Source organism: Thalassophryne amazonica, chromosome 7, assembly GCF_902500255.1.
Source record: "Thalassophryne amazonica chromosome 7, fThaAma1.1, whole genome shotgun sequence".
Taxonomy (NCBI): Eukaryota; Metazoa; Chordata; class Actinopteri; order Batrachoidiformes; family Batrachoididae; genus Thalassophryne; species Thalassophryne amazonica.
The window spans coordinates 51,442,041-51,513,979 of NC_047109.1; the positions used below are offsets into that span (position 1 = coordinate 51,442,041).

Here is a 71,939-nt window from a genome sequence, read left to right on the forward strand (position 1 = left end):
TCCCTGAGACGGTTTCTGACAGTTTGTGCAGAAATCTTTGGTTATGCAAACCGATTGTTTCAGCAGCTGTCCGAGTGGCTGGTCTCCGACGATCTTGGAAGTGAACATGCTGGATGTGGAGGTCCTGGGCTGGTGTGGTTACACGTGGTCTGCGGTTGTGAGGCTGGTTGGATGTACTGCCAAATTCTCTGAAACGCCTTTGGAGACGGCTTATGGTAGAGAAATGAACATTCAATACACGAGCAACAGCTCTGGTTGACATTCCTGCTGTCAGCATGCCAATTGCACGCTCCCTCAAATCTTGCGACATCTGTGGCATTGTGCTGTGTGATAAAACTGCACCTTTCAGAGTGGCCTTTTATTGTGGGCAGTCTAAGGCACACCTGTGCACTAATCATGGTGTCTAATCAGCATCTTTATATGGCACACCTGTGAGGTGGGATGGATTATCTCAGCAAAGGAGAAGTGCTCACTATCACAGATTTAGACTGGTTTGTGAACAATATTTGAGGGAAATGGTGATATTGTGTATGTGGAAAAAGTTTTAGATCTTTGAGTTCATCTCATACAAAATGGGAGCAAAACCAAAAGTGTTGCATTTATATTTTTGTTGAGTACATTAAATGGGGTTTTCCATGACACATAACATAAAATGGCTGACGCACATCCAAAATGTCCTTGTAATTTGGTGCCACTGCTTTTAATAGCTGTCTAATTCATACAACCAAAGTATTCGCATTTTATTTTCATTATTCATTCATGACCTACCAAATGTTTGTGAGGACGTATACATACAACTGTACACTGATGATGTGATAATCTACACAAGTGCAAGATCACCTGAGGCAGCAGCCCAAGCTCTTATGTCAGCCCTAAAGTATATTTTAAATTGGTTTAACGGATCGCGTCTGCAATTATACATACAGAAAACTGTATGTATTTTTCAAAAACAGTACACTGGAGACGATCAACTGCAGTTAGTTAAAGAATTCAAATATTTGGGAGTATTGCTGGACTCAACACTCTCCTTTAAAAATCATATTAAAGTGACAACTAAAATAATCAAATACAATGTGTTTAACTTCAACCAAGTAAGGAGGTCAATGACAGATCAAACGGCTATGATGTCCTTGCATTGTATGATCTTTTCTCATGTCGGGTACTGCATAACCAGCTGGTCTCTAACTGGTGTGACGATTTTAAAACCAATTGAAAGGCTTTACAAAAAAAGCATTGTAAATTTTAGATAGAAGACCATTTTTGTATCATCACTGTAAAGTTTTAACAAAGTATAACTTATTTAGTTTTGAAAATTTTATAAAATTTAAAAATACTTGTCTAATATACAAAACTTTACATAGGTTGGCTCCTCCATCTCTTGCAAATTATATTAAATATTGGACAACTGGTCCGAGGCTCACCAGGGCTATGAGTAGAGGGCACTGTGAAGTGTCTGTGAGAAAAATAGCTTTTGCACAAAATGTTCTGTCCTACAAAGGCGGTGTCCAAAGGAATGCTTTGCCAGCTACAGTGAGCAAGGCCCCAAGCTTTAAAGCTTTCAAAAGTCACTTAAAGGAGTGGCTCAGATCAAATCACATATCACACATCTTCAACCGCTTTTCCAGGTTCGGGTCGCGGGGGCAACAGCTCCAGCAGGGGACCCCAGGCTTCCCTTTCCCGTGCCACATTGACCACCTCTGACTGGGGGATCCCGAGGCGTTTCCAGCCCAGTGTAGAGATATAATATCTCCACCTAGTCCTGGGTCTTCCCTGGGGTCTCCTCCCAGATCGACATGCCTGGAACACCTCCCTTGGGAGGCGCCCAGGAGGCATCCTTACCAGATGCCCGAACCACCTCAGCTGGCTCCTTTCAATGCGAAGGAGCAGCAACTCTACTCCGAACCCCACGGATGACCGAACCTCTCACCCTATGTCTAAGGGAGACACCGGCCATCCTCCTGAGGAAGCCCATTTCAGCCGCTGAACCCGCGATCTAGTTCTTTCAGTCATGACCCAACACTCATGACCATAGGTGAGAGTAGGAACGAAGATTGACCAGTAGATCGAGCGCTTCACCTTTTGGGTCAGCTCCCTTTTCATCACAACAGTACAGGAGAGCAAATGCAATTCCACCCCTGATTCCCCCCTGATTCCGCCGATTCTCTGGCCAATCTCATGCTCCATCGTCCCCTCACTCGTGAACAAGACCCCGAGGTACTTGAACTCCGTTCACTTGGGGCAAGGCCGTATTCCCTACCCGGAGTAGGCAATCCATCGGTTTCCTGCTGAGATCCATAGCCTCAGATTTAGAGGTGCTTATCCTCATCCCAGCCACTTCACACTCAGCTGCGAAGCGATCCAGTGAGTCTTGGAGGTCACCGGCTGATGAAGCCAACAGGACCACATCATCTGCAAAAAGCAGTGCTGAGACCCTGAGCCCACCAAACCAGAAACCCTCCTCCCCCCGACTACGCCTCGATATCCTGTCCATGAATATCACAAACAGGATTGGTGACAAAGCACAGCCCTGATGGAGGTTGGCCTCCGCCAGGGCTGGCCGAGCACCCGAACACAGCTCTCGCTTTGCAAGTACAGAGATTGGATGGCCCTGAGAAGGGACCCCCTCACTCCATACTCCAGCAGCACCTCCCGCAGTATCTTCTGGGGTACCCAATCATACGCCTTCTCCAAGTCCACAAAACACATGTAAACTGGGTGGGCATACTCCCAGGCACCCTCCAGGATCCTTGTGAGAGTAAATAGCTGGTTGGTTGTTCCACAACCAGGAAAGACCCCGCATTGTTCCTCTTCAATTAGAGGTTCGACTATCGGCCGAACCCTCCTTTCCAGCACCCTGGAGTAGGCTTTACCATGGAGGCTGAGTAGTGTGATGCCCCTGTAATTGGCACACACTCTCTGGTCCCCCTTTTTAAATATGGGGACAACCAACTCAGTTTGCCACTCCTTAGGCACTGTCCCAGACAACGCAATGTTGAAGAGATGTCTCATCCAAGACAATCCCTTCACACCCAGAGCCTTCAGCATTTCTGGACAGATCTCATCAACCCCCGGGGCCTTGCCACTGCAGAGTTGTTTGATTACCTCAGTGACTTCCACCAGAGTAATTGATGAAAATCCTCCATCAGCTACCAGCTCTGCCCCTACTATAGAGGGCGCTCCGGTCTGATGCAGGAGTTCCTCAAAGTGTTCCTTCCAGCGCTGGATTACATCCTCAGTTGAGGTCAACAGAGTCCCATCCTTACTATAGACAGCTTGGATGGTTCCCCGTTTTCCTCTCCTGAAGTGCCTCACGGTCTGCCAGAAGCACCTTGGTGCCGACCGAAAGTCCTTCTCCATGGTTGCTCCGAACTCCAACCACACCCGCTGCTTTGCCTCCCCCATAGCAGAGGCTGCTGCCCTTCGGGCCTGTTGGTACCTTGCAACTGCCTCTGGAGTCCTCCGAGATAACATATCCTGGAAGGACTCCTTCGTCATTTGGATGGCTTTCCTGACCACCGGTGTCCACCGCGTTGTTCGAGGGTTGCCGCCCCTTGAGGCACATCAGACAGATCAAATAAAAAATGTTATTATGAACTCAATTGTAGAAACTAAGAACCATGGGGAATGTGCAGTGCACTACAGCACTTTATAAGTTATTGTTCTTAATGTTGTGTGAAAGTGTAATGACACGGACCCACAACAGGGGGCGTAAATGAACGGTCAATGGAAATAAAGAGTAACACTTTTAATGTTGTGAAATGTGCACAACGAATACAGATACACTTCAATACTACAGTCAATTTGTACAGTTGGTGTCGTGTGGGCAGGCTCGAGGATAGGAGACGCCTGTCCACTGTCCAGACCCACACGATTTCCACCGCCAACGGATCTGGAACACACCGGAGCCGCCAAGTCCTGAGTCACCAGGTGGCCACCGTCTCAGCTGTCAGATCGGGTACTGCTGGCAGGGAGCAGAAACAGTCAAGGGTGGGTGTGTGCACACACCCAGCAAACAGTCAGCAGAGTTCTGATAATGAAGGGAGAAAAACACCACCTTCTACTTCTCACAGTCGTGCAGATCCTACTCTCACTTAACAGCTGAGGAGTGGAAATGCCAACTCCTCCTGACCAGCTGCAAGTGTACTGAAATGTCTGCAAACTCAGAATGCAAAGTACAGCTTCTCGAGCTTAGTAGCAAAATACATTGCAACAACAAGCTTAGCTGAAACAGAACAAAGAGGGCTGAGAGTTTACCTGAGAACGTCAGATGATTTCTCGGCAGGGGTGTGGTGTCTTCTCCAGGCTTTTATGGATGGCTAGATGAGATGATGAAGGACAGCTGTCAGGGTCCCTGGCGGCGAACTGCGCCCTCTGGTGCCTGAAGCCCGTCTACAGGCAGAGCGCCCTCTGGTATTGGCCAGCAGTACCTCCTCTTCGGGCGGCCCACACAACAGGACCCTCCCTCAACGCCTCCTGGGGTGTCAGGCGTAGAAGTCAGTCAGGAGGGCTGGGTCCAGAATGAAGCTCCGTTTCACCCAGGAGCGTTCTTCGGGTCTGTACTCCTCCCAGTCCACCAGATACTGGAACCCCCGGCCCCGTCGACGGACGTCCAGAAGCCTGCGGATGGTCCACGCAGGCTCACCATCGATGATCCGGGCAGGAGGCGGCGCTGGTCCGGGAGTGCAGAGGGTGGAGGTGTGATACGGTTTGATCCGGGACACATGAAAGACTGGATGAATCCGCAGTGAAGCAGGCAACCGCAGCTTCACTACGGCTGGACTGAGGACTTTGATGATAGAAAAAGGTCAGATGTATCTGTCCTTTAGTTTATGGGAGTCCACCTGCAGAGGGATGTCCTTAGTTGACAGCCAAACCTCCTGCCCGGGCTGGTATGCAGGGGCCGGGGAACACCGGCGGTCTGCATGGTCCTTAGCCCTCGTCCGGGCAGTCAGAAGGGCAGAGCGGGCAGTGCGCCATACCCGACGGCATCTCCTGAGGTGGGCCTGGACCGAGGGGACCTCAACCTCTCCCCCCACAGCTGGAAACAATGGGGGCTGGTACCCCAAACACGCCTCAAAGGGGGAGAGGCCGGTGGCAGACGAGACCTGACTGTTGTGGGCATACTCGATCCAGGCCAGGTGTTGACTCCAGTCCGTCGGGTGCACGGAGGTGACACACCGCAGAGTTTGCTCCAAGTCTTGGTTCGTCCGCTCTGCCTGTCCATTGGTTTGAGGGTGGTACCCGGACGAGAGGCTCACGGTGGCCCCCAGTTCCCTACAGAAACTCCTCCAGATGTGCGAGGAAAACTGGGGACCACGATCCGAGACTACGTTCGTGGGGATACCATGCAGATGCACGACATGGTGGACCAGGAGGTCTGCAGTCTCCTGGGCCGTCGGGAGCTTCGGGAAGGCCACGAAGTGGGCCGCCTTGGAGAACCGGTCCACTATCGTCAGGATGGTTGTCATGCCCTGGGACGCAGGGAGACCCGTGATGAAGTCCAGGCCTATGTGGGACCAGGGGCGACGAGGCACCGGCAGTGGCTGGAGGAGTCCTTGGGCCTTCTTATGATCAGCCTTGCCCCTGGCACAGGTGGTGCAGGCCTGGACGTACTCCCGGACGTTGGTCACCATCGACACCCACCAGAAGCGCTGCCGGACCACTGCCACGGTTCTATGCATCCCTGGGTGACAGGAGAGCTTTGAACCGTGACAGAAGTCCAAGACCGCAGTCCTGGCCTCTGGTGGGACATACAGCCGGGGTCCGGGTGTCGTGTCAGGGCCTTCCGGACGGTCTTCTCCACGTCCCAGGTGAGGGTTGCGATGACAGTGGACTCGGGGATGATGGTGTCCGGTGGATCCGACAGCTCTGGCCTGACCTCCTCTTCATGCACCTGGAACAGTGCATCAGACCGTTGGTTTTTAGTCCCGGGGCGATAAGTGATCTGGAAGTCAAACTGACCAAAGAACAGTGACCAACGGGCTTGCCTGGAGTTCAGACGCCTGGCGGTCCGGATGTATTCCAGGTTCCGATGGTCCGTGAAAACCGTGAAGGGAACCGAGGCTCCCTCCAGAAGGTGTCTCCACTCCTCAAGAGCCTCTTTCACTGCCAGAAGTTCACGGTTGCCGACGTCATAGTTCCTTTCAGCCGGGGTCAACCTGCGGGAAAAATAGGCACAAGGATGGAGTACCTTATTGGACTCCCCACTCTGGGACAGCACGGCTCCTATCCCTGAGTCAGAGGCATCCACTTCGACAATAAACTGGCGATCAGGGTTAGGCTGCACCAGAACTGGTGCAGTCGAAAACCGCTGTTTCAACTCCTTGAACGCGGCTTCGCACCGATCCGACCAGGTGAAGGGGACTTTAGTGGAGGTCAGGGCTGTCAGGGGGCTAACAACCTGACTGTAGCCCTTAATGAACCTCCGATAGAAGTTTGCAAAACCGAGGAACTGTTGCAGCTTCCTACGGCTTGTTGGTTGGGGCCAATCTCTCACCGCCGCAACCTTGGCCGGATCAGGGGCGACGGAGTTGGAGGAGATTATAAACCCCAGGAAGGACAAAGAAGTGCGGTGGAACTCACACTTCTCGCCCTTCACAAACAGCCGGTTCTCCAACAACCGCTGCAGGACCTGACGTACATGCGCTACATGAGTCTCAGGATCCGGGGAAAAGATGAGTATATCGTCTAGATATACGAAGACAAACTGATGCAGGAAGACCCGCAAGACGTCATTAACCAAGGCTTGGAACGTCGCGGGCGCATTGGTGAGACCGAACGGCATGACCAGGTACTCAAAATGACCTAACGGGGTGTTAAACGCCGTCTTCCACTCGTCTCCCTTCCGGATCCGAACCAGGTGATACGCATTTCTAAGATCCAACTTTGTAAATATTTGGGCTCCATGCAGGGACGTGAACACCGAATCCAGCAGGGGTAACGGGTATCGGTTGCGAACCGTGATCTCGTTCAGCCCTCTGTAATCAATGCATGGACAGAGTCCGCCGTCCTTCTTGCCCACAAAAAAAAAAAACAGCACCCATCGGGGAGGTGGAGTTCCGGATCAACCCGGCAGCTAACGAGTCCCGGATGTAGGTCTCCATTGATTTGCGTTCCGGACGTGAGAGGTTGTACAGCCTGCTGGACGGGTACTCAGCACCCGGTATCAAATCAATGGCACAATCGTACGGACGGTGCGGGGGCAACGTGAGCGCCAGATCTTTGCTGAAGACGTTAGCAAAATCATGGTACTCAGCTGGCACCACCGCCAGATTGGGGGGGACTGAAACCTCCTCTTTAGCTGTCACACCGGGTGGAACCGAGGATCCTAAACACTCCCGGTGGCAGGTTTTGCTCCACTGCGTCACAAGCCCAGACGGCCAATCAATCCGGGGATTGTGTTTTAACACCCATGGAAAACCCAGAATCACTCGGGAGGTAGAAGGTGTTACATAAAACACAATCTCCTCCCTGTGATTTCCAGACACAACCATTGTCACTGGCTGTGTCTTGTGTGTGATTAAAGGGAGAAGGGTGCCATCTAGTGCCCGTACTGACAATGGTGACGCTAAGGCCACTAGAGGGAGCCCAACCTCCTTTGCCCATCTGCTATCCAGCAGATTCCCCTTCGACCCCGTGTCCACCAGTGCTGGGGCATGAAGGGTTAAATCCCCACTTAGGATCGTAACTGGGATTCATGCGGATTTGTGGGATTTCCCCTCGTGAGTGTAATGGCCCACCCTTAGCCCAGTCTCTAAGGGCGGGCGTTTGTAGTTTGACCGTTTGGGGCAATTTCTCTGTATGTGCTCACTCAAGCTGCAGGAAAAACGCTCCCCACGGGCCAGCCTCCTTTGTCTGTCTTCTAATTTTACTTTAGCCCTGCTCATGTCCATAGCTTCGTCAGCAGGGGGAGCTGTCACCTCACGGAGGGCTCTGGCAGTGGAGCGGGGGGACGACGACATCCATTCGGACCCGGAAGGAAGAAGGACGGCTCGTGCCCGGCCACGCCCTTCGCCTCGCTCCCGGCGATGTTCTTCTAGTCGGTTGTCAAGCCGTATAATGAGATCAACAAGCCCATCTAAATCCCGCGGTTCTTCCTTCACCAGCAAATGCTCCTTCAGGACCGGAGACAGTCCGCTTACGAAGGCGGCGCGGAGCGCAACGTTATTCCAGCCGGACCTCGCTGCCGCGATGCGGAAGTCGACTGCATATTCGGCTGCGCTCCAACGCCCCTGTCTCATCGACAGCAGGACGTTCGAAGCGGTCTCGCCTCTGTTAGGATGATCAAACACTTGTTTGAACTCCAGCACAAACCCAGTGTATGTAGTAAGGAGCCGTGAGTTCTGCTTCCAAAGTGCCGTAGCCCAGGCGCGTGCCTCTCCTCGAAGCAGATTCACCACATAAGCCACCTTGCTAGCGTCAGACGCGTACATGACCGGACGCTGTGAAAAGATGAGCGAACACTGCATTAAAAAATCAGCGTTGAACGGCCACTGGAATATCTGTATCTGGCACTCGGGCAGCAGGAGGAGGTGCCGCAGCAGCGCCCTGTGCGTGCGCTTCCACCTGAGCGGTGAGAGCCTCCATCCTCCGATTGAGGATTACGTTCTGCTCGGTTACCAAGTCCAACCGTGAAGGCGGTTAGAATTTGCTGCAGCTCACCTAGTACGCCTCCTGCTGGTCCCTGTGCCTCCTGCGTTTCCATTGGTGGTTCACACGATGGTTGACGCCCCTCAGGATCCATGACAGTTGGCAGAGAAATCCTGTTGTGTGAAAGTGTAATGACACGGACCCACAACAGGGGGCGTAAATGAACGGTCAATGGAAATAAAGAGTAACACTTTTAATGTTGTGAAATGTGCACAACGAATACAGATACACTTCAATACTACAGTCAATTTGTACAGTTGGTGTCGTGTGGGCAGGCTCGAGGATAGGAGACGCCTGTCCAGATAAGAGTCAGGACCCACACGATTTCCACCGCCAACGGATCTGGAACACACCGGAGCCGCCAAATCCCGAGTCACCGGGTGGCCACCGTTTCAGCTGTCAGATTGGGTACTGCTGGCAGGGAGCAGAAACAGTCAAGGGTGGGTGTGTGCACACACCCAGCAAACAGTCAGCAGAGTTCTGATAATGAAGGGAGAAAAACACCACCTCCCACATCTCACAGTCGTGCAGATCCTACTCTCACTTAACAGCTGAGGAGTGGAAACGCCAACTCCTCCTGACCAGCTGCAAGTGTACTGAAATGTCTGCAAACTCAGAATGCAAAGTACAGCTTCTCGAGCTTAGTAGCAAAATACGTTGCAACAACAAGCTTAGCTGAAACAGAACAAAGACGGCTGAGAGTTTACCTGAGAACGTCAGATGATTTCTCGGCAGGGGTGTGGTGTCTTCACCAGGCTTTTAAGAATGGCTAAATGAGATGATGAAGGACAGCTGTCAGGGTCCCTGGTGGCGAACTGCGCCCTCTGGTGCCTGAAGCCCGTCTACAGGCAGAGCGCCCTCTGGTGTTGGCCAGCAGTACCTCCTCTTCGGGCGGCCCACACAACACTTAAAGCTATTGTTTTTAAAATATATAAATGCATGAAATTAGACTTGCAATTTTATTCTTATTCCAATTGAATTCTAAATGTAGTAATTCTGTAGTTTTTTTTTTCAACTGTGTGCCCTCCTTTGACTGAGTTTGTGTAAGATAACCAGTCATGCTCAGATCATGTCAGTGTCCTCTTGTTTCCTGTCTCTTGTCCAGTCTGTGTCTTGTTGTTGTACAACCCCTGGCAAAAATTATGGAATCACCGGCCTCGGAGGATGTTCATTCAGTTGTTTAATTTTGTAGAAAAAAAGCAGATCACAGACATGACACAAAACTAAAGTCATTTCAAATGGCAACTTTCTGGCTTTAAGAAACACTATAAGAAATCAGGAAAAAAAATTGTGGCAGTCAGTAACGGTTACTTTTTTAGACAAAGCAGAAGGAAAAAAATATGGAATCACTCAGTTCTGAGGAAAAAATTATGGAATCATGAAAAACAAAAGAACGCTCCAACACATCACTAGTATTTTGTTGCACCACCTCTGGCTTTTATAACAGCTTGCAGTCTCTGAGGCATGGACTTAATGAGTGACAAACAGTACTCTTCATCAATCTGGCTCCAACTTTCTCTGATTGCTGTTGCCAGATCAGCTTTGCAGGTTGGAGTCTTGTCATGGACCATTTTCTTCAACTTCTACCAAAGATTTTCAATTGGATTAAGATCCGGACTATTTGCAGGCCATGACATTGACCCTATGTGTCTTTTTGCAAGGAATGTTTTCACAGTTTTTGCTCTATGGCAAGATGCATTATCATCTTGAAAAATGATTTCATCATCCCCAAACAACCTTTCAATTGATGGGATAAGAAAAGTGTCCAAAATATCAACGTAAACTTGTGCATTTATTGATGATGTAATGACAGCCATCTCCCCAGTGCCTTTACCTGACATGCAGCCCCATATCATCAATGACTGTGGAAATTTACATGTTCTCGTCAGGCAGTCATCTTTATAAATCTCATTGGAACGGCACCAAACAAAAGTTCCAGCATCATCACCTTGCCCAATGCAGATTCGAGATTCATCACTGAATATGACTTTCATCCAGTCATCCACAGTCCACGATTGCTTTTCCTTAGCCCATTGTAACCTTGTTTTTTCTGTTTAGGTGTTAATGATGGCTTTCTTTTAGCTTTTCTGTATGTAAATACCATTTCCTTTAGGCGGTTTCTTACAGTTCGGTCACAGACGTTGACTCCAGTTTCCTCCCATTCGTTCCTCATTTGTTTTGTTGTGCATTTTTGATTTTTGAGACATATTGCTTTAAGTTTTCTATCTTGACGCTTTGATGTCTTCCTTGGTCTACCAGTATGTTTGCCTTTAACAACCTTCCCATGTTGTTTGTATTTGGTCCAGAGTTTAGACACAGCTGACTGTGAACAACCAACATCTTTTGCAACATTGCGTGATGATTTACCCTCTTTTAAGAGTTTGATAATCCTCTCCTTTGTTTCAATTGACATCTCTCGTGTTGGAGCCATGATTCATGTCAGTCCACTTGGTGCAACAGCTCTCCAAGGTGTGATCACTCCTTTTTAGATGTAGACTAACGAGCAGATCTGATTTGATGCAGGTGTTAGTTTTGGGGATGAAAATTTACAGGGTGATTCCATAATTTATTTCTCAGAATTGGGTTTTGGCATGCAATACTATTATGAACACTATTGCTCCACTCAAAGCTACGACAGGCCAGACGTGAGTGTAGGAGGGCGGAGCGCAAATGGAAGAAAGATGGACTGACCGTTTCCTATCAAATTCTTAAAAAAAGTTGGAGAAAATTCCAAAATATGGTCAGGTCTGAAAAGGCAAAATACTTTTCCAATCTAATTTCTGATAACTGGGACAAACCTAGTGTTCTTTTTAAAACTATTGGATCTTTGTTAAACCCTGACCAATCCACCACTTTGGAAGCAACTCAAGTTGTTTGTAATCGTTTTTTAAATTTCTTTTGTGATAAGGTCACCAGTATTAGGGCTGGGATGACTGTCACTTCGGCCAGTTCAATCACGGCTCACACCTGTTCTGCTGTGTTAGACCGGTTTGAACCTGTGTTATTTTCAGATTTATCAAATATTGTTAAAAATCTCAAACCTTCATTTTGTCCCTCAGACTGTATCCCCCCACGACTCTTTAAAGAGGTCTGGGGAACTATCAGCCCTGATGTTGTTGTTTTGGTCAACAGCAGCCTTGTGTCAGGAAAAGTTCCTGCGTTTTGTAAGCAGGCTGTAGTTGAGCCTCTTTTAAAGAAAGCGAGTCTTGATAACTCTGTTATCTCTAATTATAGGCCCATATCTAAGCTTCCTTTTATTTCAAAGATTTTGGAAAAAGCTGTTCTTGTACAACTACAAGAGTTTTTAGAAACGAACAACATTTTAGACAGTTTTCAGTCAGGTTATAAATTATTTCACGGCACGGAGTCTGCACTTTTAAAGGTTTTTAATGACCTGTTTTTAATCACTGATTCTGGTAATTCTGCCGTTTTGGTGCTTTTAGACTTGACTGCTGCCTTCGACACAGTTGACCATGCAACTCTTTTATCTCTTCTTGAGAACTGTGTGGGTGTCAGGGGGACAGCCTTGGACTGGTTCCACTCTTACCTTACAGGCCATTCATTTACTGTCAGGCTGGGGGAGTCCACCTCGTCTTCTGTTCCTCTGAACTGTGGAGTCCCCCAGGGTTCTATTCTTGGGCCTATTCTCTTCACCCTATACCTTCTCCCGTTAGGTCTGGTGTTTAGAAAACATGGCAAATCTTATCATCTTTATGCAGATGATACTCAAATTTACTTGCCTATTAATCCAATCCAATCCAATCCACTTTATTTATATAGCACATTTAAACAACAGAACAGTTTCCAAAGTGCTGCACATAAAAATGATTATACAACTATACAAAACAATAAACCCACTCAGATACTAATAAATAAATAAACATAAAAACAATAAAACAATAAATAAATAAAACACTAGGCCAAAGACAACAGAGGACCATACAACTCATGCAGAGCTAAAAGCCAGAGAAAAAAAAGTGGGTCTTCAGACGAGACCTAAAACACTCCATTGTGGGGGCTGTTCGAACGTGGAGAGGCAGAGCGTTCCAGAGTCTGGGCCCAGCCACAGAGAAAGCCCTGTCCCCCCTGGTCTTAAGTCTCGTCCTAGGCACCACAAGCTGGAGCTGGCCCTCAGACCTCAGAACACGCGCTAGGGAGTAAATTTGGAGGAGGTCTACAATATATTGTGGGGCCAGTCCATTTAAAACTTTAAAAACAAATAATAAAATTTTAAAATCAATTCTAAAATTAACAGGGAGCCAGTGCAAAGACGCAAGAATAGGTGTAATATGTTCATGTTTTTTGCTCCCAGTTAAGAGGCGTGCAGCAGCGTTCTGGACTAACTGCAATCTGTGAAGTGTATTTTGATTAATTCCATAAAAAAGTGAATTGCAGTAGTCCAAGCGTGAAGAAATAAAAGCATGCATGACGCGCTCCAAGTCAGAAAAGGATAAAATTGATTTAATTTTGGTTAAAAGACGAAGCTGATAAAAGCTGGATTTAACAACCGCCGTGACCTGCCTGTCCAGTTTAAGATCAGAGTCCATAATGACGCCAAGGTTGGTGGGTGTGGGCTTCATGTGTTGACTGAGAGGGCCCAGGTCTAATTGAACTGTGGAACCAACACTGGGCCCAAACACAATCACCTCGGTTTTGTTCTCATTTAAGCTAAGAAATTTTTGAGCCAACCAAGCCCTGGTGTCTTCCAGGCACACAAGCAAGGGTGTCAGGGGGCTGCTAGAGTTCTTCTTAATAGGCAAATAAATACCAAATATCACCAAATGTCACCAAATATTAAGAAGAAGTCTTTTAACCAAAATGAAATCAATTTTATCCTTTTCTGACTTGGAGTGCGTCATGCATGCTTTTATTTCTTCACGCCTGGACTACTGCAATTCACTTTTTTATGGAATTAATCAAAATACACTTCACAGATTGCAGTTAGTCCAGAACGCTGCTGCACGCCTCTTAACTGGGAGCAAAAAACATGAACATATTACACCTATTCTTGCATCTTTGCACTGGCTCCCTGTTAATTTTAGAATTGATTTTAAAATTTTATTATTTGTTTTTAAAGCTTTAAATGGACTGGTCCCACAATATATTGTAGACCTCCTCCAAATTTACTCCCCAGCGCGCGCTCTGAGGTCTGAGGGCCAGCTCCAGCTTGTGGTGCCTAGGACGAGACTTAAGACCAGGGGGAACAGGGCCTTCTCTGTGGCTGGGCCCAGACTCTGGAACACTTTGTCTCTCCACGTTCGAACAGCCCCCACAGTGGAGTGTTTTAAGTCTCGTCTGAAGACCCACTTTTATTCTCTGGCTTTTAGCTCTGCATGAGTTGTATGGTCCTCTGTTGTCTTTGGCCTAGTGTTTTATTTATTTATTGTTTTATTGTTTTTATGTTTATTTATTTATTAGTATCTGAGATGGTTTATTGTTTTGTATAGTTGTATAATCATTTTTATGTGCAGCACTTTGGAAACTGTTCTGTTGTTTAAATGTGCTATACGAGGTCTGTGAGAAAAGTAACGGACCTTATTATTTTTTTCAAAAACCATATGGATTTGAATCACGTGTGATTACATCAGACATGCTTGAACCCTCGTGGGCATGCAAGAGTTTTTTCACGCCTGTCGGTTACGTCATTCGCCTGTGGGCAGTCTTTGCGTGAGGAGTGGCCCACCCTCTCGTCGATTTTTTCATTGTTTAGGAATGGCTCAGAGACTGCTGCTTTGTTTGATAAAAATTTTTTCAAAAACTGTAAGGCACAACTGAGTGGACACCATTCGATAAATTCAGCTGGTTTTCGGTGAAAATTTTAATGGCTGATGAAAGATTTTGGAGTTTTACTGTCGCCATAAGGACGGTCCATGGTGCCTGACGGCGATCTGCGCTCCAAGGCGGCGGCATCTCGCTGTTTCAAGCAGAAAACTTCCTAATTTCAGGCTCTATGGACCCAAGACGTCGTGAGATAACAGAGAACTTTCAGAAGAATTTGGGATCAGGAGTTTATCCAGACATTCCACTGTTAAAGGAGATTTTGTAATGAAAGAACGTGCGGGCAGATTCGCATGTCGAGCCGGACCCGACCGCGGGGGGTCGCCACAGGAAAAACACCTCCGTTGGAAACCTTAACGGACAAGTTGGAACATGCCCAGCTGTTAAACAATTTCTCAGATACTCACTTGTTGAAAGCCATCAAAAGCCGCCTGAATTTTACAAATGGTTTTCAACACGGAGGTGTTTTTCCTGTGGCGGCGCGAACGGATTTGGGGCGTCGTCACGGACCCGACTCGGCAAATTCGTCCGCACGTTCTTTTATTACAAAATCTCCTTTAACAGTGGAATGTCGGCATAAACTCCTCATGCCGGCCTCTTCTGAAACTTCTCTGTTCTCTGACGACGTCCTGGGTGAACAGAGCTTTAAATTAGGATGTTTTCAGCTCGAAACAGCCAGACGGACGCCACCTCCGACTGCGCCGCGCCAATCCGCTTTGTGGGCTGTCCTTAAAGCGAAAGAAACTCCACAATCTCTCATCAGCCGTTAAACTTTTCACCGAAAACCAGCAGAATTTCTCGAATAGTGTCCACACGGATATCCCTCACCGGTCCTGAAAAAAATTTGATAAAGCAACGCGCGCCGTCTCCCTGCAGCGTTTCAGACAAAGAGATTCCGACGGGAGGGGGAGTCCACACCTCACTCAAAGCCTGCCCACAGGCAAATGACGTCACCGACAGGCATGACAAAACTCACGCATTCGCACGAGGGTTCAAGCTTGTCTGACGTAAAAACATATGAATCAAATCCATTTATTTTTTGAAAAAAATAAAAAGGACCGCTTTTTTAAATCACAGACCTCGTATAAATAAAGTGGATTGGATTGGATTACTGTAAATTGTTTGTTAGTTTTTACAGTCTGTCAGGGAATACAGATGGAAATTAGCCCACAGCTATAATCTGACATATTTACATTTTATATGTTCATCAATATATGTTGTCCCTTTTAAATAAATAAATGAAGTGATATGAAAATTTGGAACAGAATAGGAACAGCATAATGGAACACTAATTTGTTGCTTGGCACGCTGACATACAAAACACCATAAAATTTTTACATACCGCCTTGAGCGCAATGTGAGCGCGACACCCACTTATACCTGCCTATTTCACTTTGCAGCCAATCACATAGGCGCTGATTTATGACAGGCTAAGGACTGCCCACCAGGGGGCCGGCCTTGACTCAACAATGAAAGGTAGTGCAGGGAAAAATCGAGCCTCTTGTTCAAACGGTGCATGTGGTTTGTTCAAAGACCCCAGCACTGCTTTAGATGACTGTTATCAGTGTAAGCACCTTCCAATACATCCAAACTTTGAAGTCCGTTTCCTATCCATTTCTTTTTGAGATCACTCACTACATAAAAGAACCTTAACATTTTCAATGTTAAATTTAAATGGACACAGAATCTTTAATCTGGATCAGATCCGGATCGAACTTTGTCAGTCAATAAAGAATACTAATGTTAAAGATAGGGATTTTTCTAATTTTCTAAGATTTTTCCTGACTTTGACCTTTGACCTTGAAGATTGAATTGTTGGCTATCAGGATATGAATCTTCAGTAAAAGGATATACGAAAAATTGTGGGCTCCAGGCTGTTCACAAACAAACAAACGGATGAAAACAATCTTCTCCAATTTCATTGGTGGATGTAATGACTTGCAAAATTTATTGCATCCATCTTCTGGCTACAATAATGATTTCTATTAACAATAATCCTTATTTTTACTGTTCAGCTTGACTGTGATGTGTACAGAAGAAAAACTGCAACCTGACTGTACCTCCATCAAGGCTCCAACAGCTTGGTTATTTGTGCTCTTCGGGATATTTATACAAATGTCTGATGTCATATTATGGATTCCATAACAATCATTATGTTTGTGACATCATAATGTGAGATTACGTTTTCTGTTTTTGGTACCAGCAAAAAACAAACAAACAAAAAACAACACACAACAACAACAACAACAAAACATCCAGATTGTCTCAAAATCTAGTCATAAGAAAGCCTTACCTAAAACCAACACAACAGTAGTCCCAATTTATACTTTTTTCTTTGTTAATACTTTGTAATGTCATAAGGTAAGAAACCCAAATGCAATGACAAAGATTTAAAGAAAGTCAAAATTTTGAAGGCAGCAATGGATAAACACCAACATTTCACCAGTTCTTTCCCGAACCAAGGAGCATGTCTCTCTCCACAAACTTTGGTCCTAGTCTGTCCAGCTCTTTATGAGATATCCTGCCATTGGATATAGGAAGGGACAGACAGACAGTCTGGATGAAATCATACTGTCACCTCCTTGGCTGAGGTCAAGGGGTTGGTAGGCAGCAGCCATTGAGAGATACAAGTATGCATGAAACAGTGTTGTGTTGTGTAATATTAAATATGTCAAAAGGCCTTGCTACAAAAACTATTAAAGCCATCTGTACCCTATTACATATTATTGGTATTGCGTCTATGATACACAATGCAATAAACATATCCAAGGCAGATATGTAGGTAATAAAAGAAGCTGTGTTTTAACTTTTAGCTAGTGCTTGAGACATGCCCTGGCATCAGGTTCTTAAGAATTGACTTTTCACTTGTGCAGCGGTAAGTGGAGGTGGAAAAGTAGAAAATGATGGGATCGAGACAGGTGTTGAAAGTGCTGAGCAGCAGGGTGTAGTATCTCCATTTTGGGCTGTCACCCTTAAGTAACCTAGCAAATGAGAGAGGTTGTACGGCACCACACAAATGAGGAACACGGCTAGAGTCCCCAAGGCCATGCCAATGGCCTTCTGCTTCTGCTTCTGCGGTATCCTGGGACGGCTGTAGAGGATCAAGATGCAGCTCATGTAGCAGTAAATACAAATTAGAAGTGGTATGAGGCACAGCACGATGAAGAACTCCAGACGTACTGGGAGGAGAACTTCGAGCTGCTTTTTGGTGAAGTTCTCATAGCACACTGTGGTGTTGTGGCCAGATAGGTTTGGGTGGTGCTGAGTGATGAAAACGATGCTGCAGTGCACCATTGAGAATAGCCAGATGGCAGCAGTGATTCCTATGGTGTACATGGGTTTGCACAGCTGATGGTATGTGATGGGGAAAGCTACACCAATGTACCGAACAACGCTAACAGCCATCAGCAACAAGGAACTGGTATAGATCGTGGAGAAAAAGGCAAATGATGTGATGGAGCACAGGATGTTGGGAAGATTCCACACCATGCGCGACGCGGCCTCGTGCATCTTTAGGGGAAGGAAAATCAGGAAGAGCAGGTCGGAGATGGTCAGATTGAGCAGCAGGATGTTCGTGGGCACTAACTTGGTGTGGATCTTAACACTGAAGGCATAGAGGGCCAGGAGGTTGGCAGGTAGGCCAATCAAAAACGAAATGATGTACACGGCCAGAATGACTTCATGACTCACCATCGGCTCCATGACAGCCCTAAACACAAGGAAACAAACAAGCATTTAGTGGTCTATAGTGACTGTGGAGTGGGAAGTTAGAATAGAAACAAACACCAGAAAAGATGTCCTGATTATGATTTCAAACTACAGATTTCTGCTCCGACTTTTACCTTCTTATAGCTTCTCCTCACCATTTGGCTTTTTGCTCAACAATGCGCCAACAATCATCAGCAGTGTGATATGAAACCCAGCTCATGATAGTCTATGATATGAAATGATATGATATGAAACTCTGTTTAACGGACAACCCCCTCTTCCAACTGCTTGTGTGGTACTTGCATTGTGAGGAAATGTCAGTTTTGGCACTACAACAACGTGGTAGGTTTTCTTGAGCATGATCCAGCACAAACATGCTCCAGTAACTGGACAACATCAGGAGAATGTCTCTTTATCACCTGGCTGCAGCAGACAGACGGGACCAAGACGATTCCGTATGTGTGGTGGGTGTGCCAATGTGCATCCCCAGTTCATGTGTCAGACCTGACTGAGTCACCCCAAACTGCTCTGATTCAGGTCGTCAGGTCTGCAAGAATTCTGCATTTGCTGGTCCCGCACATTGCCGCATCTACCCGCTGCTGTACCACTCAAAACGGGCCATCCCACCTCTCCAATATAACCACCCATATGTCACAGCCAGATGAAATGTAGGTGTTGTGTCCCCTTAGCCTCCTCCCGACACTGCAGTGTAAAATCTTACACAGTATACTTGTCTACTTTGTAGTCCAAAATATCTGACACAATCACTTCAATGAAACATCAGTAAACGATCAGGACTTGGTGGCTCTGTGGTAGCCTAGTGACCTGTGCAGTCTTTGCCCCACTTCTTACGCAGTGACTGCTGGAATAGGTTCCAGACCCTGACACTTGATTGGAATAAGCAGGTATATGATCCATCAGATCACTCAACATGAACACAGAAAAGAAATTATACTGAGTGTGAAGTTCAGATGACTGGAAATGACATGGGTACACACAGGGATAGTTTATTTGGTACCCTGCCAAACAGAATACACATGAAATGGTAAAAGTTAGTGGGAGGATGTGTGTGAGGCCGCAATGCTGTGGTCTTACAGCAGTGCACACACACTGAAGCAAAAGAATGTTCGGGGCGCCGCGGCTGATAGTGTGTGATATCTAACTGTAATTAGGATGGACTGAATGCACAGGACAGATTTCACTGTATGTATATATTTATATGTACAGTGACAATAAAGGCCTTCTGTTGGGAAAGTGTAGTGACACGGACCCACAACAGGGGGCGTAAATGAACGGACAATGAAAGAGTCGAATATGAACACTTTACTGTTGTGAAAGAGCATAACCAATTACAGAATTACAGAATTTATGCAAACAGTCAATCCACAAAGGTGACGTGTGGGCAGGCCCGAGGATAGAAGACGTCTGTCCTGAGAAGAACCGGAACCACACGATTTCCTTCGCCACCGAACCTGGAGAATACTGGAGCCGCCAAGTCCCGAGTCCCCAGGTGGCCACCGTCTCCGAATGTCGGATCTGGTACTGCTGGTGAGGAGCAAAAACAGTAAGATGTGGGTGCGTGCACACCCAGTAACAGCAATGGTGGGAATACCACCTCCACCTCTAATCCAGAAAACTGGCACGTGCAGTAGTAATGAGTACTTATCAACAGTTTGGCGTGGGGAGCGAAGACGTCAGCTCTCCACGTATCACAAACTCAGCCTCCAGCTGTGAGCACTCACAGAACTGACTGCAAACAATACAGAAGCAAACACTGTCTGAAAAGACAAAAACAACGGCTGAGAAAGTTACCTTCACAGGTAGATTATATCTCGGCAACGAGGTGGAGATGATGTCCGGTTTTTATGGAGTGGAATGATGAAGTGAAGATGGGTGACAGCTGTCACTCATTATCTCATGACAGCTGTCACCCATGACAGCTGTCATAATGAGTGACAGCTGTCACCCCCGGCTGTGTCCGTGGCGGCAGCGCCCTCTCGTGCCTGAAGCCCGCACTTCAGGCAGGGCGCCCTCTGGTGGTGGGCCAGCAGTACCTCCTCTTCTGGCGGCCCACACAACACCTTCTTCTTAAAACTTGCTTGTTATTGAAATAATCATGTTGGAGGCAGAACTTTTCAGCCTGACATCATATTAAGTGTAAGTTTGATATTTTAGTCAGAAATTACACAAATATACTTGGTAAGATTTTGGGTTTTTTTTTGTAGTGTGAGACACCTGTGTACTAGATCACTCCCAGAGGACTTCACCACATGTACAAAATACTGCAGTTAATGTTCCCTCACAATGCAAGAGATACTCCTTATCTTAGTGCCCCCAAACAACCATTAGTTTGACACATTCTTGATTCCTGTTTCGGAAATTCTGCAATAATTAAAGAGTTCCATTTGACATTCATTATTTTCTGTATTTAATATTGCAAAATGGTAAAGAACATACATTCATCAGTGCATCCAGCTTGTTCATGGCCTTCAAAGTCAGCATGTTTGTGGACTGTGACAAAATTGATACAGCAGCAACCACAAAAATAAATTATTTTTCATGCCATTTCAGCAGTACAGCCCATTTCTTAAGAGGTTAGTTTAAGTTCAGGCTCGACCACATACTCTTGGTGGTGATGGTTTGGGAAACAACACGTTGTGATAAACAGAACAGCTGCCAAGTCGTCTACAAGCCAAGTACGAATTAAGATCAACTCTGCTTCAGTTTGTAGGTCTGACAGTATGCAGAGCACTGCATCTTAAACTACAATCTTCAATGCAGTTATACTTCAAATGAATTGTTTTATTAAATGAATTAAATTGTGCTTTAAAAAAATTACAATTAGAAGCATCTCAAGTGGTGTTTAGAATTATTTTTTATTGTGTACCTATTGCAGTCACATAGTCCATTCAATATATCAGAGAAAACACAGCATCATTCATCCTGCAGAATATCAACAGGATGAATGATCAGTAAAGTAAAAATATTCACTTACCCTGCAGGTCAGACCTTTAATAAACATTAAAACCTGTTGTTTCTCTTTCTTTGCCTTTCAGAATCCAACCTGTTTATTACTTGAGTTCAAAGATGAGCTATTTGCAAACTGAAAATCAGGTGTGAAAAGTCCATGGTGTCAGACAGGCTGCACTCGTTATGTACTACGCCCAGACCGGTGACTGAGCCATGAAGAGACCGCAGGTGGGTTAATATTAACTCTCATGCAAAACGGTATCTGGTGTGTACTTTCATATGCAGCTTGTTAATAAAAGGTCTCCTTCCGTGACATGCCCCTGGAATAAACTCAGAGTATAATTAGGTTTGGCTTTCATTAGGCTGGCAGGCTGCATTTATTCAAAGTTACGCCCACAGATCAGGTCGTCATTTTTCCACATTGTGTATCAATTCAGTTTCTTGTATGGTTTTAGGAGTTGCAGAAACACTGGACTATATACTACCTGATGTACAGTGCTGTGAAAAATGAAGTTTAATCAAAATATAGCAATATACTCGTATGTTTCTTTTTTGTCCTCAGTGTGTCAAGAGCAAATAAAAATTTAAATATTAAAAAGCCATTCAAAATAAGTAAATAAAATAATAATAATAAACAAACAAACAAGCTGACATGCAAACTCATTTCTGGATTGATGAACATTCAAGATGCCAAAATCATATGTACTCCAGTCTTTGGAAAAGTCATGTACCCTCAAAAATGTAGCATGTCAATAGATTGATAAATCCATCCCCTCCAGTTTAACATTATAAATGAAAAACAAAAAATGTCTTCAAATTGTAATTCACCAAATTCAAAGAACATATAATGAGGAGTCCTGAGACTGAGGCTGACTGGTGTCCAGTCCAGGGTGTACCCCGCCTCATGCCCTACGACTTTGCTGCACCTGATCAATCTGAGGAACAACTTTGTTTTGCCTTTGTAATTTCTCATAGATGTGTCTGCCACCTTCTGGATGATTAAAGGATGCTGCATTAATGATGGATTTGTTTCAGCTGTTTGACAGTAAGTGACACAGAGAGACAGACAGAAAGTTTTTGCTGACAAGTACTAAATCACAAAAGCACAAGAACCTTTGCCTTTAACAACATGGTCTCCTGTTGCATCCTGCCAGCAAGACCTTTTTTTCTAGTGAGATTAAAATGCCAGATTTATCTCTTGTAAAACCAGGTCAGCCAATGGAGAATCCAATTAGTCACACTACTAGGAACATATTTAAATCTGGATTTACCCTTATTACATAAATGTAAGGATTACTGTTAAAACTTGGATAATACTGAGCATTGTGACAAGTTCCTGGGTTCATTTCCAACTTGGTCCTTTTGTATGGAGTTTGCATGTTCTCCCATATACATGTGAGTTCCCTCCGGGTGCTACGGTGTCCTTCCATAGATTAGATTACATTAGATTAGACAGAATTTTATTAATCCCTTGGGAAAGTGAGGTTCCAGCAGTGTTGTATAGCAGCACACAGGGTAAGAAGCACACAGAGTATCAAAAGTGAAAGTATAAAAGAAAAACAGTTTGCAAATATATATAGAAATGCACAATATAAATACCAGACATACTGCAATACTGATTTACTGGCTACTACTGTTCTTCTCATTCCCGACCTCTGTCTTCCTGTTACTCCTCCTCCCCCTAACTGACCACAGGTGTGAGTGAGAGTGTGACTGTGTTTGTTTGTCTGCGTTTTGGCCCTGCAATAGACTGGTGACCTGTTCAGCATGTACGCCACCTCTTGCCCAATGACCACTATGGTAAGCTCCAGAATGTATGGATAAATGAAAACTGATGAATGGATGAAATAGTATTGTAGCCACAAGGAAGAAATCTGGTGCTGAAGTCCCACAAAAATGTATAGTCCATTCACTTATGACCTTTGAAAATGCAGAGACTGTGTATAAAAATGGCTCCAATTCTAAAATGGTTCATGTGATATTTTTGTTATACCCTTTTTTTAAAGATGAAAGCCAACACAGCAAATGTTTACGGTTTCATTTAAACTCCATTGCGGTATACGGAAGCAAAATTTAAAAAATTGTGTCACTGCACGCAACTGTATATAGTATTGTCGTGGAAAGCCAATTACTTGTCCAGCGCTTGTGAAAATGGATTCGGTATTGCTGAGGAATCATGATTACAAACCAGGAAGGTAGTTACATAAGACCACACTTGGTGTCACTTCCTGTCAGCCAAAAACAAGAAACTGGCAACACAACGAGAAGAGACTCACCATGATGTAACAAGGAAGAGTGGATAACGTTGTCTCATCTAATGTGTTGACCTCTGCTCAGATGTACGACCAAAATTTGGTATAAACATTGTGAAACCATGCATCCACCCTGCCTTATATCAGTAGTCTGCTGCTGGTGTATGGTGTGACAAATACATAATTAATGTCAAGATGTAAATATATAAACAACATTTTTCCGTTGTGGCTACCCCTCAGTGGGGAGGAAGATCATCTCTTGATCGATTCCCTGACAACATGGTGGACACAGTGATGACTGAACAGGTCCAGTCTTGACGTGCAGTTTCTTACACACACTTTCTGGATCTTGTTCTCTTTCCTTCGTCTTTCTCGCTTTCTCCTCTGTGGTTTGTTTGCATATTTTCAAAGACTTCCTCTCCTGGATCCTTGCTTGCCAGAGGGCTTGTTTCTTCGCGTGTTCTTGCCAGGTCTTCCAGTCGATAGAGCAGTTCTTGAGGTTGTGCTTCAGGAGGTTGTTGTAACGTTTCTTCTGTGGCCCAACCACCGAAGCTAGGTCTTGATGATGACACACTTGTTGCTTTGTAGCTTGGCTTTAGCCAGGATGCTGATGTTGGTGTAGTAGTCTTCCCACCTGATGTGGAGGATCCTCCTCAGGCAGCATTGGTGGAATTGCTTGAGGGTCTTCAGCTGGTAGCGGTAGGTGGCCCAAGCCTCTGATCTGTACAGCAGGGTTGGCATGACAATGGCTTTGTAGATGAGGAGTTTTGCATCGTATCGAAGGTCTCTGTGGTTGAAAACATGTTTGCTTATCTGGCTGAAGGCAGTTTGTACACATGAGCCACTTATGGGTCTTGTCATCAATGCCAGCATTTGATTGCACAATGGTGCCCAGGTATGGAAAGAGGGTCACATTCTTCAGGCTGAAGCTTTGCATTGACCATGTTGAGTGGAGGCTGGTACAGGATCTGTGTCTTCTTCAGGTTGATGTGAAGACCAAACTTGGTGTCGGGTTCATTGATGGTTTCAAGGACTTTCTGTAGGATTCTTCAGAAACAGGTGAAAATCGCAGGGGAAAATCCTGTGAATGAATATCCTGCCCTGCCTACTGAGCTATAGATAGTTCACTCCTTACACCATATTGTATTTGCTAATTTAGTATTATTACATTAAAATCATGACAGATTTGCTTCTGCTGTGTATATAAATAAAGTAAATCATATACTTTGTTGACTTTTCGTCTGCTTTTAACACAATTCAGCCGCACATTTTAGCCTCAAGACTTTTAGATCATTTTAATCTAAGTTGTAATCTTGTGGGCTGGATTCTGAGCTTCCTCACTAACAGGACACAAAAAGTGAGAGTGAATGGGGTCTTGTCTGAGCAGACCCAGTCCTCCATTGGGACACCACAAGGCAGTGCTATCTCTCCACTTTTGTATATTTTGTACACTGATCTCTGCAGAAGTTGGAGGGAGGGGAGGACTATTCTTAAGTATGCAGATGACTGTTATTGTCAGTTTGCTTCAGGACAGTGAGGTTGGCCACGGTCCTGTGGTTGATGATTTCTTGGATTGGTGCGAGAAGTCTTTTCTACAGATGAATGTATTGAAGACTAAAGACATGGTCATTGACTTTAGGAAGGGCTCCCACAAACATGGAGTAACTCTCCTAAAACGTCAGGCCGTAGAAATTGTGAGCACCTGTAAATATCTGGGTACTGTTATTGATGACAAACTCACTTTTGAGTCAGATTGTGAAGTGGTGTGTAAAAAGGTCACCAGCGCTTGTTCTGTCTTAGAAAACTGGCATCCTTTCACATTGACAAATCTTTGTTAACAATGTTTTATCGTTGTTATATCGAATCTGTTTTATCTTTTTGTTTGGTGTCATGGTTTGGAAATTTGTCAGTTAAAAATAAAAACAGTCTGAATCAGATTGTAAAATGGGCGAGCAAAATCATTGGTGGAGAGACTCAGCTGTATCCAACCTCTCTGTACATGAGGCAGGTCCAGAGATTGGTTGAGGCAGTTCTAAAGGACGCCTCACATCCTCTTTTTGATCAGTTTGAACTGCTCCCTTCAGGACGGAGGTATAAAGTTCCTTTTTGTAGAACTAAGCGCTATAAGAGCACTTTTATTCCTGCTGCTATTAGTGTACTTAACAGACGACCTTGATTGTATATTTAATTAATTTATCCGCTTTTTTGCTTTGAGATGGCACACGCTCTGTGACTTTTGTTCTGGCGCCATGCTATTGGCCTGTACTTGCACTGCTTTATTGGTATTGTATTCTTATATTTTTTATATTGTATTTTTATATTTTTATTGTATTTTTATATTTTTAATTATATTTAGGGTATTTTTTTTTTTTTATCAGTTTTTATGTGTTACGTGATTGTTATGAATGGTGTGACTCACTGCCAAAACAAATTTACCTTTTGGTACAAATAAAGTAACCTTGAACCTTGAACCTTGATATACTAAAATTGTACCATTGCAAATGGTAGGTTTTTATATACATTAATGTATATACAAAAGGTTCACAAGTGATGTGGTACTTTTTAACAAATTAATGTGTAACTTCTAAGCTGTATATGTTCATGGTTGCTATTTTAACAGTCATCACACAGACAGTCAGACCAAAACAGTTCCAAAAAGAGAATGATAATTGCGCATTAACATCCACATGCATCCACAAATAAAAATTAAAGACTGCATAATTGTACTATATTTATCAAATTATTAATGTTCTTAAGTTGTTGTTATAACTAATCAACATTCATACTTGCTCAAATGCAAATCTGCAGACTAAGTATAACTACCTAGTGTGGCTATATTGGATGGTCACCCCACTGACTGGACTGCTTGAGATTTCTTCCTGTAATCAAATCCTCCGCAGGTGTTTTTCCATACCACTGCCATCAATGTGCTGGCTCAAGGGGTGGGTAAGGTCTCAACCTTACTTGGGTATGACATTTTATGATGACTTATGATTTGGTGTTGAAAACATAAATTTAACAAAATTTAAAGTGTATCAAAGATTTTTGTTACTATAAATGAATGTCAATTTTTGTACTAAACACATTAAAATATCAGACATCCTTGGTAATTGGATCAGTAGAAACAACAATTCTAAAGTTTTGCTATGCAATATATGTGCCTCTCAAATAAAATTAGAATATCACGAAAAAGTATAATATATGTTGTTACTCATTTCAGAAAATGAAAATTTTATATTCTAGGCTCATTACATACAAGAAACAAAAATATTCCAAACATTTTGTTATTTCAGTTTTGATGATTATGGCTTACAGTTAAAAATATAAAATAATACAAAAAGAAAAGAAAACAGAAATAAACACATCTCAAAATAGAATATTTGATTTTAAGTTTGAGTAACTCCACTTTTGATGCAATACAAATCCCATGAGTCTCTCAGTCTGGTTCAGTACACACAACCACAATCGTGGGAACTTGACAGTTGTCCAGAAGACTATGACACCCTCATATGGACAGTAATCCACAAAAGGTCAATGCTGAAAGGATCGGCTGTTCACAGAATGCTGTATCAAAACATAATCATGGGCAGTTGAAAGGGGAAAGTGGTGGAAAGGATGCCCAAGCAACAGGAATAACCGCAGCCTTGAGGTTTGTCCAGCAAAGCTGATTCAAGAACTTGGTGGGGGGGGGGGGTGCTTCACAAGGAGTACACTGAGGTTGGAGTCAGTGCATCAAGAGCCACCATGCACAAATGTGACCAGGAAATGGGCTACAAGTGCAATATTCCTGGTGTCAAGCCACTTCGTTACCAGAGACAATGTCCGAAGTGTCTTGCTTGGGCTAAGGAGAGAAAGAATTGGACCATTGCTCAGTGGTCCAAAGTCCACTTTTCAGATTAAACTAAATTTTGCCTTGGAAATCAAGGTCTTAGAGTCTGGAGGAAAGCTGGAGAGGAACAGAATTCAAGTTGCTTAATGTCCAGTGTGAAATTTCCACAGTCAGTGATGATTTGGGGTGCCATGTCAACTGCTGGTGTTGGTCCACTGTGTTTTATCAAGTCCAAAGTCAACACAACCATCTACCAGATTTTAGAGCACTTCATTTCTTCTTTCTTAGAGCACTTATGGGGGTGCTTATTTACTTTTCTAGCAGCACTTGGCACCTGCCGACAGTGCCAAAACTACTAACTGACCTACTATTATTACTGACCTACTATTTGCTTACCATGGCATTATTGGCCTGGACTGACCAGCCAACTCACCTGTTCAGGTCAAGAGGGAGATGAGACACCAGACCCAACAATACAGATAAACTGAAGGCTGCTATCAAAGCAACCTGGACTTCCAATAGACCTCAGCAAAGCCACAGGCTGATTAGCTCCATGCCACACTGCACTGACACAGTAGTTTGTGCAAAAGGACTCCCAATTAATTACTGAGTGCATAAATGATACTATGTAATAAATCCCACCCCTCCCTTTTTTTTTAATGATTTTGGGATATATAAGGTTATATAGGCCATAATTATCAAAATTAAAATAAAAAAAACATGCTTGAAACATTTGAGTTTTTATATAATGAGTCTAGAATATATAAAATTTTCACTTTTTTAAATAACTAATATTGAACTTTTTCATGATATTCTAATAATTATTTGAAATGCACCTGATTGATGTTTGGTTTGGTTTCTTGCTTTTCTGATGTCAGATGTTTCCCATTAGTTCAGTGGAGGTTTTCAGCAGCTCCACAATCTTAGACTGGAGTTCCTTTGCTTTCTGTGCGTTCTCTTGTTCCTGGACCTCTCCTGCCATCTGGAGCCCATTTAGCACTGACTGCAAGGCATCTGCATTTTTCACTGAGTCCATCTGGTCTCGGTCAGCCCGGAGCTCCTCCACCCAGTCCAGGTAAGCCTGCAGTAATCCAAGGTCATCCACAAAGTCTGCAAGTATCCGGAGTTCTGGGCGACACCGCTCCAGTTCCTTCAACCTCCTCCTCCCCACCTCTCCAATGTCATTCCCAACAATCCTGAAGTAGAGGAATGGAGAATAATATGCATCATTTATCTTTCAAAGGGACAAGAGACAATAGATGGCAGTGCGTTCAAGCATCTTAGCAGTGCATTATTTTGTTTCTCCTTACGTCAGTGTCTTCAGCGATGTGTTTTTGCTTAGACACTTGACAATGTTTTCTGTTCCTCTCTCCGTGATGCTGGTGATGTCCAGATAAATCTCCTCCACAGTGGTGTTGTGCTCCAGAGCATTCCATAGTTCCAAAACACCTTCAGGACCCAGGTTATTGCCACACATACTGTACAAGACAATACAATTACACTGCAGTGTAGTGCACATGCAGTGTAAGTAACTTAGAAAATAGCTACCACCTCAAATCAGAAAAAAGTTGGAACATTATAAACCCAAGATATTTCATGTTTTGTGTGATCAATGCCATTGAATTTAAAGGAGGAACAGAAATGCCCACAGATTATTTATAGCATGAATAAACACAAAAAATGCGTTCTTTTGATAGTTTAAGAAACACTAAAGACCATAAAACATCTACAGAAAACCTTGTTTTAGTCGTGGTCTGAGAGGCTTTGACATCGACCGGCTGCCCCCATTTATGCAGGTCAGGCGGGTGATGTCACTTGTTTGGGGGGGAGATGAGCCTCGTTCTGAGATTCCCTGCCAGAGGCACCAACAAAGAGGTTATATATGACTACTACAGTCCACACTCCCAATGCTGGCCACTAAACACGAATGTCCCTTGACGGACAGCGACATGACACACACTGGGCAAAATATTAACTTAATGCATTTTCAATGGGGATTCGCAACTGAACACACTCAGAAAAACACTTGCAAAATACGTGTTAAAATGCTGTTCTGACCTGGATATCGAGCCAGTAAAATTAATTAACATTAAGTCATGTCAGGAAAGTATTAAATTTACTTTGACACCTAAATATTAATGTTGAAAGTTACATGGATCTGCGCTGTGCTGTGCTGCTGGGTTGAACCGAGATGCTGCTGCTGCTGTTTTCAGCATCGCGTGGCTCCTAAAACCAGTACGAAACATTCATTCATATATATATATATATATATATTTTTTACACAATTATCCTTTATTTACCGAGTTTCATTCATGAAGTCAGTGGTGTGTGTGCACATCTCTGTGTGTGAGTGGTGTGTGTAAGTGTCGTCCGCTGAAGACTGCCCGATGTCCAAACGTCTGGATGACAAACACCGGACCCGAGTGGGAGGCAGCGCTGTGTTCCTCACATGCGCGTATGCGTGAGTGCTCCCCACACACACGCATGGGGCTGAAATTATCACTCTGCTGTGTGTCTGTGCGTGTATGTGTGTGTGTGTGTGTGTGTGTGTATGTGTTCATAAGGGCTGCATGAGCCACTGAGCGTGCGCGCAGCGCTTGCGTTCATGCACCACTGGACACCTTTGCTAAAACTTTGCTGGCAGTGGGCCAAGCAGTCACACCATGTGTCAGACGCAGCCTTTCCAGCAAACTTTAATTTCTTTTTTCTTTTTTGCTCACTTCAGGGGCACAACGCATGTCTGTACTTCGTGATGTCGACTGGATTATCACATGGGATTTAATTTTTGTGTGGTTATTTGCAGCACCCAACAGTCGGGTGAGAGGCTTTTCACCACAGGCTGTGGCTTGGTTCCTGTGCGCTCTGCGCTGTCCTGGTTCCATGCTGGAGGTGAGTCTCATGTTTAATAATGTTGTCATGGCCTGATGATACAGTTCTACATCACACCTCCTACAGAGTTTAGATGGTGATCAGGTAATAATATGTATATTACAGCAGTGAGATCCGTTCAGCTACATGCCTGACGTGCACTATAATGCATTACTGCACATAAGACCACAGAAAGGCGCAGCCTGCACATGGTACTTTCAGTTTGATTGCATGCTGTTTGCATTCACTGTATGCGATGAATGTGTGCCACATACATGTTATTACATATCAAAATTTTCTTTGCCATCCCTGGCCAGAGTCCAGTGGAGGTGGACATCTGTGGCACAACATGCCGGCAGGCTTTGCTGTGATGTTCAATCTCAGATCTCAATCAGCCGTGATCAGATCATTTCAGATGCTATTTTGATGCCGTCAGTATATGTAGATTGCGATCAGATGACGCAAAAACTGCATATAGACCGCCGTCAGATGTGTGTTCCATCTTGATGGAGCCAAGAGTGTTTTGAACATGTGCAACACACTTACTACAGCCAGGCGAATGGGACCAAATATGTAGATGCTCACAGACTGCTGTCGGACCGCATGTCAGTATTTCCCAATTGTGGCCGGATGTGTCATTCTGACGCAATTCGGCCTCATTTGGCGAATGTGTAATGTGGGGGTATGAGTAATGGACATCACCCTGGTGGGAGGAACTTGTTTCAGTGACTGTTCCTTCACTTTTGCATATATATATATATATATATATATATATATATATATATATATATATATATATATATATATATATATATATATATATACGCACACACACACAGTTTGAGTTTTAGATTTTTTTTTATTTTAATTATTTTTACTATTTAGTAATCAGACCCTAAAGAAAATAGCACAGCACTGTTTTGGGCTTCTTTAAATTTTAAGAAATGTATTTCTTCACATGTCCCACATCAGGAACATTTCAACATTTGCTGTTCAGAGAACCTTGTAAATACAGATGCGTTCAAAATTTCCAGTGATGGAGATGAACACCAAAACATGAAATCCACACAGAAGAAGAGAACATCTCTGCTCTTCAAAATGTGAAGTGTCTGCAAAAACTCCACCAAGAGGTTGAAGCTGCAGAGGAGACCTTCATCTGGTTAAATGTCCTGGGGGTCCAGCTGACCTGTCTTCTCTGAAAACTCAAACCTGCTCCTACTCTTCTAAATAAAACAAAAGCTCTTTAAATAGCAACTATTTTATTCTTCGAAAAAGCTGTTTCGTTTTACATTTTAACATTAAATGAATGATCCGTGACCCAGTCCCCGATAAATGGAAGATCAGTGTTGAGGTTTGCTGCCCATCAGTGCACCTTTAAGAATTATTATGTTATGTATGTATTATTTGCTAGATTTCTGATCCCTGTCTTTGTCTGGGTGGTCTGAGTCACCTGTGCGTCACCCCTGCATCCTCAACTGTCAGTCTTGTGTCTTCCTTTTGCAATCTTTCACACGTTTGAGTTCCACATTGCATTTCTGCTTTAGTTCTTGATTTTGGTTTTGGTCGTTTTTAGTCCTTGTAATCTTTTTGTTCTGATGACCTTGTTATATCATGTTAGTTCTTTCACTCTTGCACTTTATTAACTCCTGAGTTCTATGTTGGTTTGTGGCTTTATGATTCCTCTTCTTCTTCAGTTATGGTTGGTTATGTTTTATTTTGTTCACTCACCCTTAAATGTCTGTTGCATTGTTTTAGCATTGTCACTATTCTGTTTGATCTTAGGCACCTCTTATTTGTTTCTTTCCATGTGTATCTTCTGATCATGCCCTGATTCTCACCTGTCTTCAGTTAATTCATCTGGTATTTTAAGTTCTCACCTGTTAGTTAGTCTTTGCAGTTTCATTCACCTTTGTCTGCTCCCTGTGCTCCCTAAGTGTGTTAATTATCTTTGTGTATTCCTGCAGTCTTCAACTCTGTTCTGCCTTTGTTGCTCTGCTGTCACCCTGCTTTTGCCACGGTCATTTTTGGAATTACTTTTGTTTGGCATTCTGTCACTTCACCACTGTTTGGTCTGTTAACTCCTGGCACAGCCAATAAACCACTTGGGTTTTTGACACGTACTCCTTGTTTCATTTCTGTTTGCACATTAGGTTCATCATAACCAATAACCATAACAATGAGAGGAGATTAAATGAATGAATCATTAAACATGTCCATAAAGTCAAAGTTCAGTCAAAAAGACACTTGCATAGGTAGAAGAAGTCCCGCCCCTGTTGTGCACAATTTCAAAGCATTCACAATCACTAGAATAGTCAAATTCATATTTTAGTAATTACTCTGTCCTGATTACAACATTAAAAGCAATCACATAGTCAATCAAATTAAATTTTAAATGACTAAATTAAATATGATTTCATTAAGAGGTTTATGTCACATTGAGAAATCCTAATTAACAGACACACTGCAGTCATTGTTGCATCATCTCCTGTTGTGTTTATAATAAATATATTTATTTATGTTGTCTTTTTCATGGTTGAAATGAAATAGACATTACTTTTCATGCTATTTTATTTGTCTAAAAATAAATGCCCAATGTTCCTTATAATGTTAATCAAGAAATGATCTCATCTGAAACAGCAATAACAGACACATTATGGTTTTATTTTACAGATGAACATCAAAGATTTTGAAATAATCTTTTTTTTACATAAAAAATTTTAATTACAAGTTTTCTAATGTAAGAAATATTTTCACTTCAAAATGTACAGTAATCAGAAATTAATCTTGAAGTACAAAAACAAAACATTTTTAAGGATTTTCTTTAGAAAACTGCTGTGTATAAATTAGCAGATCTGATGCTCCTCTGACGCACATTTCTACACTCTTGCCTTCCATGTTTTGGCTTGATGCCTCCTTTCTTTTTGCTTTAAAGTAAGGCTGTAACAAAAATTTAAAAAACATGGGCTTTACTTCACAAAATTTGGCCCTCAAAATGCAGGAAATATCAAAATTTTCTGGGGGGGGGGTGCCCCCGATCCACCTACAATACTCATGCCTGCAGCGCTCACTGCACAGCTATGCCATGCTAAATTCTCCCCTATCTTGTGAAAAAATCCTGGTGTGAATCTTGGAGGGGATTTGCATATTCCTCCCTCTACAGTGCATAATATCATTAAATGAGTCAAAGAATTGAGAGGAATTTTAGAGCAAAAAGGGCAAGGGCACAAACTTAAGATGAACACCTGTGATGTCCAATCCTTCAGCCAGCACTGCACCAAGAACCATGATTCATCAATAGCTGATATAACCACATGGGCAAGGGATTACTTTGGGAAGCCTTTGTCAAGCACTACAATACAGTTATATTCCCAAATGCCATTTAAAACTTGATTGTACAATAAAGAAACCTTATGTCAGTGGTCCCCCAAGTGGGGCATGGCAGGCATGTGAAAAGACGGATGAATTTGGCTTGTTACAAACAAACAGCTTGTTGTGTGATTTTGATTTATGCTTTGGCTGCAGTGCTTTATATACATTTTTACACTAAGCAAGGGGACTTTACAAAGTGACAAATGCTTTAGCATCCCAACTTTTTTGAAATGTGTTACAGGCCTTTAACGTGGGAAATGCATGTATATTTAGAAATTAAATGAAGCTGACCACACAAAACATTAAATATCTCGGGTTCATACAGTCTGCAGTTAAATACAAGTCAGTCTAAGAATTACTGCAGTATTTCTTTCTTCATGTGTATTTTCTCTACTATCTCATCATTTTCTGATTTGAGGCTGTCATAAGATGATCACTGTAATATTTAAAAAAAAACAGAAGGGTGCAGTTTACAGTCCATACTTCTGCCAATACTGTAGGTCCAGGAGAGCTATTTTTAAAATTGATTGTAATGGATGCTATTCATATTCTGGTATGCCTAGACTTTGGAAAAGCCCTTGACACTTTAATATGGGGCACGTAATATTAAATCTTCTGGTTTGTTCCATCAAGACTATTAGGTCTACTGGAAATCTAAACATTATACTTGGTGGAGACTTTAACCAAATCAGGAACATAAACTTTGATTGAGCCTGGAACAGATTGGAGTGTGTTCTCAACATGTACAGTGACTGATGCTATTTAAAGTTGATTTATGTTCCGCAGATGCTGTGCCTACTAGATGAAGACTTCTTCTAAGAAGTACATGGCTCTCACTCCAGAACAGACTATATCATGGTCTCTAAGAATCTCATTCATCAGGTTTACATTGCATCAGTTTGTAATATTTTTCAGATAGTGTACTAAACTTCACATGAGGAGTGGACCCCAAGGTGGTGATTCAATAATTAAATTTTGTAAAGTGAAATATCATGGGAATTTATCTAATTTTCAGGCAAAGAATGTTGGCTACATAATGATGGCTTGATTTCTGACAATAGCATTATATGGGATGCAATTATGGCTTTTATAGAAACTACCTTTCAGTATTTTATTAAAGGTAAAAAAAGAGGAATAATAATAATAATAATAATAATAATAATAATAATAATAATAATAATAATAATAATAATAATAATAACCCATCAATGTGAAAAATTGGCTGAACTGGAACAGCAATAAAACGAACTTCGAAAGGAATACATAGGTCACCCAAGCCAAATGAGCAGGAACAATATTAGTAAATCAAAATGTGAATTCATGCTGCAAAAGCTGAGTTTACTCTTGTGTATTATGCAAAGTTATAAACAAGGCAAAAAGTCTTCATGATTTAAAAAACAAAACAAAAAACCCTTCCACCAATGTTTAGTACTGAGAACAAATTAATAGGTAATAGTGGAAAAATAATTATATAATTACAATTTTCATTAAAATGTTTGCAGTTACTTACTAGAGCTTCTTTACTTGACAATCATTCGACTTCAAAACCACAGATTCTAAAATAGCTGCATGCCTGTCGAGGCAGTTGTATCTCAAGCTGAAAGAGAAGAAAGTTGGCTTTCTTTATATTCTTCGGGATGTGGGTGAAAAGTGTGAATATTCCAGAGATAATGTGAGAACAGTATTTGTTCTCCAATAGCCAACAACTATTTGTTTCTTTTTGAAACTGAGTGAGGCCAGAGGTCCAGAAACTGGCAGAGAGAACTCAGGTTTTCTTTGCAACCAACCACTCCTCCACCAGGTGATTTCACTGATTAACTCATTCCATCTGCTTGAAATGATGTTAATCAGTGAAATCACCTGGTGGAGTGGGTGGTTGCAAAGAAAATCTGCGCCCTCTTGAACCTTTCTGGAATGAGTTGAAGACCTCTGCCAGGTTAGCCAAATGGGATCCTGACGAGCCAAGCCAGTAGGAGCATATTTTAATATGGATTTCACCTTGGTACATTTTTAAGAAGTTAAAATTAATTACTTACTAAAGAGACTCACAGCGATGCAGGATGGGACCCAGTCTGTCGAGTCCTTTGTTGCCAATGTTGGAGTAGCCTAAGTTGAGCTCCTGTAGCTTGTGTGGGGAGAACTGCAGCACGTAGTGCATGGCAGCACAATCAACAACACTCAGCTTCATTTTAAACAGGTTAAGTTTCTTGATCTCTGGCGCTGCAATGCTGGTGGCTTCTTTCATGTGGAACTCCATTAGGCAGTGGAGAAGATTCAAGGCTGTCTGGTTTTCCAACTTTCTGTTTCTAAACTGCTCTTGGAACCACAAACCCAGTTTGGCAGGAACACCATTGGTTTGGTCCACAGGGTTAAGAACAAGTCCATCTAAATGACCTGCAAGTCTTGCTCGGAGCATTCCCATGAAGAAGCGTGTAAACATCTGCAGGCTCTCCAGCTTGGCCAAGTTGAGGTCGACATTTTGCAGGGGTGAAGCTGTAGGTGATGGAGGAGACACTCCAAAGCACCACAAGTCCATACCCTGGATTATATCCTCCTGTTTGTACAGGTTGATTGCACAATATAATGCAGCCAGATGTTCTTGCACAGTTAAGTGGAAGAAGGAAAACATCTCAACCGTCTCCTCTTTTAGAGGTTGGAGTATCTGGCAGAGAAAGGTGTTTTGAACATCAGCAGATTTAACGCTGTATTTGTCCAAATCTTCTTTGTCAAACATTATCTTCTTCCTTAAAAGGGTTTCATAAGCCAGTTTCCCTAGGTTTGTCAGTTGTTGCTTTGCTTGTGAGAGAACCTCAGATCTGGGAGTGTTTCTTTCTGAGCTGCCCCACAGTGCATGGTGCTTGATGGCTGTAAACAGGTAGCAGAAGTACACCTCGCTGACTGTTCTGGGCGGGTTTAGCTCCAGACACTTTGACTCACCATTTTCCCTCCCTGAAATGAAGAACTCTGCCATGGCGGTGCAAATGATGTAGCAATAAAGTGGGATGAAGGACAGCACAAAAAGGTTTTCATTGCTTACGATATAGTCATAAACCTTTTCAGATACTTTGCTATCTTTGTAGAATTTGGAGGTGTATTCTTTCACCTGGTCTTCCTCAAAGCCCAGCACAACACAGCATCTCTGGAAGAAACGCTTGGGAGCCTCAGTAGATGGTCTGGTTGTGAGAATGACTGACGTTTCAGGAAGAAGGCTTCCTTTGATTAAAGCCACCATCAACTCCGACACTGATGCCTTTGATTGCACGTCAAGGTTTTTGTCTGGAGCGTTCCAGTCTAAAGGAAATTTGAACTCATCCAGTCCATCTAAGATGAAGAGCAAACTACTTGGGGTGGTAAAAAGATCAGCTAAAACATCCTTTAGATAACGAAATCGGTCTCCAAGCAGGTCCAATAAGGTGAGCGGTGTTTTGATCAGGTTGAGTTCCCTAAAGCGTAGTTCAAAAACACAAGTGAATTCACGCATGTTCTTCCCGATTGCCCACTCGTACACTAGTCTCTGCACAGCCACGGTCTTTCCTATGCCAGCAATACCCTTCACTTTGACCCGCTTTGGGGGTCGTCTTGATGCTTCTTGGGGCTGCAGGAGATGGCATGGACGGATTCGCTGGCAGGCCTGGTGGACATAGATACGAGCTCTTCTGCTTGCCAAGTCAAAGTACTCATGTTGGCTGTTATCAATAAAGTCATTGTCTTCGGTCACAAAAAGGTCAGTGTAGCGGATCTCAATGTGAGACGCTGAGTTTGATGCCTCCCCTTCCCCCTCAGAGTAACACTTTAATTGCTCTGTGCGTTTCAGCAGAGTTGTTTTATGAGCAGAAATGGCAACTGCAGTGGAAAACAGGAATATGATGTGAAAAAATGCTGAATTAGCCAGAAATCCATTTTTTTTTACTGTATGATGGTGAATTACTCTGCAGGTTTGTCAAAAAGCTATTTTAACACTAACTTCCTTCACTCCAGCGGAAAAGATGAACTACTGTACCTCGTATACTGGCCAACTTAATACTCCTGCTGGGTTTCAGTTCTTCTTTATCTAGATCATGAAGAAATCATGATATTTGAAAATGATCATATTTTCATGTCCTGCTCAAGTTTATAAATTTTAGATCACAGCCATAACTCAGAGATATTGTTGGGTGTCCAACCCCCAACCTCCACACACACACACACACACACACACACACACACACACACACACACACACACACACACACACACACACACACACACACACACACACACACACACACACACACACACACACACACACACACACACACAGGTTTACTGACTTTGACTTTGTGGATGATGCTGTGGGATCAGTGGACACCCTGACTGAAGCACTGAAGCACTTTATTGGGCTCACCCAGTGTGAACTTGCAGAGACATTCACTTATCTAAGCACTGACATTCATGTCCCTGGGTCCTCAAGGTTTGAGATCAAGAGATACTTGGAAAGAGCTTATGGAGTCATGGAATCACTAGACAGATGTGATTGGTGATGCCGATACCTTTGCTAAAGACCGAACTGATATTTTTACACAGGTGTCTCAGCATTGAGGACTCCAGTGGCTGGAGAATATGAAAAATATTGTCACATTTCATCTGGCTGTGGCAGATAGATGGATACTTTTGAATGGTTGGGATGGACCAGTTGTCTACCTGGTTTGTTGCCCTACAAGAAGCAAGATGGTTCCATAGTGTGGTGGATGTGGCACCATGTGGCACCAACACATGCTCCCAGACCTGAACTGACCCTGCTGTGGGGCTCTTGCTGAAATTTTCTGATGACAGTAACTGTCTGTGAGACTCTTACTGTCATGATTCTCAGGGGAACTGGGCACAGCAGGAGGCAGGAGGCACAATGCAGACTCACAAGCAGGTGGTAGGATATAAAAGGCTTTATCAAAAATTCAGGCAGTGGGTCTGGTACACAAAAAGGCAGTCAGCAAGGCGGAGGTACAGGCAGATGTAAAGCAAGGGCATCGTCAAAAATACAGGCTGAGGCCGAAGCACGGCAGAGTCACAAGGGCTGAGACAAGGGCAAGGTAAAAAAAAAAAACAGGCACGGTCAGCAACAAAGAACTAGGATGCATGAGCTGGAACAGAGACAGAACATCAACGAACAAGCAAGAGACCTGAACAGTAGCAGGGCTTAAATGCACAGTGGTTTAAATAGGAATTGATTTGTAGCAGATGTGGTGAGCAGGTAGGAGGAGGGTGTGGACAAACAAAGATGAGACACTGTGAGGCAAGAGAGTGCAGTGACAAGATGGCAGACAAAACGGGGTGTGGCCAACAGAGATGAGGAAGTGCAGGACAAGAGAGTGCAGGGATCAGAGGGAGGCAGTGACTCAAATGAAACTAGCCATGATGAACAGAGATGGAGAGTGTAGACAAGGGAGTGCAGAGACAACGTGAACATAACCATAAACTAACAATACTAAAATAACAAGATCGAGAAGAACTAATGGACAAAGGATTCATGGACACTTGACAAGAACAGATTCATACTAGACAAAAAAATAGAAAAGCAGGCAACAAGAAAATAGAACTGACATAAATAATACAACCAAAGACTAATGTGATAAACCTGACAAATCAAACCAGTGACATCAGCAATCACGAACCAATCAAAAACAATGGATCAAAACTAAACAACAGAACTCAACATGTGGCAGAAGTGTGATAAACAGAAAATAAGCTCTGACAAAAGCAATGCTGAACAAAAATCAAAGACAGTGGATCAAAGACTGAACTAAACCAGAATGAAACTCAAGATGTGGGTGAAGAGTGATGAACAGAAAACAAGCAGTTGTGACAAAGCAAAATAAACAGATGATAAAAAAAAAAAACAGACAAAAGAACTCAATAAAGACAAACTGGCAGAAAATTATAAATGATCACAGACAGAGCAGGGGCAAATCATGACACTTAGAGTAGCTGTCTGTGGGGCTATTCCAGTAGCTGTCTGTGGGACTCTAACAAAAGCTGTCTGTGGTGCTCTTCCAGTAGCTGTCTGTAGGATTCTAACAATAGCTGTCTGTGATGCTCTTCCAGTAGCTGTCTGTAGGACTCTAACAATAGCTGTCTGTGATGCTCTTCCAGTAGCTGTCTGTAGGACTCTAACAATAGCTGTCTGTGGTGCTCTTGCAGTAGATGTCTGTAGGACTCTAACAAAAGCTGTCTGTGGTGCTCTTCCAGTAGCTGTCTGTGGGACTCTAACAAAAGCTGTCTGTGGTGCTCTTCCAGTAGCTGTCTGTAGGATTCTAACAATAGCTGTCTGTGATGCTCTTCCAGTAGCTGTCTGTAGGAGTCTAACAAAAGCTGTCTGTGGTGCTCTTCCAGTAGATGTCTGTAGGACTCTAACAATAGCTGTCTGTGGTGCTCTTGCAGTAGATGTCTGTAGGACTCTAACAATAGCTGTCTGTGGTGCACTTCCAGTAGCTGTCTGTGGGACTCTAACAATAGCTGTCTGTGGTGCTCTTCCAGTAGATGTCTGTAGGACTCTAACAATAGCTGTCTGTGGTGCTCTTCCAGTAGCTGTCTGTGGGTCTCTTCCAGTAGATGTCTGTGGGACTCTTTCAGTAGCTGTCTGTAGGACTCTAACAATAGCTGTCTGTGGTGCTCTTCCAGTAGATGCCTGTAGGACTCTAACAATAGCTGTCTGTGGGACTCTTCCAGTAGCTATCTGTGGGACTCTTCCAGTAGCTGTCTGTGGTGCTCTTGCAGTAGATGTCTGTAGGACTCTAACAATAGCTGTCTGTAGTGCTCTTCCAGTAGCTATCTGTGGGACTCTAGCAATCGCTGTCTGTGGTGCTCTTCCAGTAGCTGTCTGTGGTGCTCTTCCAGTAGCTATCTGTTGGACTCTTCCAGTAGATGTCTGTAGGACTCTAACAATAGCTGTTTGTGGTGCTCTTCCAGTAGATGTCTGTAGGACTCTAACAATAGCTGTCTGTGGTGCTCTTCCAGTAGCTATCTGTGGGACTCTAACAATCGCTGTCTGTGGTGCTCTTCCAGTAGCTGTCTGTAGGACTCTAACAATAGCTGCCTGTGGTGCTCTTCCAGTAGATGTCTGTAGGACTCTTCCAATAGCTGTCTGTAGTGCTCTTCCAGTAGCTATCTGTGTGGCCTTCCAGTAGCTGTCTGTAGGATTCTAACAATAGCTGTCTGTGATGCTCTTCCAGTAGATGTCTGTAGGACTCTAACAATAGCTGTCTGTGGTGCTCTTCCAGTAGCTGTCTGTGGGACTCTTCCAGTAGATGTCTGTGGGACTCTTCCAGTAGCTGTCTGTGGTGCTCTTCCAGTAGATGCCTGTAGGACTCTAACAATAGCTGTCTGTGGTGCTCTTCCAGTAGATGCCTGTAGGACTCTAACAATAGCTGTCTGTGGTGCTCTTCCAGTAGCTATCTGTTGGACTCTTCCAGTAGCTGTCTGTTGGACTCTAGCAATAGCTGTCTGTGGTGCTCTTCCTGTAGCTATCTGTGGGACTCTTCCAGTAGCTATCTGTGGGACTCTTCCAGTAGCTGTCTGTTGGACTCTAGCAATAGCTGTCTGTGGTGCTCTTGCAGTAGATGTCTGTAGGACTCTAACAATAGCTGTCTGTGGTGCTCTTGCAGTAGATGTCTGTAGGACTCTAACAATAGCTGTCTGTGGTGCTCTTCCAGTAGCTATCTGTTGGACTCTTCCAGTAGCTGTCTGTTGGACTCTAGCAATAGCTGTCTGTGGTGCTCTTCCTGTAGCTATCTGTGGGACTCTTCCAGTAGCTATCTGTGGGACTCTAACAATCGCTGTCTGTGGTGCTCTTGCAGTAGATGTCTGTAGGACTCTAACAATAGCTGTCTGTGGTGCTCTTGCAGTAGATGTCTGTAGGACTCTAACAATAGCTGTCTGTGGTGCACTTCCAGTAGCTGTCTGTGGGACTCTAACAATAGCTGTCTGTGGTGCTCTTCCAGTAGCTATCTGTGGGACTCTAACAATCGCTGTCTGTGGTGCTCTTGCAGTAGATGTCTGTAGGACTCTAACAATAGCTGTCTGTGGTGCTCTTCCAGTAGATGTCTGTGGGACTCTTCCAGTAGCTGTCTGTAGGACTCTAACAATAGCTGTCTGTGGTGCTCTTCCAGTAGATGTCTGTGGGACTCTTCCAGTAGCTGTCTGTAGGACTCTAACAATAGCTGTCTGTGGTGCTCTTCCAGTAGCTGTCTGTAGGACTCTAACAATAGCTGTCTATGGGACTCTTCCAGTAGCTGTCTGTTGGACTCTAACAATAGCTGTCTGTGGTGCTCTTCCAGTAGCTGTCTGTAGGACTCTAACAATAGCTGTCTGTGGGACTCTTCCAGTAGCTGTCTGTGGGACTCTAACAATAGCTGTCTATGGGACTCTTCCAGTAGCTGTCTGTAGGACTCTAACAATAGCTGTCTGTGGGACTCTTCCAGTAGCTGTCTGTAGGACTCTAACAATAGCTGTCTGTGGGACTCTTCCAGTAGCTGTCTGTGGGTCTCTTCCAGTAGATGTCTGTGGGACTCTTCCAGTAGCTGTCTGTAGGACTCTAACAATAGCTGTCTGTGGGACTCTTCCAGTAGCTGTCTGTGGGACTCTAACAATAGCTGTCTATGGGACTCTTCCAGTAGCTGTCTGTAGGACTCTAACAATAGCTGTCTGTGGGACTCTTCCAGTAGCTGTCTGTAGGACTCTAACAATAGCTGTCTGTGGGACTCTTCCAGTAGCTGTCTGTAGGACTCTAACAATAGCTGTCTGTGGGACTCTTCCAGTAGCTGTCTGTGGGACTCTAACAATAGCTGTCTATGGGACTCTTCCAGTAGCTGTCTGTAGGACTCTAACAATAGCTGTCTGTGGGACTCTTCCAGTAGCTGTCTGTGGTGCTCTTCCAGTAGCTGTCTGTAGGACTCTAACAATAGCTGTCTATGGGACTCTTCCAGTAGCTGTCTGTTGGACTCTAACAATAGCTGTCTGTGGTGCTCTTCCAGTAGCTGTCTGTAGGACTCTAACAATAGCTGTCTGTGGGACTCTTCCAGTAGCTGTCTGTGGGACTCTAACAATAGCTGTCTATGGGACTCTTCCAGTAGCTGTCTGTAGGACTCTAACAATAGCTGTCTGTGGGACTCTTCCAGTAGCTGTCTGTAGGACTCTAACAATAGCTGTCTGTGGGACTCTTCCAGTAGCTGTCTGTGGGTCTCTTCCAGTAGATGTCTGTGGGACTCTTTCAGTAGCTGTCTGTAGGACTCTAACAATAGCTGTCTGTGGTGCTCTTCCAGTAGATGCCTGTAGGACTCTAACAATAGCTGTCTGTGGGACTCTTCCAGTAGCTATCTGTGGGACTCTTCCAGTAGCTGTCTGTGGTGCTCTTGCAGTAGATGTCTGTAGGACTCTAACAATAGCTGTCTGTGGTGCTCTTCCAGTAGCTATCTGTGGGACTCTAACAATAGCTGTCTGTGGTGCTCTTCCAGTAGCTATCTGTGGGACTCTAACAATCGCTGTCTGTGGTGCTCTTCCAGTAGATGTCTGTAGGACTCTAACAATAGCTGTTTGTGGTGCTCTTCCAATAGCTGTCTGTAGTGCTCTTCCAGTCGCTGTCTGTGGTGCTCTTCCAGTAGATGCCTGTAGGACTCTAACAATAGCTGTCTGTGATGCTCTTCCAGTAGATGCCTGTAGGACTCTAACAATAGCTGTCTGTGGTGCTCTTCCAGTAGCTATCTGTTGGACTCTTCCAGTAGCTGTCTGTTGGACTCTAGCAATAGCTGTCTGTGGTGCTCTTCCTGTAGCTATCTGTGGGACTCTTCCAGTAGCTATCTGTGGGACTCTTCCAGTAGCTGTCTGTTGGACTCTAGCAATAGCTGTCTGTGGTGCTCTTCCAGTAGCTATCTGTGGGACTCTAACAATCGCTGTCTGTGGTGCTCTTGCAGTAGATGTCTGTAGGACTCTAACAATAGCTGTCTGTGGTGCACTTCCAGTAGCTGTCTGTGGGACTCTAACAATAGCTGTCTGTGGTGCTCTTCCAGTAGCTATCTGTGGGACTCTAACAATCGCTGTCTGTGGTGCTCTTGCAGTAGATGTCTGTAGGACTCTAACAATAGCTGTCTGTGGTGCTCTTGCAGTAGATGTCTGTAGGACTCTAACAACAGCTGTCTGTGGTGCTCTTCCAGTAGCTGTCTGTGGGACTCTAACAATAGCTGTCTGTGGTGCTCTTCCAGTAGATGTCTGTAGGACTCTAACAATAGCTGTCTGTGGTGCTCTTCCAGTAGATGTCTGTAGGACTCTAACAATAGCTGTCTGTGGTGCTCTTCCAGTAGATGTCTGTGGGACTCTTCCAGTAGATGTCTGTGGGACTCTTCCAGTAGCTGTCTGTAGGACTCTAACAATAGCTGTCTGTGGTGCTCTTCCAGTAGCTGTCTGTGGGACTCTTCCAGTAGCTGTCTGTAGGACTCTAACAATAGCTGTCTGTGGTGCTCTTCCAGTAGCTGTCTGTAGGACTCTAACAATAGCTGTCTGTGGTGCTCTTCCAGTAGCTGTCTGTAGGACTCTAACAATAGCTGTCTATGGGACTCTTCCAGTAGCTGTCTGTTGGACTCTAACAATAGCTGTCTGTGGTGCTCTTCCAGTAGCTGTCTGTAGGACTCTAACAATAGCTGTCTGTGGGACTCTTCCAGTAGCTGTCTGTGGGACTCTAACAATAGCTGTCTATGGGACTCTTCCAGTAGCTGTCTGTAGGACTCTAACAATAGCTGTCTGTGGTGCTCTTCCAGTAGCTGTCTGTAGGACTCTAACAATAGCTGTCTGTGGGACTCTTCCAGTAGCTGTCTGTGGGACTCTAACAATAGCTGTCTGTGGGACTCTTCCAGTAGCTGTCTGTAGGACTCTAACAATAGCTGTCTGTGGGACTCTTCCAGTAGCTGTCTGTAGGACTCTAACAATAGCTGTCTGTGGGACTCTTCCAGTAGCTGTCTGTTGGACTCTAACAATAGCTGTCTGTGGTGCTCTTGCAGTAGATGTCTGTAGGACTCTAACAATAGCTGTCTGTGGGACTCTTCCAGTAGCTGTCTGTAGGACTCTAACAATAGCTGTCTGTGGGACTCTTCCAGTAGCTGTCTGTAGGACTCTAACAATAGCTGTCTGTGGTGCTCTTCCAGTAGCTGTCTGTTGGACTCTAACAATAGCTGTCTGTGGAACTCTTCCAGTAGCTGTCTGTAGGACTCTAACAATAGCTGTCTGTGGGACTCTTCCAGTAGCTGTCTGTGGGACTCTAACAATAGCTGTCTGTGGGACTCTTCCAGTAGCTGTCTGTGGGACTCTTCCAGTAGCTGTCTGTAGGACTCTAACAATAGCTGTCTGTGGGACTCTTCCAGTAGCTGTCTGTTGGACTCTAACAATAGCTGTCTGTTGGACTCTAACAATAGCTGTCTGTGGTGCTCTTGCAGTAGATGTCTGTAGGACTCTAACAATAGCTGTCTATGGTGCTCTTCCAGTAGCTGTCTGTGATACATTAACAGTAACTGTCTGTGGGGCTATTTATTTAAAATGGTGGGACTGTTCACAATGTGTATATCCTTTATTTAAATTAAAGAGGCGATACAACTTAACACTTGGCTCTCTTTGTCTTAAATTATTCAGGACCTTTTTGCTTTCAGATTCATTTTCATCATGTGATTTTTGACACTAATGTGTCTTTGGTACACATGGGACATGACATACAATAAATAACACAATAAAGTTGTTTTGTTATTTGATTAAAAATATATGTATATAAAATACTGTACCTTTTACTGCTGTTGTTAAAGATAATATTTTTTTCCTCCCTTTGAACAGTTTACTGATGGTACTTTTTGGTTTCTTGTCTGCAAAAATGACAGGATTTGTACAGTTAATGTGAGTCATGATATTTCACAGTTTAGTAAAATAAAGTTTAGTAACACATAAACATGCATTTGATTTAAACGGTTATTACTCTCATAAAAGACTGCATTAGTTAATCACCTGACATATTGTACTAAAAAAAAAAGAAATGCTATATTTACTTAATCAAGTTATATCAACCAGTCCATTTTTTCATTTGAGTGTTTAACAACAGGTAGGTTAATAAAAAAAAATACCAGTGATATGCTCAATTGCAATTATTTGCTAGTTGTTAAGCATTTGGATCGCTTTCTCATGAGTGTGAAGGCAAATTAACTGACAACACAGGTATTCTGCTCAAATTACACTGTAAACAATTTCCTCATCCTGTTACTGACAGTAATGCATTGTTGCTTCAATTTTGCAGTTTGTACTGCATCCTTTTAAATATTATTAATTTTCTAATTTCACAAGCACACATGTACGACAACTTGACTTTTTTTTTTTTTTATCAAAATATTAACACAGCCTGACCTTCTACTTCAACAGGCTCTGGCTTCTTAATCAGGATGTCTTTTCTGCAGTGTGTCTCCACCCAGACCTGCAGATCCCTGCAGTAATAATCCTGCACTTCCCACAGAACCTCCAGAAACCGCTGGCTGTTCTCTTCAGTGATGCACACTGTCTCCAATGCCTGGGCCACAGCATTAGAAGGTGACCTCTCCAGCAAAGATAGGTAGTGAGAAGTGGATAGTACATCAGCATCGCGTAGCCAACGCAACAAAGGTGCTGGGTGGTCGCTGCTCCATTCGAGCAGTAGGTCTCTCTGAGAGCGGAGCAGCTGCTGAGCCGAGGTCATGGCTTCAAATGTGGATACGCTGCCAGGAAGAATAAAAGAACTACATTTGTGGCTGACACCTACATTACAAAACATCATTCTGACAAAAATCCAAACAATTATTCATATCTAAACACTGCAAATTCATTAAATGACTTACCTTAAAGATGTATTCTGTCGTATGTTCTGCAGTGTCTTGCTCCTCTTTGTTTTTTCAATGTGATCAGGACTTTGCCAAGAAGATTGTGTGTTAAGGTGCAAGGAGGCGGAGTATCCAGCAATTCAAAGCTTTCAAAGAGTCCATAGGTCAAAGATTACAGATAAACATGCCAAACCTCTTCAGGCGGCAGTGATTTAGAAATCCAACGCAACTTTTGTATTCAGATTTCAAAATGTAATGTTGTGCATTTTTTTATTTTGCATGTTTAGCTGCTATACATTTTTATTCATAGGTAGGCTCATTGTAAACTGATGGCCTGCTTATGTTGAAGGATATTTTTTGCAGAACAACTATGAACCAGTATCAAGCCAAAGAGTCAATTATTAATTTGTGGAAAGTTGGCATCACTATCAATCACACAGTTGCATACATGAAGACAGAGGGACATGAACAGATTATCCGTCAGGTCAATAAGTAGTTGGACAGTGACAGACTTACTGTATTTATGCCTCTATACATACAACAACAGAGTTGAAATAAAACAGCCAATATGCACATGTGGTGTAGACTTTAACACATTTTATTAACCATTTATGGATTATGAGCATTTACATACAGTTACACCATTTTCCAAACACATAAATAAATGGACAAACTAAATGTGTAGGTTGTTTTTAGCTTTTAGTTTTCTTCAGACAAGTTGGATGATGACTATATGTACATTTCCATTACTTTGAAGACAGTTGTGGGTGGAAGTTTGCATACAGTCATCATAGGCATGAATGGTACAGTAACTGTGGGCTTTTAATACATGTCTTTAAACTGTTCTTTTGTCAAGGTGGAATGACTGTACCGCAACATCATTAATGACACTAAGAAGCAAGATTTGGGTGCACATGTTTGAATTTATTACCATCACATGAATGCTCATAATGAGTGTATGTAAACGTCCGACCACAATTATATGTCTTGGAACGCATTAAAAAACACAAACAGTGTGGATGTTGCCTTTCAGCTAACCCCAGTTATTCAGGATTGGCACAGCTTATCAAATAATGTCCCAGTGTAAACTGTTATGCTAATCAAGTACAGATCAGCATTGGGATTTGGCAAAAGTGTTACGATGGTAGCCCTTCTTGACACAATTGTCTCACAGCCAAGTACTAATCAGAACTTCCTCTGCTTTACTGCACAGATCTGACAGGATCAGATGTACACAAACCAGACTGGCTGCTGCAAATACCAACAGTATGTAACTCATTTAGGTAGCTAAACTAAGACGTCTTGTCAATTTAGTCATCTAACTAGCTAATTTAGGTAGATTACTAGTGTTACAAATCCTGTGTAATGTGTGTGTTGGTACATGATTAATTAAGAACTAGTGTGTTCTTAACGAACTCTAGATTGTGTAGTGTTTATAAAATAGGTAGCTGACATTTTTCAAGGGTAGTCATTAATTATGCAAAGTTTCTATAGTGAATTGGAATGGTGTGTAAGTTCAGAATGCTTCCAGAACCTTAGACCTTAGCCTTCCGCAGTTTTTTGAAGAAGAATTACATATTTACGAAATTACGTAATTATTTCCTGTTAATTTTTAGTGCTAATTTACTGTCTTAATGAATTTATAAATTGTTTAGGTTCTTGCTATCATATACACACTACTATTATTATTATTATTATTATTACTATTATTATTATTATTATTATCAGTATTGTCATTGAATGACAACACTGATAATATGATTATTATGATTATTATTATTTCCATTTTGTCATTTGCTTTTTAAATGGACCACAATGAAAATAAGGGTTTTCACTTTCTTGTGTCATCCATGTATTTACAATTATAATATGTACTTACATTGAACTTACTAAATAAAATCACACATGCATGCACGTACGCTTTTAATATATAGATGATTTGCTGCCCCCTGCTGGGATGGGATTCAATGATCAACGTCCATTGTTCAGTGTTGTTAATTAATATCCGTAGTTTCTCCAAAATTATTAGCCCTATCTGTTGTGGATGAAACCACTGGGAACTAGGTTGGACCTCAACATGCGGGTAGCCGGACACAAAAGGCAGCGCAAAAACAAAGGTGTTTAATTATTCCAAGGGCGGCAGTGATAATAACAGTAACCCCAAAATCCCAAATCCAAAAAATACAACTAGCATCTTTAGTGAAAAAGACACAAGACTTCAAAGTGACAAAATCCAAAAAAAAAAAAAAAAAACTAAAACTGACAGACAAGGTAAAAACCCACAAAGGAAAAACAACTGTTCAAAAGAGACGAGATTACACTTACTGAACAAAGATGACAGGAGGTGATGGACAATACGTGTGAATAGATGTTACAACACTGACAGGACTGGAAATAATTGATGGGCATCCGAAAAGACAGACAGCTGAGGTTTTAAACAAGAGAACTCATGAGTGACAAGTGTGTGACGAGTGAAAACGGAAATACTGGAGACCTGAAAAGCAAACAGGTAGATGCAGTGTTGCAGACTGAATGGTCCCCCCTAAAAATCGGTCCGCCTTCCTTCACTGCGCATGCGTCATTTCGGACCACAGCAACACATCTGAGATGGAGTCTTTTCACCCAAAGCAATGAAATGTATTAATGTGATTATTAACCATCAGATGACAAGGTAAAACCTCTTAAATCATTCTAGTCAATTTTAAGCAGAAACTCGGCAAAACTCTGTGACACTTTGAAATGACTGACGCGCAGTGAAAGCATCAGCTAGCAGCTTGTGTAGCCATGGCACTCTGATCGCTTCATCCATCTTTTATGATGAAATAATGCTGAATTTATGTGGAAATGATACAAAAGCTTCAGATATCTGTCGCTGAGATAGATGATGACTGGAGTGCAGTTTGAAGCAGAATCGACGTGTTAATCTGTTCACTGCGCATGCGGCCAGTGACGCATGCGCAGTGAAGGTAGGGCGGACTGATTTTTAGGGGGGAACCGTTCGGTCGTGACACCGGAACTAAACAAGGCAGACATCACAGGCAGTGTGAAAAATAAACTTGATCATGAAATACAAACCAAAATAAACAATGTAAAATACCAAAAACAAATGAGGACCAAACCATTATGAATAACTAAACAAGCAGCCACAAGAACCAAAGACGGACAGGAACTAAAGGAACATACAAATACCACACGGCAGATTAACAAAAAACACCTTTATGCAATGAACCAAAAGACAACATGGCCACAGATGGACTGAGGAAGGTGAGGAACCACAGAGAGCAGACGCAGCACGGAGACTACGAGATGACACTTGGACAACTGTCAGACAGGGACACGCACAAATCCCCTCACTTACACCCAGACACGCGGATGCACGAGTGACGGCAGGGGAGTGGGGCATACCCGCGCTCACACAGACGCAGACTGTGAGTACACAAGGAGTCACAACCGCACACACCCACACACATCTTCACACATCTCATCACAGACCCCAGGAGACATAAGGCCATGTCGCGTGGGGTGGGGCCCTCAGACCCGGAGAATAAGACAGTTGTCGCGCACGGCTGAGAGGGCTGACCATGGCAACCTTATGCGGCAGTGGAACGGGAGAGGAGACAGGTACGAATACTCATTCACACAACCATGTGTACACAGAGGGGAGCCGCACGCATGTACATCCACACACCCATACACACACACATGCAGGATTCAAACATGGCGGGACTAAAATCACACAAAAAGAACAAAAAACCCTGAACAGAACCGAACCCCAACACCTATCAACGTTCCATTTTTGCGGCGTTCATCCTTGACCAAAACTACATAAGTATACCAAATGGAAAATATCAGCTCTCCCCAGTGTGTCCGTGATCTAAGTTATATGCATACTAATATCACTAATTTCTCCAAAAAAATTTCATTCTGTCTGGCCACACCCTTGTTCTGGTGCTTTCCACGCACACATGTTCACCTGGGGGTATATAAGACTCACTCATTGCACTAGTCCCTCGCCAGATCGATGCACCTTGTGCCTTCTTTCCAGCTCTATTCGTGTGTTGTTTTTGACTGCCAACACATGCACCGACCTCTGCTAAGTACCTCACTAAACCATTTTGAATCACAGAGCTGTTTGTCTGCGTCTTGCATTTGTGTCCAACCACTCCAGACCATTGAGCCTGATATGGTCCCAAAAGACATAAGCATACCACACGACAAATGTCAGCTCTTCTGAGTTTCTCTGTGATCGACGCCATACACGCATGAACACAGAGGCCACTTGGCTATTATCATATAGATAATAATGCAAAAGTTGTTTAAATTCGTTGCTTGAGCTTGTTATTAGCTAGCCTTATAATGGCAATGGATGAATTGTTACATATGTTGTGACAACAGAGAGAGTGAAAATGTAACTAGCAAGATAACTACATAATCAAAGTAATTATAACATGTATTGCTAAAGCTAAGTAGTTTTGTTATTTAAGTAAGTAACTAACAAAGTAGCCAATCTAGCCAGATTGCTATATCAGTTGGGTTGTGTAATTTGTGTGTATGTCTGTGATTAATTATTTATTATATATATTTAAACTTCATAGTAAGGTTTGGAATGGCAACACTAATATGTGCTGAATATGTTGTTAAAACAAACAGCATGAAAAAATTGTAACATGCTCATTTTGCTTGGAATCATCCAAGAACACCACCACAGCTGAGCACAATGACATAATCAAGGCCGTTAAGCTGCTCCTGGAATCATCTGGGTCCTAGTTATTGTTTCTGTGGCCAGACTGCTAAGATGATTTGAGGGCATATTAGAAATGAACTGATGCAAATGAAAATGGCTGACACAAAAATGCATCCAACAGAAGCAAAATAAAAGAAGTCTGGATATAAGTATTTTTACCCTAACACTGTCAGTAGTTGTACCATTCACAAACAATGGCATACAGGATACAACAAAGTAGTCACATTAAATTACACAAATGACCCAAATCTAGTGAAATCTACTTCGAGAGAACCGAACAAGAATAACTAAACTGAACCAAAGAAATTTTTTATCTATCTATCTATCTATCTATCTATCTATCTATCTATCTATCTATCTATCTATCTATCTATCTATCTATCTATCTATCTATCTATCTATCTATCTATCTATCTATCTATCTATCTATCTATCTATCTATCTATCTATCTATCTATCTATCTATCTGTCTGTCTGTCTGTCTGTCTGTCTGTCTGTCTGTCTATCTGTCTGTCCATTAATCACTTGTTTCAGTGATTGTCTTGTACACAATATCAAGCAAACAGTACATACTTCAAATACTGAAATAAGTACTCACCAGAATTAATGGACACACCACAACGACAGTGCACACACATGTATGACTACAGTCCTGCTCTGTCAGAAGAAAAGATGAATAGATAAGTGCAGAGGGGGAAGTTCTTCTTTGCTTCTTGGAGTACCTGTTTTTCCGTGATGTATGCACGTGATGTAACATTAATATGACATTAATTCTGTATGACCCTCTGAACTATCCTAATGGTTCATTATCATTATCATGCCTTTTTACATTTAATTAAACATTTCAAAAGATGCAGTTGATCATCTCAGTGTTGTAACTGAACATATTTAGCCACGTAAAGGCAGATATCACCCAACAACAGTGATGTAATATGGCAGTGGGTGATTCATACTGTTCCACATTTCCTCTTATGGCCCCAACAACTACAGTCAGGTCCATATTTGGACAGTGACACTATTTTTCTAATTTGGCCTCTGTGCACCTCCACAATGGAGCTGAAATTAAACAGTAATATGTGCTTGTCATGCAGATTTTATTTTTACTCGAGGCCATCATATATGGCCATCGGGTATTGCAAAGGCTTTCCTTCCATCCGTCCGTCTGCTCAGCATAAGTCCAGTTCAATTACTTCTAAACTCTTGAAATTCACAGGGAACATTCTTGGGACACAGACCTTGGAGAAGTTCAAAGATGGCTAACGTTGATGTATGTCAAGAGGTACTTTAAGAGGTTAAAATGTCACATTCTTTTTAACTCTGATCTGTTTTGTTTTTGAGTGATGTAGGTGGCAGCCAATCAGAGTAGAGCTGCACTGTGATGTCAGTTGCTTGTCTCTTCAAAACCGCTTGTTTGCCAAAATCTTGCAAGACATGACCCCATCCATCCTCTCTTCAATACAGTGCAGTCGTCCTGTCCCCTTTGCAGAAGAACACCCCCAGAGTATGATGTTTCCACCCCCATGCTTCACGGTTGGGATGGTTTTCTTGGGGTAAACATGGTAAGTGGAGTTCATTCCAAAAGGGTCTATTCTGGTCTCATCTGACCACATGACCTTCTCCCATGCCTCCTTTGGATCATCCAGATGGTCACTGGTGAACTTCAAATGGGCCTGGACATGTGCTGGCTTGAGCAGGGGGACCTTGCTGCCCTGCAGGATTTTAAACCATGACAGCATCATGTGTTACTAATGTAATCTTTGTGTGTGGTCCCAGCTCTCTTCAGATCATTGACCAGGTCCTCCTGTGTAGTTCTGAGCTTTCTCAGAATCATCGTTACCCCACAAAGTGAGATCTTGCATGGAATCCCAGACCGAGGGAGATTGACAGTCATTTTGTGTTTCTTCCACTTTCTAATAAATAATCATAACAGTTGTTGTCTTCTACCAAGCTGCTTGCCTGTTGTCCTGTAGTCCATCCCAGCCTTGTGCAGGTCTACAGTTTTGTCCCCGGTGTCCTTAGACAGCTCTTTGTTCTTGGCTATGGTGGACAGGTTGGAGTGTGATTGATTGAGTGTATGAACAGGTGTCTTTTATACAGGTAACAAGTTCAAACAGGTGCAATTAATACAGGTAAAGAGTGCAGAATAAGAGGGCTTCTTAAAGAAAAATGAACAGGTCTGTGTGAGCCAGAATTCTTGCTGGAAGGTAGGTGATCAAATACTTACAGTAGTGCTCAGAATAATAGTAGTGCTATGTGACTAAAAAGATTAATCCAGGTTTTGAGTATATTTCTTATTGTTACATGGGAAACAAGGTACCAGTAGATTCAGTAGATTCTCACAAATCCAACACGACCAAGCATTCATGATATGTACACTCTTAAGGCTATAAAATTGGGCTATCATGAATGCTTGGTCTTGTTGGATTTGTGAGAATCTACTGAATCTACTGGTACCTTGTTTCCCATGAAACAATAAGAAATATACTCAAAACCTGGATTAATCTTTTTAGTCACATAGCACTACTATTATTCTGAACACTACTGTATTTCATGCAATAAAATGCAAATTAATTATTTAAAAATCATACAATGTGATTTTCTGGATTTTGTTTTTAGATTCTATCTCTTACAGTTGAAGTGTATGTACGATAAAAATTACAGACCTCTCCATTCTTTGTAGGTGGGAAAACCTGCAAAATTGACAGGGAGACAAATACTTATTTTCCCCACTGTGTATATGTATGTATATATAAATGTGGCTTTTAGTGGTTAGCACTGTTGCCTCAGAGCAAGAAGGTTGTGGGATCAATTCCCACCCGTGGCCTTTTTGCATGTTCTCTCTGTGCTCAGGCTTCTTGCCACATCCAAAGACATGCAGGTTAGGTGGATTGGAGACTTTATATATACTATCTGTAGGTGTGTGTGCAGATGTGAATTTGTTTGTTTGTCTATATGGCCTGCAACAGACTGGCGTCCTGTCCGGGGTATACCCCACCTCATGCCCTATGGCTGCTGGATGGGCTTCAGACCCCTGTGGCCCTTAATTGGAGTAAGTGGTTGAAGCTGTGTGAGAGTGAGTGGCTAAAGATATACACCCACCAGCCACTTTATTAGCTACACTTTGCGAGTACCTGGTTGGACACATTTTTTTAAGAACTGCCTTAATTCTTCATGACATAGATTCAACAAGATGTTGGTCCATATTGACATGATGGCATCACGCAATTGCTCATTCAACCAGCCTGCCCATTCTCCTCTAACCTCTGACATCACCAAAGCATTTTCATCCACACAACTGCAACTCCCAGCTGTTTGTGAAATACTCAGACCAGCCCAACTGGCGCCAACAACCATGCCACTTTAAAAGTCACTTAAATCCCCTTTTTTCCCCATTCTGATGCTTTGTTTGAACTTCAGTGAGTTGTCTTCACCATGTCTAGGTGCCCAAATGCATTGAATTGCTGCCATGTGATTGGCTGATTAGCTATTTGTGTTAACGAGCAGTTGGAAAGGTGCACCTAATAAAGTGGCCAGTTGTTACAACAGTAACAAATGTATGTTGTTACAACAGTCAAACAGCATGAAAAATAATAACATGCTCATGTTTCTTGGCATCATCAAAGAAATACAAGCATGAGGAGACATTTATTTGCAGTTACTGAAAGATACAGCACAGCAACATATATATAGTCATGGCCTCTTTCCGCCACAGTGGCGCACCATGTCATAACCAAGGCCATTAAGCTGGACCTGGAATCATCTCTGTCCCAGTTATTGCTTCTGTGGCCAGACCGCTAACACGATTTGAGGGCATATCGGAAATTAATGGATCAAAATGAAAATGGCTGACACTGAAAAGGACAGAACAGAAGCAAAATAAAAGAAGTCTGGATATAAGTAATAACACCAGAACCCTGCTGGTAACTGAACCATTCCGTGCCTCTTTGGACAACAAACGACATACAGAATACCACAAACTAGTCAGATTACCCATATTACACAAATCTATTAAATGTAGAATGAATAAACAAATTCAAAATAAACCGTTATTTTCCTTTTCAAGCAATCAATAAATTATTTGCATCAAAGATTTTCTTGTGCAGAATATAAAGTAAATGTGTGTTTTTGAAGTACATACTGCAAATATTGGATTAAAGTACTCACCAAAATTGCTGAACACACCACGAAGACAGTATGCCTACACGCACGTCTACAACCTTGCTCTGTCAGAGGAAATGACCAGATAAGAAAGGGTAAGGGGAAGTACATCTATGCTTCTTGAAGTATCTGTTTTCCATGATGTATGTACCTATTGTGCCAAAATCATTTTTATGACATGAATCCATTGGTTAATGGTTCATTATGGGTTATTGTTTATTTGTGCTATATGTTTAATTCTAACAGGGTTTCACTTTACTCTCATTTACTCACTCTCATGTTGTCTCATGCTGCTAGGAGGGGTGACTGAAAAGTTTTGAGCCCGACCCAGAAAACGTGTGATGTGGTTCTTCATCTTTTGCATTCTGAGAAACCAACATTTCACTTGAGAAAGTGTGAAATTTTGACTCATTGGGTGCAATGTTGCAGACACAATATTTCAGTGAAGTGACTTGGGGTGTGTCAGACTGGCAAAATGGACGAAGCTAGTGTGTTTTCTGTGATTCAGTATCTCACAAAAAACGGGAGTGTCTCTGAAGGAGATCCCTGAAGACATAGAGGGATATTAGGGGAGGATGCCTCGTCTTATGTTACAGTTAAACATTGGTCAGCTGAATTCAAGAGCGTCAGAACAAACGTTGAGGATGGAGCAAGATCAGGAGGAACCACAACTGCCACCTCAACCAATATGACAAACATATCCCAGGCAACACTGGGACACAGAAATAAGTTTCTGCTTTCCTTTGATAGAATGGTGTGTAAGACTGCAGAAGCCAGTTATATTTGTGTCTGATTTAGGATTAGTTACAGTTGTATGCAAAAGTTTGGGCACCCCTGATAATTTTCATGATTTTCCTTTATAAATCATTGGTTGTCTGGATTAGAAATTTCAGTAAAATATATCATATAGCAGATGAACACACTGATATTTGAGAAGTGAAATGAAGTTGCTGGTATTTACAGAAAGTGTGCAATTATTTGAACAAAATTAGGCAGGTGCATAAATTTTATTGATTTGAATACATTTAGCACTAATTACTGGAAAACAAAATTGGTTTGGTAAGCTCATTGACCCTTGACCTCCTTACACAGATGAATCCAATCATGACAAAGGGTATTTAAGAGGCCAATTGCAAATGTTTCTCCTCTTTGCATCTCTTCTAATGAGTGGCAACATGGGCGCTTCTAAACAACTCTCAAACGACCTGAAAACAAAGAATGTTCAACATCATGGTTTAGGGGAAGGATACAAAAAGCTATCTCAGAGATTTCAGCTGTCAGTTTCCAGACCACAGGCACAGTAATAGTTAAGGCCAAGTGGCAGGCCAAGAAATATCTCAGATAAGCTGAAGTGAAGCATGGTGAAAACAGTCATAGTCAACCCACAGACCTGCTCCAAAGACCTACAACATGATCTTGCTGCAGATAGTGTCTCTGTGCATCGTTCAACTATACAGCGCACTTTGCAGAAAGAGATGCTGTATGATGCTGTAATGCAGAGGAAGCCTTTTCTGCATACACGGCACAAACAGAGTCGCTTGAGGTATGCTAAAGCACATTTGGACAAGCCAGCTTCATTTTGGAATAAGGTGCTGTGGACTGATGAAACTAAAGCTGAATTATTTGGACATAACAAGGGGCGGTATGCATGGCTGAAAAAGAACACAGCATTCCAAGAAACACGCTTGGTACCTACAGTAAAATTTGGAGATGGTTTCATCATGCAGTGGGGCTATGTGGCCAGTGCAGGTACTGGGAATCTTGATAAGTTGAGGGTCACATGAATTCCAGTCAAAATCAGCAGATTCTTGAGAACAATGTTCAAGAATCAGTGACAAAGTTGAAGTTGCGCCGGGCTGGATTTTTCAACAAGATTACAACCCTAAACACTACTCAAAATCTACTAAGGCATTCATGCAGAGGAACAATTTTCTGGAATGGCCATCTCAGTCCCCAGACCTGAATATTATTGAAAATCTGTGGTGTGATTTTAAGTGGGCTGTCCATGCTCGGAAACCAACAAACCTGAGCTGTTTTGTAAAGAAGAATGGTCCAAAATACCTTCAACCAGAATCCAGACCCTCATTGGAAGCTATAGGAAGCGGTTATTTCTGCAAAAGGAGGATCTACTAAATATTGATGTATTTTTTCTGTTGGAGTGCCCAAATTTATGCACCTGACTAATTTTGTTTAAAGAACTATTGCACACTTTCTGGTCACCTTAAATACCCTTTCTCATGATTGGATTCACCTGTGTAAGGAGGTCAATGTTATATGGCTGGGGGGGCCTGGCTGCCGGTTTGTTTCTGTCTTTTGGTTTTCCTCCCAGGTGGCTTGCGTTTGGGACTGAGTGGCTGTGTTGCTGAGGCTGTCAGGACCTCACCCTGATCACCTGCGACTCGTCAGGACTCACAGCTGTGGTGCATCTGGATGGATTGGAACATGTTGGCATTTAAGACTGGAGTGCACAGTGTGTATTTGCCAGAGACTCGACCTTGTGACCAGACGGGTGAGATCGTCGTCTCGGGAGCCATCTCATCAACAGCGGATGCTGAGAACGTCCAGGTTGATGCACAGTCTGTGAAAGAGGAGGGGGTGAGGTCTCACGCTCGTCAGCACACTTCCTGAGGTACGTTAGATTTTGTGACTAACAGTTATACAGTCAGTAAATGTGGTGTCCCTCACACCTTATTGTATTGAGCTGTTTGTTAGTCATGTATCAGCTTCCACTGCAGTGGAGTTTTGTGAACTGGATGTTCCATGCCTGCAGGTTGGGAAGCTGATCAGTAATCAAGCCAGGAAGTGTTTGCTGTTTGTACACCTTTAAGTGTTCTGTGTGTAGAGTGTGGACTCACATAATGGTTCCTTCTTTCACAGACTCGGTTGTTGCGGCCACCTGGGGGGTGTCGGCGGGGTCCTTGGGTCCGAAACAGCTTCTGGCTCCGGACCGTTAGCGCTGCTGGGAGCGCACCACGCCAGGCCGCACCTTTTTGTTATTATATTATCACTGTTATGTATTAAATTCAGTTAGCCTTTGAACCGTGCTCTGCTTATTTCATACTGGGTCCTTCAAACGCTGGTCGGTTCTCCGAGCTGCATCCGACACATAACAGTCAAGGGTCAATGAGCTTACAAACCAATTTTGTCTTCCAGTAATTAGTGCTAAATGTATTCAAATCAATAAAATGACAAAGGTGCCCAAATCTATGCACCTGCCTAATTTTGTTTAAAGAATTATTACACACTTTCTGTAAATCTTATAAACTTCATTTCACTTCTGAAATATCAGTGTTTTGTTAGGCTTTACCCCTCGCTCACACTGCCTCCGGTGTTACTGTTGCGGGGTATGGATGCGGGACCCGCAGAGAATCCAAGTAATTAAAAAGATACAAACCTCTCTCAGTGGCCACATAGCTCTGCGGCTGCAGTTACCGAGACCCTGTGGCACTGCAGATTTTTCTGCAAGAAGTCTATCCTTGCGGGCTCCCGGAGTGCTACGCATCAAAACAGTGAGCGTAGTCTCTGGACCTGTTACTGGAGTTGGCCGCAGTTCTGCTCAGCAGATGGGGGCGGTGTGAGTGGCCCGCTGCATCGTTTACCGAGCCCGCAGACTCGGTAAACGCATTGGAGGCAGTGAGATCAAGGCATTAGCCTTGATCTGGGTTATGGTTTCATTTCTCCCCCTTTCTTATGCCCATCTTTTGCCCCTGCTTCGATGTTTTATTTTTTTTTGTCATGTGTCTATTCATTATTTACCCTTAGAGATAGGGTGAGAAGTTCGGTCATCTGTGAGGAGCTCGGAGTACAGTTGCTGCTCCTTTGCGTTGAAAGGAGCCAGCTGAGGTGGTTCGGGTATCTGGTAAGGATGCCTTCTGGGCGCCTCCCAAGGGAGGTGTTCCAGGGACATCCATCTGGGAGGAGACCCCGGGGAAGACCCAGGACTAGGTGGAGAGATTATATCTCCACACTGGCCTGGGAACACCTTGGGATCCCCCAGTCAGAGGTGGTCAATGTGGCACAGGAAAGGGAAGTCTGGGGTCCCTTGCTGGAGCTGTTGCCCCTGCGACCCGAACCTGGAAAAGCGATTGAAGATGAATGAATGAATGAATGTGTTTATTCATTGATCTGTTTTGTTTTGTCACTTTGCTTCTTTTCATACTTCAGCCATGTTTCAGTCCCGTTCTTGTTTTGTTCAGTCACTCTGTGTTTTCATTGTTTATCATTTAGTTATAAGCTGCTTATTTTTGCTGTTCTCATTTCTGTTGTTATCTGTAGTGCTTTAATGTTATCACTTAGTTTGTGTTTTACTTATAATGTCTCAGTCTGTTCCAGTTTAGTTCTGTCTTAGTGTTTAATTTCCTATTATTCTCGGATCAGTATTTACGTAGTTTACCTTCTGTGTTTAGTATCTTCTGGTTTGCTTTTCGGTTCTGTTCAAGTTCTTACTAGATAGATAGATAGATACTTTATTGATTATTTATTTATTGCCAGTTTGTGTTTCCTTTATCGTTAGTTGTCATGTCAGTAATTCTCTTCACTGCTTACTTGCACCTGTCTGTCTCATCCTGTCTTCATCTGCCCCATGTCTGCACTCATGTCATTTCTCATGTATTCACGCCCAGCTTCATTGGTATCACAGACCCATTTCGAAACCAAATCCTACCCACTCATCCTACACACTTCCACTAAATACTCATGAAGGGAACTATGCAGCTAGACAGAGGTGGAAGAGGTAGATGTGGTGACATAGAAAGAGGAACCTCAGGCCAGCCTGCCCGCCCCTGTGAGATGGCAAGCAAGGCTAGGGGACATCTCAGGGACACTATTGCCTTTGCTCCAGCACAACTACCAGCACACTTGCATGAGCATGATTATATGTGATTTATTCTTTCCAGCAATGCATCTACCATATAAATTTAGGTTTTTGACATTGGAAGTTTGATTTTCCATGATTGGTTCTGAATGGCCCCTTGTTTTGCATTTTAGTTTTATATAAACATTACAACAAACTAAATTCTTGTGTGCAGTTGATGTGATGTCTTATTGAAATTTGTGCTATTCAGTGCAAGTATCTGTAGAGATGACAATCTGCAAAAAAGTAGATAAAGTTGCTGCAGCATCGTTACTGAAGGTTTATCTACACTTCAGTGCTTCAGGTCTTGCTTTCTAATATACTATAGTACATTAATTACCCGGCCTGCACAAGAACATTACTGGGGTACATTAACATACAGCAAAACTGCATTTGACCAGTGTAGTTCTCATTTCAAATTCCAATTAACACTGGATACCAAGGAATTTGAAATATTTCTGCCTTGTTCGATTTATGCTTATAACAGATCACATTCTCACGCAACTGTCACAATGTACACAGGTTACATTTTCCAGCACATGCTTTGTTCCATTTGAATGAAATGAATGTAACTGAACTAGAAAGAAATCAAAACTATGAATATTGGAGACATTATTTTGGGGTCTTTCAATCTATTTGTCATTTAAGTGTTCTGTCTCAGTTCCAAATTGTTTCCAGTTATGCATTTAAATTAACATTTCCAATAACAGTCAGTATTTTTTTTTCCTTCTGTACTACTGCCAAGACATGTCTTTTAGCTTTGAAGGATTAAAAATAACTGAGGTCAGATCTGATCTGGACTACCATAAATTATTTACCTGCTGAGTGCTGGCATTTAGAGTTGGACATTGCCTTTTTTCCCAATCTTTGTTGGCACGTTTTAAACTCTGAAACAAAATGGAATTACGCTCAAACAAAAGAGAGGATATGAAGGCATTTATTTAACACAAATTAAGGCATTCATTTAGGCGTGCTTGGAAATAATACATTTTGCAAAAACATTGAGAAAAATGTGATTCCTACATTTTATCAGCAATTCTTTCCAATATCATCCTCTCATTTTGTTCATGAATTTGTTTGTGTCACTGGTCTTTCTTCGCAGACTCTTCTTCATAAAATAGTTTTGCGTCATTTTTAGGACATTTGGCTGGTCTTGTGCAACTGCTAGTGGTGGGAGAAGGGTCCAGTTCAGCAGTGCAGCTGTTGCTGGTACCGGGCCCGGCATCCGCGTCGTCTGGGCTTGTGCTTACGCTTGGATTGGAGATGCTTGAGGCAATGGCGGTGTGATAGGAGGCCAACAGCCAATTGCCTCGTGCATCTCCATATACAACCCCTAGCAATAATTATGGAATCACCGGCCTCGGAGGATGTTTATTCAGTTGTTTAATTTTGTAGAAAAAAAGCAGATCACAGACATGACACAAAACTAAAGTCATTTCAAATGGCACCTTTCTGGCTTTAAGAAACACTATAAGAAATCAAGAAAAAAAAATTGTGGCAGTCAGTAACGGTTACTTTTTTAGACCAAGCAGAGGGAAAAAAATATGGATTCACTCAATTCTGAGGAATAAATTATGGAGTCACTCTGTAAATTTTCATCCCCAAAACTAACACCTGCATCAAATCAGATCTGCTCATTAGTCTGCATCTAAAAAGGAGTGATCACACCTTGGAGAGCTGTTGCACCAAGTGGACTGACATGAATCATGGCTCCAACACGAGAGATGTCAATTGAAACAAAGTAGAGGATTATCAAACTCTTAAAAGAGGGTAAATCATCACGCAATGTTGCAAAAGATGTTGGTTGTTCACAGTCAGCTGTGTCTAAACTCTGGACCAAATACAAACAACATGGGAAGGTTGTTAAAGGCAAATATACTGGTAGACCAAGGAAGACATCAAAGCGTCAAGACAGAGAACTTAAAGCAATATGTCTCAAAAATCGAAAATGCACAACAAAACAAATGAGGAACGAATGGGAGGAAACTGGAGTCGACGTCTGTGACCGAACTGTAAGAAACCGCCTAAAGGAAATGGGATTTACATACAGAAAAGCTAAACGAAAGCCATCATTAACACCTAAACAGAAAAAAACAAGGTTACAATGGGCTAAGGAAAAGCAATCGTGGACTGTGGATGACTGGATGAAAGTCATATTCAGTGATGAATCTCGAATCTGCATTGGGCAAGGTGATGATGCTGGAACTTTTGTTTGGTGCCATTCCAATGAGATTTATAAAGATGACTGCCTGAAGAGAACATGTAAATTTCCACAGTCATTGATGATATGGGTGTGCATGTCAGGTAAAGGCACTGGGGAGATGACTGTCATTACATCATCAATAAATGCACAAGTTTACGTTGATATTTTGGACACTTTTCTTATCCCATCAATTGAAAGGATGTTTGGGGATGATTAAATCATTTTTCAAGATGATAATGCATCTTGCCATAGAGCGAAAACTGTGAAAACATTCCTTGCAAAAAGACACATAGGGTCAATGTCATGGCCTGCAAATAGTCCGGATCTTAATCCAATTGAAAATCTTTGGTGGAAGTTGAAGAAAATGGTCCATGACAAGGCTCCAACCTGCAAAGCTGATCTGGCAACAGCAATCAGAGAAAGTTGGAGCCAGATTGATGAAGAGTACTGTTTGTCACTCATTAAGTCCATGCCTCAGAGACTGCAAGCTGTTATAAAAGCCAGAGGTGGTGCAACAAAATACTAGTGATGTGTTGGAGCGTTCTTTTGTTTTTCATGATTCCATAATTTTTTTCCTCAGAATTGAGTGATTCCATATTTTTTTCCCTCTGCTTGGTCTAAAAAAGTAACTGTTACTGACTGCCACAATTTTTTTTTCCTGATTTCTTATAGTGTTTCCTAAAGCCAAAGAAAGTTGCCATTTGAAATGACTTTAGTTTTGTGTCATGTCTGTGATCTGCTTTTTTTCTACAAAATTAAATAACTGAATGAACATCCTCCGAGGCCGGTGATTCCATAATTTTTGCCAGGGGTTGTAATAGGGCCAGGTAGCAGGCATATCCTCCCCCTGGTCTATACCCAAGCCCGTGGGTCACATTTTTAAATCCTGTGGAATAAAAAGAAGTTATTTCTGTGATATTGATGTTTTCTTCTACAACTCAAAAACTGCAATATTCACCTTATATATATATTTTTAAAGTTGTCCCACTTTTTGGACACTTGCTTGTGCGTTACACCAGGATCAAGGTTGAGATGTGTGGTGATCAATCTGTGAAGGACACAAATATATGCAAATGGGCGAGGAAAGAAAACATGAACAACTCAAATTGTAAATTAGGCATAATAGGAGATGGCATAAATCCAAGCTCTTTTCACTGCGTTTCTTTTTTTAGAAGCATAGAGATGCTCATGTGCAACCCATTTACGTATCAGGGACTTTGTCTGCGTCATGGTCCCCGAAATATGGCCCTTTAGTTATATTTTCCACTTTGCAAAATGTTCGTTCTTTAGGCTATTTTAATTTATTGAAGAAGATGACCATATTTATGGGTAAACACCATGCTATTAGAAAGCCAGATTGGATAAGGCTTATCCTGAGTGCAAAGTTGTGGGACATTTAACAAATCAATCCTTCATTATGCTGTCCATCAGGGGAACTTACGTCTGAATGCCTGCTGCTGCTGCTCTTTGCTATATAAGCCACTTACACTAATTGCTTATTGCTTTCAGATGGTACTTAATAGGGTGGGCCCTCGCGGGAGCGCGCAAAATGAGGAATAGTCGTTAGGGGGAGTGCTTAGCAACCGGTTGCGGAAAAGGCCACAGTCTCCCACTAATCACTCTCTTGTCATGCACCTGCACTTCCTCATCTCTGTTGGCCACACCCGTTTTGTCTGTCATTTCCTTGCCCACTTGCCACTGCCTTTTCTTGCATCTATTTTCCCCTCTTGGATTCACCTGACCACACCCCCTTCCCGATCCTTCTCCCACCACGTGCATTTCGTTACCCAATTGCCACCTGTTCTTATTTAAACTGCTTCTGTTCACTTCCTCCCTGCTCGCTTGTTGACTTTGTCACTTACCAGCTCACGTCACAGTTCTATTGTTTGTCTAGCCATGCTTTTTTGACCCCTGTTCTGTTTTTTGGAACCCGTTTTTGTCTCTGCTCTGATTGCCCTGTTTGCTCGTTTACTGAACCCTGCTTGTTTTGGACCTCGATGTATCGCCCCGCCCTTATCTGTACTGTCGCACCATGGACTGCTTCCCTGTGTACCGTACCTTTGTCTGCATTAAAGATGCACCCTTTTACTCATACGCCAGCCTGTGAGTCTGCATGTTGTGTCCAGCCTCAGTCAGTGCCTCGTTACCTGTCACCCTAACATGTTTGTCTGCTATATGATATATTTAACTGAAATTGCTGATCCAAACAACCAATGATTTCGAAAGTAAAATCATGGCAATCATCAAGGGTGCCCAAACTTTTGCATACAACTGTATGTGGTGACACAATGTTTTAGTAGCATTACTGGATATATGCTAACTGGCTAGCTAATGTTAAGAGCTACACTTTTTCGGGTCGATAACTCTTGCTAATAAGCCATTCAATGTTTGAACATGGAATTTTTGTTCATTTTGTTATCTGGAAACATTTAGTTCATTTTATATAACAGCTGAGTGGATCCTTGTCATTTGATTGGTGGCTTGTATGTCACGTGACATGGATTATTCGTACCATTTGCCATTGTGTTTCATTTACCATCCAATAATATACAAACAATGAATGTTTGTGAGTTCAGTGGTATGAAGATTTAATTCGGTGAAAGCTGGAATGTACCATTCAACGAGGCGAAGCTGGGTTGAATGGTCTGAGTTATGCCTTTAAGGGAAGTGGTGTCTGCTGGTCCAAGACGAGTGACTGTAATACTCCTTTCCTGCTGTGACAATATGAGCGTCACTGTGTGTGCACTGCGCCAGGTTGAATGCAGCAGATACAAGTTAGAAAACATGTTTTTGAGGGGCGATGGAAAGCTAAAAGTTGTCTTGAAGAATGCATAATAACCATTTTGTTTTGTTATTTTAATTTCAGTGCTCTTTATCCAGCGCCCCTGGCTTCCAGAATCATGGCACTATTTTCTGCAAGGGCACTGCCATTGTATCACCCTGTAGGCCAGAGTTTATTTTGACAATGTATTTTGATTTCGTTTTAATCACAGCCATTACTACAATGTCATGTACTTTTTGTCAGAATTTAGTCATCTAAATTGTTTGTGTGGGAACGAGCTGCTGTTGTGCAGTAATGAAGTGGCAGCAAACAGTTTTGTCTTTTTTGAAACAAGCAAACAAAAAACACGGAAATTTCAGAAATTCATACAGACCACAAAAAAGTAAAATAAGATAAAAACAAAAAAGTTAAGTCATGTTATTTTCAATTTTGCACTGTATACCTGGCACAACAAGTGGTTTGTTAAAAAAAAAAAAAAATTGCTGACCAAATCAAATCTACTGTATTGTTCAATACTGCTCTCACTCTTTTAAAACACACTTTCTACTTTGGCCCCAATTGGGCACCTCAGTCTCGTTTGAGGGCGGGCACTAATGGGGTAAAATATGACGCATATGACATAATTTCTCTACTTCCGGAGGAGAAACCATGGAATTTTCAATGAGTTTTTCAGCAAATTACACACAAAGTGTAAATGTAAAGAAAAAGTGACAATGCAGTGGAAAAGTGGAAATGTTTTGCGGTTTGTTTATGACCCGGATCTCAAACGTGTCAAGGCGGTTTTGTAGGTGAGAGAACGGAGCTACTCTGGTTAGCTGTGTAGGCTAACACTTACCGACACAGGTTCGAAATTGCAAGTTTTACTGTTACAGTGCTGTCAACAGTTAAATATGAGGTCAAGAAAGAGGTCTTTATTTTACTTTTTATAAAACAAGTATTTATTTTCATTGAAGTCAAGAAAGGGTGACTATAAAGTGAGTTTTGGCAAAACAGGTATCATTGTCATGTTGAGGTGGCAGAGGGTTGTTGTCGGCAGCTGGGAAAAGTAACTAAAAAAGTAACTAGTAATCTAACTTAGTTACTTTTACAATTGAGTAATCAGTAAAGTAACTAAGTTACTTTTTCAAGGAGTAATCAGTAATCAGTAATTGGATTACTTTTTCAAAGTAACTGTGGCAACACTGCATATGTGTCATATTGTACCCCTTTAGCGCCCGCCCCCAAATGAGACTGTGGTGCCAAATTGGTCCTGGTCTTGTATTTGCGGTTCTCAGTTGTTCTTGATGACAGCATGAGTACACTTTGACCAGTTTCCTTGTCCAGCTGAGTATCTTAATTATTGGTATGTTGATGCCTTGGCACTATTCATTGAGTTGTTTGTTACTGTGCATTACAATATGTACAGCTTTTAAGAAGTAAATTGTGACACATATTTGAAAATGTGTCTTGAAACATGCAAACTGCAAGAAAGCAAAAATTTTGTCTGTTGATATAAACCCTCAATGTTTGGATTTTGAAATTATTCAAACATATCTTGTGAATTTTCTATGTTTTGTAATACAAAATAAATAAATAAATGTGATTTCTGCAACAAAATAGTGTCTTCATTCTACACTATTCATATACAGTATTTACTGTTGTTAAAAATACAGTATTGTTACTCTGATGAAATTGACAGTTGATTATTACTGTAATAACAGTTACAGCATTATAGATACTGTGATTGAATTTACAGTCCTGAAATTATTGCTGTAAAAACAGCTACAGTATTTTAGTACTGTGATTAAATTTACAGTATGAATACTGTAGAATGGATTACAGCAACGTACTGACAAATTGCTGCCAGAAAGTTACTGTATATTTCACAGTGTACATTTTTACAGTGCATGCAAACAGATGAAAAGAGAAGATAAAAGATCATATACGGTAACAAAAAAATAAATAAATAGTGGGTTAAAATTATAAATAAGATGCAAAAATACACCCAAAGTATCCAAGTGTACACATGAAAATTACTAGTATGTACATGAACAATGTAAGTTAAGACTTGCTGGCTAATATCTTGTGTGAAGTGAAAGTGAAAGTTGTATGAACGTTAAATCCTTCTGATTCGGGGTTATTAAAAAGAGTACATTTTCCATGCATTGATCCTGTGTTATTTCCATGCCCAGCTAATTTTCCCACTTTTGTTTGACATAGCCAGTCATTGTTTCTCAAATGATTTGATGCCCTTGTATAATTTACTTAAAATACCTTTATTGCTTCCTGAATTATATGCATCATGAACATATGAATAAAGAAAGATGGTTCCTGTGGGTTAGGTGCTTTCTTTCTTTCTTTTTTTTTTATAAAAATAATCCTGCATCTATAAAAATCGTAGTTATCTAACCTATATGTTTGGCAAAGATCATTCAAACTATAAAACTCCCATTTTTTAACAACTGTACATATGGAAGTATTTCCAAAATACCTCCATTGTCTGATTCTGTGATCCAGCAATGCTGGTGGAAAGTCAGGATCAAATGCTGGCCATCTCAGCAGTTGAACTTCTCTTTGGAGTTGGAATCTTTTAACTTCCTTGAGCACCAGGAAAAAACCTTCTATGGGAGGCACTGTAGCGACGCTGGAAAAAATGTGTGGAATTACATGGGGATTATGTTGAAAAATACACTTGCGTTACATTAATTCAGTTGTGGTTTCTTCTTGATAGGGCTCAAAACTTTTCAATCACCCTTGTACATGAACATTTACATATGTTCATGAACGGATCTCCTGACTTCTCTGAAGAAACATGACTGTATGAATAGTGATTATAATGCTTATAGCCTAATTACTTGTGGGTTCTGAAAATGTTGGGGTTGTGTACAAAAATGGCTGTAATTCCAGAACCGTTTATGCAATAATTTTGATAAACTACCCCAAATTAAAGATGAAAGTCCACACTATAAGTACATCATGATTTTTTTTTTTTTATTTCAACTTTATTGTGGAGGTGTACAGAGGCAAAATCACAATATTTTTTGTCACTGTCCAAATACTTATGGACTTGGCTGGTTGTTGGGCCATAAGAGGAAATGGATAACAGCATGAGAGTGACTCACCCGCTGTCATGTGTTACCTCACTGTTGTTTGCTGAAGTCTGAATTTAAATCTTTTGAGATGTGTAAATGAGGTTAAAATGGAAATCTGTGACAATTAAATGTAAAAATATGATGAACCATTAAGACAGTTTGGAGAGTCATGCTGGATTGATTGATTAATTGATTAAACATTATTTATTATTTTGGATATTAGGTGCATGCAACATGGAGAAATAGGTACTAAAGAAGCAAAGAACTTCCCCTCGGCACTCATCTGCTCATCCTTTCCTCTGTCTGTGCTGACAGAGCAGGGCTGTAGTCATGCATGTCCACACTGTCTTTGCAGTGTGTCTACTGATTTATGGTGAGTACGTTCATCCAATATTTGCATAATGTACTTACAAAACACACATTTGCTTTATATTCTGTACAAGAAAATTAATGCAAATGATGTCTAGATCATTCCATCAATAGATAGATAGATAGAGCTAGAAAAAGTGCTAATAATTTTTGGTTTATTGTATTCATTCTTGTTCTTTAATCTAGAAATATATTTACTTATTTGGCTCTCTTGCGTAATTTGACTGCTTTCTTTGTGGTATTCTTAGCTTTTGTTATCAAGTTGAGTCCAAACAGGTGAAATTCTGGTGAAATGACATATATCCAGACTTAACTTGTGTTAGCAGTCTGGCCACAGAATCAATAACTGGGACCCAGATTATTCCAGGCATTGCTTAAATGGGCTATTTTTATGTATTGCAATGATGTTTGGCAACTTATCTTTCAGCAACTGTCGATAAACTTGTGTTGATGTTGCGTGGATGATGCCAAGAAACACGAGCATGCAATTTTTTCTTGCTATTTGATTGTGGTTACAAACCTACTTAGCTTTATTAATCTAACTTATAGTTATGTGAGTCGGCTGAAATAGTGCAGCAGATAACTGAAACAATTGTGCAAATGGTGATACAAGCACCAAAGTTGGTACAAATACTCCTTAGACATTACTCTTGAAAAAACCGACTGGCCACTTGAGTTTCAATAGGCGGCCAGGTAGGGGTCAATTGAAGAATTACACAGGGGTCAAAATTAAAAATGCTCAAATCATTTTGAAAACTATACCACATTATTTGTCTATCATAAAGATTCCAAAAAGGTATAGTTTGGACTATCTATGCCTGAATGATCAGGAGTTATGGGGTAAAAACAGCAAAAATGGTGACAAAGGTTAGTTTCAGTTTGTACAGTCAAAAGTTAAAGTTCCTTCAATTTTGGTAAAAAGTGATGCAAACTATTGGTTGAGCTAATAGGATTAATAAATGGAATAGTTTTGATGTGTTGAATGTTTGGTCTCCAAAGTAAAGTTAAAACAAGGTCAACGTCCATTGGATTCTATGACATGTGACATAAGTTACACTGTAACATGATAACAAAGCATGATACATGGTCCAAACTATTCCTTTTTAAAACCCTGATAACTCAACTAATAATTTGCATCATTTTTTACCAAAATTGGAGCAACTTTAACTTTTGACTCCTGTACAAACTGACACTGACCGTTGATGATTCGAGCATTTTTAATTTTGACCCTTGTGTAATTCTTCAATTGACCCCTACCTGGCTACCTATTGAAAATTCAAGTGGCCAGTCAGTTTTTTCAAAAGAGTAAAGTTTAAGGAGTATTTGTGCCAACTTTGGTGCTTGTATCACCATTTGCACGATTTTGCTCTAAATACTCTCTTAGCTGCTGCACTAAAAAGTTTTCAGTAACAAGAAAGATGCACATATGGGTCACATATTTTCTTAAAGTTTGAAATGTTCTCTATCAGGTGGTGTCATTGTTTTTCCACCTACTCACCTTCCCTTTCCATACATTTACACCAGTGCTGGATAAGTTCTTGCATCCTGTCTGTGAAGAATTTGTGTGTCTTCTCTGGGTACGACACAAAGCTGCTTGCACTTCTGCATCATTACTGTAATGGTGTGTCCCTTCAAGGGTTCTCTGTGTTTGAAGAAAATCAATTACATCATTAAATTTAAGTGCTTTTAGTTTGATAAAGTATCAGTTTGTTGTCTCTTTAGAATTGGTTTTATGTACAATTGTTATTGCTCTTTTTGTTAGCAGGAAAATTGAATTACATCCACTAAGGATGTAATAAAATCATCTGCGTTAATTTACTTGTCTGTCTGTCTGTCTGCCTTTCTGTCTATCAGCAGGATTATGTCAAAACTACTGCAAGGATTTTTGACGAAATTTTCAACACAGACAGACAATAGGGCATGCAAGACTCCATTAAATTTTGGCGGTGATCCGGATCTGAATTCTGGATTAAGATTTCACTTTATATAGGCTTTGAAGGTTTACGTCAAAACTACTTCATGGATTCTCACCAAATTTGCACTACAGATAGACATTAGGGCAAGGAAGTCGTCACTGAATTTTGGAGGTGATCTGGATCCAGATTTGCGGATGTCAGAAATCTCTGATTGCTCTTGTTTGTATTTGTTTTGTATTTCCCCACACCTCCACACAGTAAGTTAAATATGAATGCATGAAGAATGACTACAAGGTGTACGAGGTCTGTCCGTAAAGTATAGGTCCTTTTTATTTTTTTCAAAAACTATATGGATTTCATTCATATGTTTTTACGTCAGACATGCTTGAACCCTCGTGCGCATGCGTGAGTTTTTCCACGCCTGTCGGTGACGTCATTCGCCTGTGAGCACTCCTTGTGGGAGGAGTCGTCCAGCCCCTCGTCGGAATTCCTTTGTCTGAGAAGTTGCTGAGAGACTGGCGCTTTGTTTGATCAAAATTTTTTCTAAACCTGTGAGACACATCGAAGTGGACATGGTTCGAAAAATTAAGCTGGTCTTCAGTGAAAATTTTAACAGCTGATGAGAGATTTTGAGGTGATTCTATCGCTTTAAGGACTTTTCACGGTGCGAGACGTCGCGCAGCGCTCTCAGGCAGCGTCATCAGCCTGTTTCAAGCTTAAAACCTCCACATTTCAGGCTCTGTTGATCCAGGACGTCGTGAGAGAACAGAGAAGTTTCAGAAGTAGTCGGTTTCAGCATTTTATCCGGATATTCCACTGTTAAAGGAGATTTTTTAATGAAAGACGTGCGGGCGGATTGCAGCGTCGGCTCGCAGCCGCCGCGACGCTCCGTCACAGGAAAAACACCTCTGTTGGAAGCCTTGAGGACAAGTTGGAACATCTCCAGCTGATAAACAATTTCTCATATACTCACTCCACTGAAAGCCATCAAAAGCCAACTGGATTTTAACAAATGGTTATCAACACGGAGGTGTTTTTCCTGTGCCGCCGCGCCGCGTCGGCTGTGTCCCGACGCGCGGACCCGTCCGCACGTCTTTCATTAAAAAAATCTCCTTTAACAGTGGAATATCCGGATAAAATGCTGAAACCGACTTCTTCTGAAACGTCTCTGTTCTCTCACGACGTCCTGGATCAATAAAGCCTGAAATGTGGAGGTTTTAAGCTTGAAACAGGCTGACGACGGCGCCTGAGAGCGCTGCACGACGTCTCGTACCGTGAAAAGTCCTTAAAGCGACAGAATCACCTCAAAATCTCTCATCAGCTGTTAAAATTTTCACTGAAAACCAGCTTAATTTTTCGAACCATGTCCACTTCGATGTGCCTCACAGGTTTAGAAAACATTTTGATCAAACAAAGCGCCAGTCTCTCAGCAACTTCTCAGACAAAGGAATTCCGACGAGGGGCTGGACGACTCCTCCCACAAGGAGTGCTCACAGGCGAATGACGTCACCGACAGGCATGGAAAAACTCACGCATGCGCACGAGGGTTCAAGCATGTCTGACGTAAAAACAT

At 42.3% G+C, this 71,939-nt stretch overlaps 3 protein-coding genes across 3 annotated transcripts in view; 1 reads left to right on the top strand and 2 right to left on the bottom strand.

Annotated features, from left to right (window-relative positions):
* Positions 1 to 16,859: 16,859 nt before the first annotated feature.
* On the bottom strand, positions 16,860 to 18,157 carry si:ch211-231m23.4 (free fatty acid receptor 2). Its single transcript, XM_034173534.1, is given in 2 exon segments — positions 16,860 to 17,403; positions 17,406 to 18,157. Coding segments are annotated over 2 exon segments (891 nt in total). The 5' UTR covers positions 18,130 to 18,157; the 3' UTR covers positions 16,860 to 17,236.
* Positions 18,158 to 27,968: 9,811 nt separating this feature from the next.
* On the bottom strand, positions 27,969 to 46,150 carry LOC117513290 (NLR family CARD domain-containing protein 3-like). Its single transcript, XM_034173535.1, has 7 exons — positions 45,826 to 46,150; positions 45,216 to 45,293; positions 37,424 to 37,474; positions 35,460 to 37,266; positions 34,934 to 35,020; positions 28,497 to 28,664; positions 27,969 to 28,382 (listed from the first exon to the last, which is right to left on the bottom strand). Exons 1-7 carry the CDS (start codon positions 46,148 to 46,150, stop codon positions 28,061 to 28,063), a joined length of 2,838 nt encoding a protein of 945 aa, XP_034029426.1. The 3' UTR covers positions 27,969 to 28,060.
* Positions 46,151 to 68,398: 22,248 nt separating this feature from the next.
* The window catches only part of LOC117513903 (sialoadhesin), a 38,755-nt gene continuing 35,214 nt past the window's right edge, over positions 68,399 to 71,939 (top strand). The window contains exon 1 of the mRNA XM_034174142.1: positions 68,399 to 68,454. Coding sequence (XP_034030033.1) covers positions 68,412 to 68,454 — 43 coding nt within the window. The 5' untranslated portion in view covers positions 68,399 to 68,411. The remainder of the gene's footprint in view (positions 68,455 to 71,939) is intronic.

Excerpts from the sequence above, each read along its gene's own strand:
- LOC117513290 (XM_034173535.1), bottom strand. The coding sequence starts at position 46,150 with ATGACCTCGGCTCAGCAGCTGCTCCGCTCTCAGAGAGACCTACTGCTC. Across the intron at positions 45,294-45,825 it reads AGAGCCTGTTGAAGTAGAAG|ACAAGAAACCAAAAAGTACC; the intron begins GTCAGGCTGTGT and ends TCATTTTTGCAG. Across the intron at positions 37,475-45,215 it reads TTTAACAACAGCAGTAAAAG|ATAAAGAAGAACTGAAACCC; the intron begins GTACAGTATTTT and ends TTCATGATCTAG.